Here is a 60,948-nt window from a genome sequence, read left to right as displayed (position 1 = left end):
CTGTAAATATGGTGTAAATTTGTTAATTTGTAGTTCTCCCTACAAAGAAAAAACCGCCCCTAACACAAGTAGGGGCGGTTTCTAGCGGCGGTTATAACCGCCCCTACTAAAAAACCATAAAAACTCTTTTTTTTTTAATTTTTTTCCAGCAAGGAGGGTCGGCCGACCCTCTTCGACCCTCCCTAGTTCCACCCCTGTAATAATATTAAAATTAAAAGAAACTCAAACAAATTTTTCTTATATCAAACATATGTCACTGCCACTAATTAAGAAAAATGAAAAAGAAATCACTAGTAGCAAACAAATGGCCTAATGTAATTTTCTGCAATATGTCTATAAGAAATTAGAAAAAAAGATACATCAACTAAGCAAAAAATATAGGAAAACTATACAGTAGAGCTGTATCTGTATGGACTACTGCCTAGTTCCTGAAACCTCAAACCAGATTGTCTTAAACCTCACTTTTTCTATTCTTCATTTCATTGTCGTGTTTTTGCTTCTTCGCCGCCTTCTTTTCTCCTGCCTCAGCATTTTCCGCAGCTTTACGTTTCTTCTTTTTGTTCTTTTCTTTGCTGTCCCTTCATTTTCCTGCTTTGTAGTTCCATTTACACCATTTGGCATCAGAGTCTTTTCATCATTGGTTTGATGTACGTCCAAGTATAGAATCGGTAGTTGGAGCCTCCTTTGCTACACCATCAGTAAGAGATTCGTCATCAGTCTTTCTCTTCTTTGGGACAAATTCTTCCCCATTACCAGCCATGGGGTTTGATGTTTGTCCCAGTATAGAATCGGTAGAGGGATTATCAGGTTTCCATATACTCTTTTCCATTTCATGAAATAGAGCCAATGCGGCATCGAAATCCCCATGTCTACAAAAGCCATATATCAAACTTCCGTAAGTTGCTATATCCGAAGAAGGGCCAATACAACGAATTAAAGAGGTGTAAGTTAGAGCACTAGGGGTGCAACCCTCGCTTACCATTGTGTCAAATACATCTCTAGCCTCATTGAATCGGTTCCGCTGACAATATCCATCAATCAGTGAACCGTAAGTGACCACATTCGGTTCTATCCCCCTCTGTGCCATTGTTTTGACTATATTATGAGCTTCTAAAACCATCCCTTCTTTACAAAGACCATCAACTAATACATTGAAAGTGACTACATTTGGATTGATTTTCCTATCAAACATTTCATTATATAAAGCTAAAGCTTCCTTACATTTACCTAAATTGAAAAGACAATGAATTAAAGAGTTGTAAGTTACAACATTAGGCAATATATCTTTCTAAGAGAAGGTCTTTAGCCATGGCAACAAGACCATCCCTGCAAAGGCCATTGATGAGTGTATTATAGGTTACAATATCTGGCTGACACCCTTTTTCTCGCATTCTTTGAAGTAAACCAACGGCAACATTGGATTTTCCAATTTTACATAAGCCAGCGGCAATAATACTATAGGCATAAACATTAAGCTGATATCCCTTGCCTTCTAAATCATCAAACAATTCCACAGCTTGAGCAATTTTACTTTCTAAACAAAGCCCATTGATCAAGGGATTAAAAGTAACATCGTCAGGCCGAAATCCAAGCTTGAAGATTTTTCCCAACATAGAGAATCCAAAATTCACATGACGCAAACGACAGAAGCAATTTATCAATATGCTAATAGTGTAAACATCAAGTGAAACTTCAGCCAATTCCAATTGTTTGCACAAAGAAAGCACGGTGTCAAATTGTTTCATTCTAACAATTTATTAAATTCAACTATAGAAGGGAAGGGTTTGATGTTAAGCATGCGATTGAACGAAGCTAGGGCATCATCAACATTAGTGAATGAATTCACTTTACTAGTGCTGTGATTTGAACTGCTGTAAGTATGAAGATAGTAGAGGGAATTAGCTTAATCACCCTAATTAGTACCAGCCGGCCATCTCATATGGCGGGCTGGTCCCCCAATGATTGGGGAGAGAGTAATTAAGTCTCTCCCCAATCATTTGAGGCAGATAATGATTGGGCAGTCAGTTTTTTTTTTCAAAAACTCTTATTTAAGCAATAAATTGTAATTTAGGTTAATTATTTTCGGGTTATTGTTTTATGAACTGTGTAAATGCATAAGATCAAGAAAATAGGGAAGTTGATATATGAAAAGTAAAATTTTATCAAAAAAATTTGGTTAAATCAGTTGCACACCCTATGATTAACATTTCTACGTACAGATAAGCAGACTCAAGATTCCAATAGAATATTATTTCGTTAAAGTGTAAGGTAAAATTGAATTGAATTGAATTAAGGGTTAATTCAATTCAAATTCATCAGATATTAATTATTGTTTCTCTAGTATTGCTGATGTTGTTGGAAGATTGCTAAATTTTGTGTGAAATTCTTATAGTTATTGTTGCATGTTTGCAAATTGAATTGTCTGAACCAAAAATTTCATCTTTTTTGTTGGGTTTTTGTTTAAAAATGATGAATCGTAGACATAAAATCGAAAGGGAATATAACACTCTAAACATTTCAAACTTTACAAAATAACGCTCGGAAGTGTCTGAAAATAGTTAGCCTAAATTACAATTTATTGCTTAAATAAGAGTTTTTTTTAAAAAAAAAAACAAACTGATCGGGCAATTATTGCCCAATCATTATCTGCCTCAAATGATTGGGGGGACTAGCCCGCCATATGAGATGGCAGACTGGTACTAATTAGGGTGATTATAATTACCCTAATTAGTACTAGTCCGCCATCTCATATGGCGGGCTGGTGTGCAGCCCGCTATCTCAGGCATAAAAACGGAATTTTTGTGTCTTAGGGACACAAAAATGTCAAAACCCAATTTCTCAACTTTCCTTTATGTTGCAACTTTGTAAGTTTGAGTTGTACAATCTCATTGCATATGTGTTAAGCTCCTTATCAAGATCATCAAGCAAACCAATAGCTTGAATAATCATTGTGTCAACCTGAATAAATAGAAGGCTTAATACATAGTTTGACCCCTGAACTTGTACCTTTTTACCCATCTAACCTCTAAACTTAACGTCTCACCTATCAAACCTCTGAACTTGTTAAATAATCTGATTTGACTCCTGAACTTGATAAATATGTAAATATTGAACCCTTCGTGTCCACCTGTCACTTGAAACATTCTAGAAGAAATTGTGTACGGAGGGGTTCAATGTTTACGTATTTATCAAGTTTGGGGGTCAAATCGGGTTATTTAACAAGTTCAAGGGTTCGATAGGTGAGACGTTAAGTTTGGGGGTTAGATGGGTAAAAGGGTACAAGTTCAGGGGTCAAACTATATATTAAGCCTAAATAGAATGACGACTAAAATAATACTAACAAAATACATATCCTTCGGATTCCTTTCCCAAAATACATATCCTTTGGATTCCTTTCGCAAAATACAATTTATAACATTTTATCTGCAAAAGGTATATTCAAAGATTTTAACAACAGAATGTCAAGAACCTTTTACACTAGCTTATAGAAAAATTTATCTCACAACAATGGCATAACGAATGCAGGTCAAAAGGATATGGATTACGTTTAGTATAAGTATTATACATCAGAGGTACAAGTTAACTTTGCATGATTCAGTAATAATTTGTTGTAAGGCTTGTAGTTTACAGTTTAAACATTGTTGCCAGCAATTTTAACAACAGATGAACTTCAAAACAGTATATTATAGCACAAGGAAAACGTATTATGATATTAACTATGGCAATTGCAAAGCAGTGATTTGATGAGAATACACCTTGTCAGGGCTGAACTTCAGTTTGTACCTACACAGACTCTGAGATCGAAAAAGCACACTATAATGTCACTAAATAATCCTGTGAACCCATATGGTTTCTCAAACAAAATGAACACTGCCACTAATTAAGAAATATATATATATATATATATATATTAGCTAGTTCCATCAACTTTTTTACTTTGTTTAAACCTATAAACCAACAGCACAACAGCTAAATTTTTTTATGTAGTTACAAACTATGAAATATAAATATAATCTCAACTTCAAAATAAATCATCCAAGTATACTAATAATATTAATATTAAAAGAAATTCGAACTTATTATTCTTATTTCAAACATAATGGCACTGCCACTAATTAAGAAAAAATGAAAAAGAAATCACCAGTATGCAAATAAATGGCCTAATGTAGTTTTCTGCAATATGTTTATAAGAAATTATAAAGAAAGATTACATCAACTACACAAAAGAATAGAACAAAATTATGCAACAGAGCTAGATGGACATACTGCCTAATTCCAGAAACCTCATACCGGATTTTCTTACACCTCACTTTTTCTATTCTTCTTCTCATAGTCATGTTTTCGCTTCTTCATCGCCTTCTTTTCTTCTGCATCAGCATTTTCCGCAAAATATTTTTGCCAGCTTTACGGTTTCTTTAGCCACCATTTGGCACCAAAGTCTCTTCATGATCAGTTTTTTTCTTCTTCTGCTCACCAGTAGTTGGACCCTCCTTTGCAACATACCATCAGTAAGAGATTAGCCATCTGTCTTTCTCTTCTCTGGAACAAAATCTACCCCATTACCAGCCGTGGAGTTTGATGTTTGTCCTAGTATAGCATCGGTGGAGGGATATAAGTCTGCGGAAAGCGTAAAAAGAGTCATATTGCAAATATGCTAGGGAAGCTTAGAAAATAAAAAGATGAGTAAAAATATGGACCTTGGCAGGAGTTATCAATCCGCCACCTCCCTTCTTTCGGTCTTTGTCATAGTCAGGCTTCAACATACTCTTTTCTATTTCATGAAACAAAGCCACTACGGAAGGTGTTATATTTTTATGAGCAACAATTATATTTTCATGCTGCATTTCACTAAAAAATTGTTTTACATCATCCATCGTTTTGTTCTTGCAGTACAGTTTAATCAAAATGTTGTAAGTCACAATATTAGGAGTGCAACCCTTGCTTACCATAATGTCAAATACTTTTCTAGCCTCACTTAATTGATTCTGCTGACAATATCCACCTATTAATGAATTGTAAGTGACCACATTCGGCTGCGTCATTGTTTCAACTATATCACGAGCCTCTAAAACCATCCCTTCTTTACACAAACCATCGACCAATACATTGAAAATGACTACATCTGGCTTGATTTTCCAATCAAACATTTCATTATGTAAAGCTAAAGCTTCCTTGCATTGGCCTAAATTGAAAAGACAACGAATTAAAGAGCTATAAGTTACAACATCAGCCAATATATTTTCTCTCTTCATCTCTAATACAAGGTTTTTAGCCGTGGTAACGAAACCCTCCCTGCAAAGCCCGTCGATAATTGTATTATAGGTCACAACATTTGGCTGACAACTTTTTTCTCTCATTCTTTGAAGTAAACTAATTGCAGCACTGGATTTTCCAATTTTACATAAGGCATTAGCAATAGAAGTATAAGCATAAACATCAAGTTGATAACCCTTGGCTTCTATATCATCAAACAATTCGACAGCTTGAGCAATTTTACCTTGTAAACAAAGGCCATTGAGTAAGGGATTAAACATAATCACGTCAAGCCGAAATCCGCCTTTGAAGATTTTTCCTAGCATGGCGAATCCAAAATCGACACGATGCAAGTGACTGAAGCAATTCATCACTATGTTAATAGTGTAAGCATTAAACGGAAGTCCTGCCAATTCCAATCGCTTACAAAGAGAAAGCACGGCCTGAAAATGTTTCATTCTGACAAGTGCAGATAACAATTTATTAAACTCAACTATGGAAGGTAAGGGGTTGATGTGAAGCATGGTATTAAATGAAAGTAGGGCATCATCAATATTAGTCATTTTTGTATAAGTATGAAGATGACATATGGTACCAATTTTCCCAAAACTATTGAAACCCGAAGGTGCAGCTGCGACCAACAGAATGGGTTTTAGGGTCCTACAGAGCCTCATTATGCACAAGTGGATGATCGATATGAGACTCGAAAGAGTCGATTACCATCTTTGATAAAAAAAAATGATCCACATAGGTTTGAGCAGCTGCTGCTATTTTTATTGCGAAGAGCCAAAAGTAAGGGGGAGTGAGTGTAGTTTATGGTGGAATAATGTACTAGGCGCAGCAAATTTCTGTGGCTGTTTCTTTTACTGATAATTTATTTAAGAAAATTGAGTGTGTAGAATTATAATTTTATGCTTTACTTTTTTAAGATACAAGATTTGATTCATGATAATTCAAATTCAAATATAATTGAATGTGAATGTAAAATTTAGATTTTTATACTTATCTGGTTTTTAAACTTGAATCTAAATATATTTTTTTTATTACAAAATGGTATCTAATAATATTAAAAATGGAAAAATTATTTATTTATTAGTACAATTTTTTAATTATCATTACTCATGGTGACCCAAACAATACATCTCATTGACGAAAATCTAATTTACATATTTTTATAACATTAAATATCAAATGAAAAATTACCTATAAAATTTAATAAAATATTTTTGGATACGTCAAGAGAGATAAGCCGAAAGCTACAAAGATGAAATCACTGCCACCAACTGAGAAAAAATAGAAAAGGAATAATCACTCAAACTTGAATTGGTCGCAGCATAGCATGCAAATAAATTGCTAATGTAATTTTCCGCAGTATGTCCAATTCTGACAAAACAGCTCATTATCATGTCCATAATTAATTAGAGACAATACAATAAACTAAACAAAAAATGAAACAAAATTATACAGTAGACCAGTATGGAGTTACAGCCTAGATCCTGTAACCTCACACCAGAATTTCTTATGCCTCACTTTTTCTCTTCTTCTTTTCTTTCTTCTTGCTTGGCATTTCGGATTCTTCTTCGGCTTGTTCGGAATTTTTTCGCTTCTTCGTCTTCTTTTTTCCTGCATCAGCATTTTCCGCATCATTTTCATCCGCTTTATGTTTCTTCTTTTTCTTCTTTTCTTTCTTTGCTTCCCCCTCATCTTCCTGCTCTGCAGTTCCATTTCCACCACTTGGCACCGGAGTCTCCTCTTCATCGTTTTTCTTTTTTTTCTTCTTCTTATCTTTCTTCTGCTCACCGGTAGTTGGAGCAACTTCTGCTACTCCATCAGTAAGAGATTCATCATCTGTCTTTCTCTTCTTCGGGACAAATTCTTCCCCATTACCAGCCGTGGAGTTTGGTGTTAGTCCAAGTATAGCATCGGTAGAGGGATTATAAGTCTGCGAAAGCATAGAAGAGTTATAATAAACTTATAATGCAAATATGCTAAGGAAGCCTACAAAATAAAAGATGAGAAAAAAGATGGACCTTAGCAGGAGTTATCAATCCGCCAGCTCCCTTCTTCCGGTCCTTGTCATAAGCTTCTATCTTTGGTTTGCCTTTAGCAGATCCAGCGGACCGACTCAATTCTCTCCCTTCAAGACTCCTTAACCGTGCTTCCAGCTACAAATTAATATATAAGAAATTTGTTCCCAACAAAAACAGAAGACAAATGAAGAACAAAAGCTAAGGCAAATCAAGTGAGTACCTTGATTCGGCTTTCCAGTCCTAGAGAGCTATCTTCGCCATCTCCGAGAGCATCGTAACGAATTGCCAGTACTGTTTTAGCAGCAAGTGACCTTGAAATTTTCCCTTTTGTCTTTGGAGCGGCTTGGCCAACCAAAGATGCATGGAAAATAAGACCGTACTTGGGAGTTGGATGCTTTGTCTTTAAAGCTCTGAAAAGAGCCTTTTCAGCCCCAAGAATTTGAACTGTGCTCCCAGGCTGCTTTGCAAGATTTATCAAGCTGCCTCCATGAGCAATTAGACGAGCACCAACAAGCTCTCCAACGAGAGCAGTCAAATTCGGTGCAATGCTGTTCATCCTGCTTTTTAGATAATCATACAGCTGAGCTCTGTACTCAGATAGAGATAAAACCTGGTCACAAAGTTCTCGGATGTTCATCAAATCAACTTCACTAACTTCAGTTCCCATGGATATCAAAGCTGCTTCCTTAAGTTCAGTCTCAATTTCTTCTGAGAGTATCTATGAAATTTCAAAAAGTCACATAAGTATAACTTTGAATGTGTATTTTGCATGTCTAAATAAAATGATACCCAAGGACTTTGGACTTCAATTACTTAATAATATGGATAAAAATATCATATAGGTGGAGCCACTGGCCAGGAAATGGCATAAGCTTAAAAGACACTTGACATGCCAAAAAAAAAAAACATATCCAAGTCAATATCTTTACCTCGGAGAAATCAAGCTTGGCAGAATTATCACGGCTACCCATCAACTTCACCGCTTTGGCATACTGGATGTTGTCTTGTACAATCTTAGCAAGTTCAGGAAAATGCCAACCATACCATTCCCTAACTCTCATTGCATATGTGTTTAGCTCCTTATCAAGATCATCAAGCAATCCAATAGCTTGAATAATCATTGTGTCAACCTGAACAAATAGAATTAAATGGAATGACGACTACGCAATAACAATTTATATATCCTTTAGATGCCTTTTGCAAAATACAATTTATAACATCTTATCTGGAGAAAGTATATCTAAATATTCCGGACAGCCTATAATCATTTAATTTCAAATAGTTTTCCAGCAAAATTATTTTTCTTAGAACAAAAACAGCAAATAGACCAATTATAAGCATTCTACTTATTCGATAACAATAAAGAAAAGTGTTGTTCTCCATTTGTAGGTTTTTTCTTAAAAGTCCACAATTAGTTCATTGGATGCAATTCAGCAACAGAACGTATATACCCTTACCTCATAAAATGAATCATATACAGTAAAATACTTGTAGTTTACAGTGGTAGCAGGTCAGAAATATACGGATCATATACAGTGAAACTACTATGAGAGATATATCAAACAAGTTAACTTCGCATGATTCAGTGATAAATTTTTTGTAAATGTGTAATACTTGTAGTTTACAGTTTACACATTGTTGCCAGCACAAGGATGAGATCACAACAGGAAAAACATTTTATGATATTTAACCATGGCAACCACAAAGCAGTGATTTAATGAGAATACCTTGTCAGGGCTGAACTTCAGTTTGTACCTAGACAGACTATGAGATAAACCCAAGCTCATTGGAGCCAAATCTTGAGCACCGAGACCAGATATAAGTTCAGTCAACTGACTCCTAACACCCCTCATCAATTCCATGACAGCATTGCTATGAACGCAGTCTATTTTCTGCAACACAATAACCACCCGAAAATCAAACCTACTAATATCATAGCATGATTGGCAAAAAAGAAAATGCTTATTAGAGATGCAGGCACACCAGTTTTTCCTTGATTGCATTTCCAAGCTTTGAATCGGCCACGGCTAAGATTTCACCATCACAATGTCCACGCAAGAACTTCCGCAGACCTTTGCTAGCTGTTCCTTCAATAATCTTTGTCGCTGCTTCCAAAGCCTCCGACGTATTCTCAAACTTCGAAAAAGCTTTCAACTTGACAACCTGGTTTTCATAGAATACAAGTGAGATACCGCATAGCATAGCTAATAGATTGACATGTCAACGTGGAGAAACTACACGAACCTTTCTCGCAGAATCCGCTGTGGCAAACTCTTTCGACAAGTCCTGCAGTAAAAACCAGAAAAATCAGATAACCACCATAACAAAACCCCATTTTCTCTATTACAAACAAACTCGAAACCAGCAATCCTATGGCGATTTACCTCAACTTTAGATAGTTTCCCTTCATCCAATACTTTAAACAGGGCAAACCCCGCCGGTGTCTCGAACAAAACAAGCATCCTTTTTTTCTATCTCTACCTCAAAACCAACCTGTAAAATTAACTGCAAATTTTTATCACAATCCTACAGTGATTTACCTCAACTTTATCAAGTTATAAGCAAAACCAAGCTATTAAACGTATTAATAAAGCATAAAAATTAAAAAAAAACACTATAATATCAGTAAAAAAATCCTGTGAACAACGCATGAACAACATGGTGAGGTAATTCTAGGGTTAATTAAAACAGACCAGGGGAAAGCTAGTCTCACCTCTTCACTCCTGCGATTTTGTTCTTGAGTGTAAGAAAAAAGACAAGTGAATTTTGGGGTATAGTCTAGGGTTTTAGAATGTGGGAGGCGAACCCTATACGCACCGTTTTTAGTTTAACATTTCAGGGGTGAATTTTCTCTAATAGTCCTCCAACTCTACTCGATTCTCCAATTGTCCCTAAAGTTTAAAACTTATCTCAACGGTCTCCGATTTTGGACTTTGTTTAGAAAGTAAAATTTTGATGATTTAGAAGGCAAGGGATATCAGCTTAATGTTTATGCCTATAGTATTATTGCCGATGGCTTATGTAAAATTGGAAAATCCAATGTTGCCGTTGGTTTACTTCAAAGAATGCGTTGTCAACCAAATAGTTAAAACAATGGTGCAGAGGGGGATAGAGCCAAATGTGGTCACTTACAATTCACTCATAGATGGATATTGTCAGCAGAACCAATTCATTGTATTTGACACGATGGTAAGCAATGCCTGCACACCTGATGAAGTGTATCTTGATTAAATTGTACTGCAAAAACAAAAGAATAGATGATGCAAAGCAACTTTTTAAAGATATAACACCTTCCATTGTTACTTATACTTCTATGATACATGGCTTATGCCAAGCAGGAAGGCTTTTGGATGGGCGTGATCTTTTTAACGACATGCCTTGTATTGGCCCTTCTCCCAATATAGCAACTTATGGAAGTTTGATACATGGCTTTTGCAAACACGGGGATTTCGATGCCGGATTGGCTCTATTTCATGAAATGGAAAACAGTATGTTCAAACCTAATTGTGAAATCTACAGCAGTTTAATTGATGGTTTGTGTAAAGCTGGAAAGTTTAAAGATTTGTTCAATAGATTTCTCATTCAAGGATTGCAGCCTGATGCTCAAACATATAATATACTAATCAATGGAATATGCAGAGAAGGATTATTAGATGAAGCCTACCAGGTCTTCAGAAAAATGATCGAGGATGGTTGCTTTCCAGATAGTTGCACATATAATGTGATTATCCAAGGATTTCTCAAGCACAACGATCTGCTGGGGGCAAAACAACTTATTGAAGAAATGCGCGATAAGGGATTTTGTGCAGATGCCACCACATTATCCTTGGTAGCAGATGTATTGTCCACTGATGATGGCACTATGAGAAAGCTACTTGATCTTAAGGATAAAGGCTCAGTTGAGGTAAAATGAGATTTTATATAAAATACTTTTGATAGTTTTTTGTAAATGGCGATTTCATTATAAAATGGCATGTACTTTGTAGTTGCCTCTAATTGTTAAGCTCATCGTATTTCTTGTTATCCCTGCATATCAAGTCTGTTTCACATTGATGGTTAGCTCACTATCTAATAAGTTCAAATTAGTGTATCTATGGAATCTCGTTTAAGATGATTAAATTAGCCAACAAATGTTGAAATGATTAGATCTGCTTCTTTAATTATGTATCTCAAGACAACATAAAGATTCACTACATGTTGATGGTTCTATTACATTCCTCAAATTTGCATTATCTTTAAAACTATAGTTAAAACCATTGTTTTAAATGCTGAATAGGGTTATGTTAAAAGGCTGTTTTTTACAATTTTTTGTGAACATGTGGATGTTTATTGCGTCTAATATGATGACAATCATATGCTTCAAATTTCACAGATACTTTCAGAAGAAATTGAGACCGAACCGGAGGAAGCAGCTTTGATATCGATGGGAACTGAAGTTGATTTGATGAAGATCCTGAGAACTTTGTAACCAGGTTTATCACTAGCTGAAGACAGAGGTCAACTGTATGATTATTTAAAAAGCAGGATAAATAAACATCATTGCACCGAATTTGACTGCTCTCGTCGTAGAGCTTGTCGTAGCTCGTCTAGTTGCTCATAAATCTTGCAAAGCAGCGTGGGAGTACAGTTCAAATTCTTGGGGAGGAAAAGGCTGTTCTCATATCTGGTTTGAGTGCTCAAATGTTGACTCCATTGAGCTTGGGCTTATCTCCTAGTCTGTCTAGGTAGAAACTGAAGTTCAGCCCTGACAAGGTATTCTTATTGAATATATGCTTTGCGATTTCCGTAGTTAAATTAAATGTCATAATATATTTTACTATTGTGATCCCATCCTTGTGCTATAATAGACTCTGTTGCCTGGTATGTAATACCACATTAAAATTGCTGGCAAGTGGCAACAATGAGTCACATGTAAACTACAACTAGTAATATACGTCTAACAAGAAATTAATCACTGAAGCATGTGGAGTTTATAAGACAAGGTTGCTGAATGTTTTTGAAATTGTGTATATTTACTGTTGAATGAGGTACATATTTATAGGATTACAATGTTAAGTATAGCAAGAATAATTGATATAATTACAATGATACACTAATATAAATTTCCTATATTTGTAATATGAACATGATTAATTTTCCTTGATTGTAGGAGATGATTGATAGGATGATTGTTGATTTGTTTGACTGTCAATATTGGTAAGGATTTTCTGATTTATATTGATATGGTTAATACGCCCCCGCAAGATGGACGTCCGATGCGTGAGTCCAATCTTGGTTCGTAACTCATGATATGAAGTCTTGTGCAGCGGTTTGGTGAGAATGTCAGCCAGTTGATCTTTGTTGGAGACATGTTGAATGCGAATTTGGCCGAGTTGAAGTTGTTCTTTGACGAAGTGGAAGGAGAGAGCCATGTGTTTCATTCTAGAGTGAAAGACTGGGTTCTTGGCATAAAGTGTAGCTGAAATGTTGTCACAGTAAATGGCTGGTGATTTGCTGACGATGATGTGAAGCTCGGTGAGTAGGTTGCGGAGCCAAAGTGTTTCAGTTGTAACGGAAGCGACAGCTCGGAATTCAGCTTCGGTCGTGGAGAGTGCTATACCCCTTTGTTTTTTGGAGGACCAGGAAATAGGATTGCGACCGAGGTAAATGATGTAGCCTGTTGTGGAGATGTAGTTGTCTTTGTCGCCTGCGTGATCAGCGTCACAAAATGCATGAAGACAAAGTGGTGAATTACGATGCAGTTGGATGCCGAAGGTTTGAGTCCCTTGCAAGTAGCGAAGTAGACGTTTCAAAGCGGCCCAATGAGTAGTTGTGGGGTGATGAAGAAATTGAGCTAAGCGGTTTAGAGCAAAGGCAATGTCGAGCCTAGTTAGAGATAGATATTGTAAGCTTCCGACTATGGCGCGATAAGTTGATTGGTCGTGAATGGGTAGATGGTCTTCGCGAAGCAGTGATGGAGAGGTAGCCATAGGTGTAGTATTTGGTTTGGCTTCAATCATGGTGTATTTGGTGAGGAGATCGTGAACGTATTTAGATTGGTTTAGGTGTAGGCCGAGTTCATTTGGTATAACTTCTAAGCCTAGAAAGTACGACAGTGGTCCAAGATCTTTTAAGGAAAATCGCTTAGATAATGTTGTAATAAACGTTTGTAGGTGTGTTAGATTTGGTCCGGTGATGATAATATCATCAACGTAAACTAGCATATAAATACAAGTGTTTTTGGTTTGTAAAATGAATAAAGATGAATCTGAAATAGATTGTTTAAAACCTTGGGTAAGTAGATGGGTTTTTAATTCTGTGTACCAAGCTCGAGGAGCTTGTTTTAGTCCATAGATTGCTTTATGAAGTTTACAAACATAGTCGGGTTTTGTTTGATCAACAAAGCCGGGTGGTTGAATCATGAAGACATTATCGGTCAAATTGCCTTGGAGAAAGGCATTGTTGACATCCAATTGACGAAGAGGCCATGACTTTGTAACAGCTAGAGATAAAATAAGACGAACAGTAGTTGGTTTTATAACAGGACTAAATGTCTCAGTATAATCGATACCCGGTCGTTGATGGAAACCCTTAGCAACAAGTCGGGCCTTGTGTTGTTTTAGGGTGCCATCCGGGTTATATTTGTTACGAAATACCCATTTGCAGCCAATGACATTTTGTGATTGAGAGCGAGGAACGAGGGTCCATGTGTGGTTTTGCTCAAGTGCTTGGTACTCGTCGTGCATTGCATTACGCCATTGGGGAAGTATTAGAGCCTGTTTTACGGTGTTGGGCAGATTGTCAGGAGACGGGTTAAGGGTAGCAACTTTAGCGTATTTTGGGTTGGGTTTACGAATGTTGTTGTTGAGGCGAGTAGTGACTGTTTTGGCAGGTGGCGGAGCAGTGGACTTGGGTGGAGGGCAGGTTTGGATGGGCTGTTGATGGATAGAGGTGGCGTCAGCGGAGGAAGATGGAGTAGCTGTGGTAGAGGTGGGGTCTAATAGGTTCGGATCCGAGGGCGAAGAGGGGTTGGATGTAGCTTGTTGGTTGGGAGAAGGATTTCGACGAGAGTAAACAATTGTAATGGGTGGTTTGGTGTGAGGTTGATCATTGACGGATGGGGTCGAGGGAGGTGCAGGGTTTGCGTTAGTAAGAATGGGTATGGACATGGTGCACCAATCATTTGGATTAGTGTGAGGCGAAGGGGATGATGGTGGTACTGATGATTTACGAAATGGGTACTCGTCATCGACAAATTTTACATGTCTTGAAGTGTAAATGCGATAAGTTTTTGGGTCAAGACAATGGTATGCGCTTTGAGTGGTGGAATAGCCAACGAAAATGCATGAAATAGAGCGGTCTTCTAATTTATTCTTAGTATACGGTCTTAACCAAGGGTAACAAAGACATCCAAAATTATGGAGTTTTGTGTAATTGGGTTGTTTATTATGTATTACAGAATATGGTGAGTTACCATTTAAGGTTTTGGTAGGGAGTCGATTTATAAGATAAGTTGCTGTACTAAATGCAAATGGCCAATAAGTGGTCGGAAGACCTGCGTGGTTTAGGAGAGCTAGACCGGTTTCCACAATGTGACGGTGACGCCTTTCGGCATATCCATTATGTTCAGGAGTATGAGGTGGTGATGTAGAGTGGGATATTCCATTTTCAAGAAGTGTTTTATTTAATTTAATATATTCACCTCCATTATCGGAAAAAAAATGTCGAATCGGTTTTTGGAAATATTTTTCCACTAATGCCTTAAATTGAATAAATATTGTCGTGGTGTCGGATTTGCGTTTTAATGGATATAACCAAATATATTTACTAAAGTGGTCTACGAATACGATATAGTATTTGTAGTGATCTCGAGATAAGACCGGGCTGGTCCATAAGTCCGAGAATAAAAGATCAAGTGGTGCATTTGACTTTAGCGAAGAATTAGAAAAAGGGAGCTTTTTGCTCTTAGCAACACAACAAGAATGACAGTGTTCATAATCCAATATTGGTGACGATAAATTTTTATTAATAATCTTAATTACATCATAAGATGGGTGGCCTAACTTATGATGCCAAGATATTGGAGCGGTTCCTTTGACAGCGGTTTGAGCAATTGGTTGTTGAGGACACCACTCGTAAATTCCTTGCTTAACTCGGCCCTGGAGCAGAATTCTCCCCGATGATATTGCCTTTAAACAAAACAAATCAGGTGAGAAAAGTATAAATGCATTATTATCTTTACATAATTGCGAAATTGACAGAATATTGCGTGAGATGGTTGGAACATGCAACACATTATTGAATTGAAGAGATTGGAGAGTAAAAGAACCTATATTTTCAATCGGGAGAGTTGAACCGTCTCCGATAATGAGATCGTCCAGTCCGGTATAAGGAGAATGAAAAGCTAAAGTGTCCAGATCGTGGGTGATATGATTGGTAGCGCCGCTGTCAAGCAGGAAGTTTGGGTTCGGTGGAGGTGCTCCATAGGTGGCCGAGTGGGCCTGAGGTGGTGGTTGATTATAGCGAGTAGATGGTGGCGCCGGGAAGACAATGGTTGGAAAAAGTTTCCTGAATAAGGGGCAATTGGCAATGACATGGCCTGTTTGACGGCACCACTGACATCGCCCTTGGAAGGGTCGGGGATTTGGATGGTTGTGGGTGGTGGTTTGTGGGTAAGGAGAGTTGGGTTGGTGGCGGGAATAACTACGATGGTGGTGCTGGTTATTCTGGCGATATGCAGGATTCGCAGATGGGGTGAAATGATTGGTGGTTTCTTGGTGTTTGACAATCAGTTCGTGTTGAAGTAGTTTTTCATGTAATGCTTCAAAACTAATGGGTGTATCACGAGCTCTAATGGCGTTGATGACGGGTTTATAGAGCTCATAGTTAAGGCCCTTTAAGACCTTGGAGATAATATCTTCGGGATCAAGGACTTTGCCCATAAGGGCGAGTTGGTCTACACACGCTTTAATCGAGTGCATATAGTCCGAGATGGTTTGATCCGTTGATTTAACAATGGAGTCAAATTTGTCTTTAAGTTGCATAATATGCGCACGCGAGGGGTTTGCGTAAGTATGGGCAAGGATGTCCCAAGCCTCCTTAGTGGTTTTAGCCCTTACAATTAAGGATTGGAGGGCAGAAGAGATAGTACCCATTAAGGCACCAAGAATCAGTCCGTCTTGCTTGAGCCAAGTCAAGTAGGCGGGATTGGGTTTTTCATTTGTCTCAGAGTCAAGGACGGTGGCAGGTGGTGGAGACTCGGATCCATCCAGGAAACCGAGTAAGCTGAGCCCGAAAAGTATATTTGTTAACTGAAAATGCCACGAGGAATAGTTAAGTGGTGTCAACTTAATGACATGGCTTAGGTTGAGAGCAGTTAAGGGTTTTGTGGTTTCATGTGGGTTGGGAATCAAAGTTTCTTGCACAGTGTTTGTCATGGTGGAACGGGGTTGAGGCAAGGGTGGGTTGGTGCGCTTGAAGGTGAAGCGTTTTGGTCGGAGGTTGTTTGTTGCGGATCGTTGATGGCGCTGTGATACCATATAAGACAAGGTTGCTGAATGTTTTTGAAATTGTGTATATTTACTGTTGAATGAGGTACATATTTATAGGATTACAATGTTAAGTATAGCAAGAATAATTGATATAATTACAATGATACACTAATATAAATTTCCTATATTTGTAATATGAACATGATTAATTTTCCTTGATTGTAGGAGATGATTGATAGGATGATTGTTGATTTGTTTGACTGTCAATATTGGTAAGGATTTTCTGATTTGTATTGATATGGTTAATAGAGTTAACTTGTTGGATATAATTTTGATAGTACTTCTACTCTGTAACCTTCTGATTTCTACAACTGTGCCATTTTTGTGGGTAAAAATCTTTTCAAAGTTAGTGGCTGAATTTCATCCCATCAACCAAATGTGGAGTGTTTAAAAGAAAAAAACTGAGGATCTTGAAAACTTCTTGAAATTAAACAATCTAGGCTTTCGGCAATCGTTAAATATTAATATTATACATTGTATTTATCAAAATGTACGTGAAGGATATGTAGGTTGTTATTGCTTTAGCGTCGTTCCATTTACTTCTATGTTTTCAGGTTAAGGATTATTCAAGCTATTGGTTTGCTCAATTATCTCGATAAGGTCCTAAACAACAATGAGAGTTAAGGAATGGCAAGGTTGGCATTTTCCTGAAGTCACTAAGACTATGCAAGACAAACAGCCCAGTATGCCAAAGCGGTGAAGCTGACGAGTAGTCGTGATAAATCTGCCAAGCTTTATTTCTCCTAGGTAAACATCTTGACTTGGTTATGTCTTTTACATGAGTGTTCCTGCCTTCCTGGTTTAAGTATCACGATTCATGAAACCTATCCATTGCACAATCCTTTATTTTAGCATTTGTTGATGTGCTAATAGTCGCAATCTTGTGCCATTCACCGGTTGGTGACTCAACATGAGTTATGTTTTTGTCCATATATTGACAGTAATTGAAACGAACAGCTCTCCGTTATCACTTTATGAGACGAATAAATCACACATTTAAAATTTTACTTATGGTGCCTCGTAAAATTTCACAGATACTACCGAATTTGATTGCTCTCGTTGGAGAGCTTTGCGTATGGGGTTACAGGCTTGGCTACTCGGTAATTGTGGAGAAGGAACTCCATGCTAATGCTACTCTACCGTGCCATTTTAGTTTTACTTTCTGCTTAATTAATTGTATTAGGATATGAATCATATGATAATGAGCTGTTTTGTCAGAAGTGAACATACTGCAAAAAATTACATTACGCAACTTTTTTGCATACTATGCTTCAAATTTTGAGGGATTCATTTTGTTTTTTTTTTTCAATCGGTAGCAGTGATATTATGTTTTGATATGAGGATTTTAAATTTTACTAGTTTTTTTTATTATGATCAATTTTTTTTTATTAAACATTTATTGTTTAGATTATATTAACATTTCATAATTTTGATTCTACCTGTATAAACTTTTGATTTTGCTATAGGATTGTAGGCTTAAAGGGATGATTATTGTTTGGATTATAATAAAATGTGGATGGAAGTACTATGAGACGTAAAATCTGATAAATTTTCATGCAATTTACGTGAAAATAATTCGGTATAAAATTAAAGGGTGGCGATATTTCCAGATCAATTATTTATAGAGCCAGAGCAATTTTTATATTTTAGACATTATTACCCTTCTATTGGTTAGGCATTTGTTTTCTTCTTTTTGGTTATATATTTATTCCTTAATTAAGCTTATTTGATATTACTAATCAAAACACTTAAACTTGGAAATTCTTTTTACATCAATATCTTTTTTCTTTAATTGAATCAAATCGTTTGATAAATCTCCGCAACTAATTTTTCTACGACATATTTTTGGACTCTTTTTTATGACCGGTAATAAATGAGAATAAAAATACAAACCCCTGCCAACATATATCACTTGCACTCAATTATATTGGACAAATGTACTGCCAATTGCCATACCACTACTAATGTATATCACACCTGCAATTAATATCACCACTAAAATATTATTTTTCTCAAATAACATGAGAAAATGGGCACTTAACGGACCTCAAATTACCAAAAGAAAGTGAACACTTTAGCAAATCATACTAGATTATTATAATTATAAAACCAATCAAAAACGAAGTTTGCTAATTATACCGTCAAATTAAATTGTTACAATCACAAAACCAATAAAATAATAAAACTGCAAACAAAATAAGTAGAAACAGAAAGTTACAGCTTTATGGACCAAATTTGAAGACATCATGACTCTTGCCAACATGACAGGGGATTTAAGTGATCAGCTACCCAAAAATGATCCATTAGAGCATTACTAAGTTGGTCTACGTGTTTCCAAACCCGAGATAGATAGCTGTATTAAAAATATCATACACAAACAACGAAATCAATTATCACTAGATAGTAGACCGTTAAAAAGTTGATTAGAACTACCGCATTCAAGTAAATTTAAAAAAAAATTAGATACTTACTTGATGTTTGAATTTTCTTCTAAAATTGATTGGATTGTAATCCAAGTTTAGATCAACCAAATTTGACTGACCACCTTCATTCATAGAAAAATCCATATTCCTTGAATCGAGCTCATCAACTACGATAGTTTCTTTACAAGTACGACTATTATGGCCCACACCCTTGCAAACGCGACATCTTCTTCTATTCTCTACCATCTCAAAGTTAGAAGGAATACGCTCTCTAGTACTCGAGTTGTTTTTTCTTGCATTTTTTGTGGGCCGACCCTTATGTGGTTGAATAGTCGGCTCAAGATACGATGAAGTTGATATGAGATAATGTCTCTCGGACATACTCCTTTTGAACAAGAGGACATTGTTGATATTTATATTGAAGCTCAGTAAACATCTCTTGAATGCCATCATCCCTATTTCTAGTTTCACCAAGGCTAGAAATAAAATTTGAATCAATTCTCCATTGAGAGTGAATGGAATCAAGAGGAATCATCCCACCCTTCCAACTCATCATCTTATGAGCACAAGGAAGACCCATAGTTGCTGTAAAATGACCTTTACACAAAGGTGTTACTTTCCCATATTTCACCATTTCATATAGATTATGCAATTGTCTCATTGCAAATTTTGAAACACGAGTAGTGAGATTCTTAAAAAACAAAGAGTTACAATAATGTGGTAAATGTAACCTTTCAGTAGCCAAATGAGCTTTAATTTCTTGAAACTCATTTTCAATAGCAAGACATATTTTATCTTTTAGTTGACGAAAGTCACCTGTAGAAACTTGCAAATATCTTTTGAGTTTTGCATGTGCACTTTCAGCTCTTGAGGAGACACGATTACCAAAATGAAGATGTTTCTCTGTCCATACACTAATAAAATATTCATGATATGGAAGCCAAGTACCATGAATATAATTAATGACATTTTGCTTCTGTGCATATTTTCCTTCAAATTGTTTCCAATTTTCTGCATATTCAACTTCATTTGATGTATATATAATTTCATTCCACGAAGATAAAAAAGAATCCCATTCATCTTGAACTTCAAAATATCGCTTGCAGTTTGCCAATATATTCTTCTCAATATGCCACACACATAAAAAAATTCTAGTTTTGGGAAAAACTACTCTAATAGCATTCATTAAAACCAACTCCCTATCAGAAACAATTGCAGATGGTTGAACATTATCTCCAAGAATTGTTTTAAACATATCTAACATAATCTTGTTCACACTCCTTCTCTAAAAGTGCAAAACATGAATAAAAGGATGAGTTCAAACTAGAAATTCCAATTATGTCTAATAATGGCATCTTATATTTATTTGTCTTGTAGGTGCAACCCATTACAAAGACATTTTGGTAATTTCGCGTAAGTGTAATAGATAAAGGATGAGCGAAAAATAGATGCGTTAAATGGCCAGTGTCATTATGTTGAGCATTGAATGTAAAATCGCCATCTCCAAATTCCTCAAACAATGCTTGAATTATAGTTCGACAACCCAAATTTTCTCTATAGATTTTAGCTTTGGCATTATACACACTCCGAGAGACTGCTTGAAGACTATTATTTTTTTGTCGAAGTGATGTCAAAATATGACGCGGTGCTATGCCTGATTTACTCATTGTTTCAACACTACTAATTTCTTCCTTTGACAAATGACGACAAGATGAATGTCCGGACATGTCTACGGAGGCCTCATGATTATGCAAGTTATTTTTTTCTTCTAATGTCCAAAACCCTTCATCTTGCTTTTTTCCTTTAATCATGAATGGACAATTTCTAAGACGGGTAGAAGTTTTTCTTTGTCGTTTGTCAAAAGGAACACAATGCCTATTTCGGTAAATACCTCCTAAATCACAACCAATAGTGACATATTTATCTTTTCTAGAGCTTTGAATGGACAAAACATAACCTTTCTCAAAGAAAAAATTTCGAACATGCACAATGAGCTCATCACGAGTTTGAAACTTCTTACTCAACAAATCTAGCATGTTTCGTTGTTCATTGCATTCTTGGCTCTCCGCTTCTGTATTTAGCTGTTGTAAATATTCTGTAGAATTTTTTTCCATCATGCTTTCAATGTTTAAATTGTCTTCCATTTTTCTGTAGTTAAGAAAAATAAATAAATATGACAAATATCAAAAATATACTACAGTTTAATAGAAGTAATTACTTTAACAGTTTAAATTTAAAATAAATTCATAAAACCAATTCTGTATACATACGAAACAAATTGATATCACAAACATGTTAGAAAAATAACAACAAATCATCATAATTTTATGATTGATTTGAACAAATTAATTAGTGTAATAATGAGCATAGCTAGAAAAACGTGATTATTTAACACCCATAAGAGAAAAATATATGAGAAGAAGTATAGAATTTTTAAAAGACACACTAGCATACCGGACCAACAATGATGAATATGCGTGCCGGCAGAAAATTAGTTGCAGATATTATCAAAAGGTTTGATTCAATTAAAAAAAAGAAATTGATATGAAAAGAGTTCCAGGTTTAAGTGTTTTAATTAGAATCAAATAAGTTTAATTAAGGAATAAATATATAACCAAAAAGAAGAAAACAAATGCCTAATTAATAGAAGGGTAATAATGTCTAAAATATAAAAACTGCTCTGGCCCTATAAATAATTGATCTGGAAATATCGCCGCCCAAAATTAAAATATAAGTTAAAAATTGCTCATCTTTATTTTTTTTTATTATTACTCATCTTTATTCTTATTATCATGTTACTTTAGTAATTGAAAGTTTATGAATTTAAAATAGAATCTTAAATGTTAATTTTTCTGGTTGTAATTATAAAATATAATTGAAAGGTATACAAAAATCAAAATTGTAAGAATGTGGCAAATATTCTCTCTTTGGAAAGATGTTCAAATGTCACATAAAAATCTAGCAGCAACCAAAAAGAAAGAAAAATAAAGTTTAATTCGCTAACATTTATTTTATTGAACTTTTTTCTTACTCCAAATAAACTTTAAATCTATATTGTCATAAAACTTTTTTTTTCACATAAATATTTATGTAGAGTTAATGAAATTAATAAATAGTTTATGAATAGATTAATAAATAGTTTATGAATAGATATCATATATTATAGTAAAATATGGTGTATTATGTTATTAGTTATTACTATTTTATATAAAACAATCACATGGAATAACTGCTTGACATTATATTATCAAATATCTGTTTTGAACTGATTTATCCAATAATTGATAGTACCTTATTAGTTTGAATTAGAATTAATAATTGAAAAATGTCAACAACAAAAGGAATTTATGGCACCTACATTGTTCCACCACAACCTCTAAGGCTCTAACTCGACCCCCACTATGCTGCAACAAAATTTAAAGCAGCTGCTCACACCTACACCATCACCCTCCGCCGCTCCGACCGGCTAATGTCCACGACGACGATAATAAAATTAATTATTAATACTAGTGTAGCATTTTAAATTTATTATTACCACTCCGACCGACTAATACCCACGACGATGATAGTAAAATAAATTGTTAAGATTATATAGTATTTTTAATTTTATTATTATTAAATATCTTTAATACTGATTTTTTTGACAATTTTCTTTTGTAGAAGGTGCTTCTTTACGAGGGAAATACAAAAAAAGTTATTGGCTACATCCATCAAGTTTGAGGAGAAAGCTACACTTGAAATGAGAATAGTTTTGACATAGTTGACTCATTTTTCATGCTTCATGTAATATCAAATTAAATATAACTATTTCAAAGATATAAGTAGCTTATCTTTTAATGTTATTATTATTGAAAAACATTTATTTTGAGAAAAATATACATTTATGGGTTTTCTATTTTACCATAGAGTAAAAATAGTTATTATTCATTTAATACAAAATAGATAATCTAATTTTATGTTTTAAAAATAGGCTAATAATAATACCCATGAACCATGATTTTATGGTCACTTTATAAGAAACCTCCTAGACTTTAAAAACGGTTAACAGATTCCCTAAATTTTATGACAGCGCTCGCAAAATATTCTAAACCCAAAAAATGACTAAAATTCTTCTAAAAATTTATAATTTAAATAAATTTAACCAAAACATATCCAACTCAACTCCAGATTTAAACCCACTCATTCAATCAAATCACACCTAAAGTCTCCCACACAACCCTCTAATCGGCACCACCCGACCATCTATCGCCGCACATCCACCAAAAACCGCCACGCCGCCGGTAACTAACACATTATTAGTTTGTTACACGAATGACATTACACAACGGTTGTATTGTATAATTTTTCGTAAAACTAACATAGTTAAATATTAAACTAAATGTTAATTATGTTTTTTTTAGATTTAACTTTTTAAATTGAACCACATATTTAATAAAATAATTTATTAATTAAAAAAAGCATGTGCATTGCTATAAATTTAGAAGGCTAAATCAGTTTAAGGTCCTACACTATTTTAATTTGTCAAGTCTCTTAACTTCTATTTAGCTTCCTTAGATTTTTAAATTTTTGTTTTTTTATTTATTGATTTCTTAAACGGAGATCCATTTAAGGATCCAATGAACTAATAAATAAAAATTTAGAAATCCAATAAAACAAAAATATAAAAGTTAAAGGACTCAATGAACAAAAAAAGCAAAATTTAGAGATATAAATAAATTAAATAAAAATTGAAGGACTTGACAAATTAAAATTGTATAGTTTAAGAATTGTAAAATAGATTTAGCCAATTTAGAAATGAAAATCCATGATGAGAGAGAGAGTGTTTGACTTGGAAGAAAACAGGAAAACCAAAGGCAAAAGCCAAAGGCCAAATAAAATCATCTCTCTACTTTGTCTTGTTACTCCAAATTCCTTTCAATTCTTTTATTTTTCAAAGGACCCATCAAAATCCCACAAAAATTTCCAATACTTCCAATTCATCAGATTCTTTCCAAAATCACCCTCTCCCCATCACTCAGATTCAATCAAAGTAAGTTTCTTTTCCTTTAATCTCTCTTGGGTCAGATCCTTCTTCACTTTATTTTCATGGGTTTCTGATTTGCATATTTTTAGCTCATTTTAAGACTCCTGATTGTGAAAAGTTATTGTTTTGCAGTGATTGGTTTAGATTATTAGTGATTAGTTTCTTGTTTTGCAGTGACTAGTGAGTAGATGTTGATTTTTAGGAAAACTATTACATGGGCTATGATGAGATTTAGATTTTAAGACATGGGTTGTGTTCTTGGTAGAGAGGTTAGTTCTGGCATAGTTTCAGAGTCTAAAGAGGTTAAGCAGCTGAGTGTTGAATCTGATAGGAAAGTAGAGAGTGTTTCGGTGCGAAAAACTGATGCTAGTAGTGTTGTTGAGATTGAAAATGAGGAGGCTCAGAAGGAAGATAAAGGTGAGGGAGATAGTAAAAAGCCGAGGGGGGAGAGGAGGAGGTCGAAGCCGAATCCTAGGTTGAGTAATCCGCCAAAGCATTTGCACGGTGAGCAAGTTGCAGCCGGATGGCCGCCTTGGCTATCGGCTGTGTGCGGGGAGGCGCTCAATGGATGGATTCCACGGCGTGCTGACACATTTGAGAAGATTGATAAGGTATGTTATGTAATTATAATGCCACTAATTCACGAGTTTGCTAAAACTGAAAGTAATTGTGAATATATGGTTAGCTTGATCGGCTGGCCTTGTAAATTATCCCGTTATGTATGGCATAACAATGTGGTTCTCAAAATTAAGCTTTTTATGAGTTGGAGTAGTCTTCAAATTGTAGGAAGATGAGATGTTCAAAGGCGTTTTATTTTTTTCATTAACATGGTTGTTAATATCATTGTTATTATAAAATTGTTTTTCTTATTCATTGTGTTTTTTGGAGTTACTACTCGTATTCATGTTGGTTCTTCCATTCTTGTAGATTGGATCGGGAACATATAGCAATGTGTATAAAGCTAGAGATTCATTATCAGGTAAAGTTGTTGCACTGAAGAAGGTTCGATTTGATAATCTGGAACCTGAAAGCGTAAAATTTATGGCAAGAGAAATCCTCATTTTGAGGAGATTGGACCATGTGAATGTTGTAAAGTTAGAAGGTTTAGTTACATCCAGGATGTCATGTAGTTTGTACCTGGTGTTTGAGTACATGGAGCACGATTTAGCTGGACTTGCTGCAAGCCCCGGAGTAAAGTTCACAGAGTCACAGGTCTGTCTGCATCTGTCTTGAAATCCACTTTTGTAGCTGATGCCTAGTCTTCCTTAGTGGGATAAGGAACTATTATCCTTAGTGCGTTAACGTTTCAGGTTAAATGTTACATGCATCAACTATTATCCGGTCTTGAGCACTGTCACAACCGCGGTGTTCTACATCGTGACATCAAAGGATCAAATCTTCTAATTGACAATGAAGGAATACTCAGGATTGCTGATTTTGGATTGGCGTCTTTCTTTGATCCCAATCACAAGCATCCAATGACTAGTCGGGTGGTTACTCTATGGTATCGACCTCCTGAGCTTCTTCTCGGAGCTACAGATTATGATGTGGGTGTGGACCTCTGGAGTGCAGGTTGTATCCTGGCCGAGCTATTGGCTGGAAAGCCTATTATGCCAGGCCGTACTGAGGTAAAGTTGCTTATTCTTGTTGGCTTTTTAATTTTCAAAGCAATTTCATGATGCAACTTTGTACATCGGCCTTTTGCATTTCATGAGTCCATTAATTTCCTAAAAAGTTGATGGTAACACTTAACAATGTTGGAAGTTGGATAAAGAGCCGGTGTAAGACTTACGGACAAGATTTGAGTTTTGGTTTTAGGCTGAAAAGTGTTGGATGTAGAATGTATACCAATATGTTTACAATGCTTTGATTTTCTTTTTATAAATTGGAGTAATGGCCCGCCTTGCTCGTTAAACATAGTAATTTTTGGTCTTGAAACAGGCATTCTTACATACGTATCAGTCAGCATAGATGTAGAATAATAGAACTTTTAAATCCTTCTGAAAATTAAGCCATAACTGCATGAGTAGAGGATACAAATAAGCATATAAGTGGCCCAACTATTTTGTGATTATAGCTTAATTGTGTTAGTATGAATATGCTTCTGGTTGCAGTTTGGTAGATCACATTTGGATACATTTTATGTTCTCAAATCCTACGATAATCGTTTGCTCAATGACTCAGGTAGAGCAACTGCATAAGATTTACAAGCTATGTGGGTCACCTTCAGATGATTACTGGAAGAAATCAAAGTTACCACATGCAACATTATTTAGGCCCCGAGAGCCTTACAAAAGATGCATAAGGGAAACGTTTAAAGATTTTCCATCATCATCACTTCCTCTCATAGAAACTCTTCTTTCAATTGATCCAGCTGAACGTCAGACGGCCACAACTGCCCTAAGAAGTGAAGTAAGTTATCAAATTCTAATAGTTGTATGGCTGCAATCAGTGATAAAAATATCCCCATTAAAATGCTTTGGCTCCAATAGTGACACCCGATTTTAACAAATCTCTCTTGAAATCCTAAATTTGGGTTACACTCATGAACTTTGTATTTGAGATTCCTCGTTGCGTTTTTTCTTTCTTAAATCGACCTAGGAAATCAATCCATACGACTTATACAGAAAACAATGTATCAGCATTCCTTTTGTTATATTTTTATATTTTCTGTTATGCAGTTCTTCACAACAGAGCCTTATGCTTGTGAGCCTTCTACTCTCCCAAAATATCCTCCAAGTAAGGAAATGGATGCTAAACGAAGAGATGATGAAGCTCGAAGGTACCTCTTTTACACTTTCATTTGTTATTATATTTCCTTTGACGAGACATCTAAATCCCCATGAGCATGCTGGTATTGTAATTGGCAGGCATGCACTTCGATTTAAAACTGGTAGCTACTTACAGAAATGTTGTTCTTCAGTTGATATATTTTAAATTACGGATCCATCTTAGAACTTAGTTTATAGTTCAAGGAAAATTTTATTTTACATATGAGTGATCTGTAATTAGAATGAGTCTAAGTTGCTATAGATTCAAAAGGGCCATATGATTCCACTCCAAGAAAGAGAGAGGACCATGTTGATTGAATTTATTCCTCGACTTCAATTATTTTCTGGTTTTTCCGGCCCCAATTTAACGGGTCTTCATTTCTGTTTGTTGTAGATTGTATGCTCATTTTGCACTTCTTGACATTCATTCATGGAAATTCCTTTAGACATTCATTCAATATATTAATTGTCACTTTAATACTGTGATTTTTTTTACTGAATGAAAAGGAACAATATCTCTCTAATGCATTTATATATGCTTTTTAGACAAAGAGCTGCTTCTAAAGCCCAGGGTGAGAATACAAAGAAACCAAGGACACGTGATCGTGCACCTCGGCCAATGCCTGCTCCAGAGGCCAATGCAGAGCTCCAATCTAATATTGATGTATGTTTCAGAACCCTTATTCTACATTTTTTTCTGTGGATAAATTATTGGATATTCAGTGATTAAGTTGTTTGTACCTCTTGGTCAACTAACATGGAGTGGTTGATTATTTAAAAAAAAACATGGAGTGGTTGAAAATCTGTATTATTCAGAGTGGCGAACCTGTCAAGCTGTCAAATAGGGGTGTGTATTAGTTCAAACCAAATTGAACCAAATCAAATTACAAGGATGTATTTTTTTTAAATCTAACCAAACCAAACCAGTTGGTCCCGTTGAATTTTTGGTTCCACTCGATTTATACCAGAATTGAACTGAATTTTCTTAATGTTCAAAACTGAACCAAACCAAAAAACTAATTTTTTTATAATGTCAAACAAGAGCGAACCAAATTTATCGGTTTGGTTTTTGCACACCCCTACTGTCAAGGGAATAATATTTTTGTCGATTACTCAACTATAGTATTGCTTATATGTGCCCGGATTACTTACAATGTTGTTTCGTCGTTAAAACAGAGAAGACGGCTTATTAACTATGCAAACGCAAAGAGCAAGAGCGAAAAGTTTCCTCCGCCTCACCAGGACGGGGCACTAGGCTATCCTTTAGGAGTGTCTCAGCACATTGATCCGGCATATGTTCCTTCTGATGTTCCGTATAGCTCCACCTCATTCACCCATTCAAAAGAACCTATTCAAACATGGTCGGGTCCATTGGGTGATCCTGCTAGTGCTGGCGGCCCGAGACGAAAGAAAAATGCAGCAAAATCATTAATGGCAAACCATAGAGATAGAACCAACGATACTCGATTAAAGGGGAAGCAAACTGTGGCTTGAACTTTGAGTGTATATGCTCATATATTGAGAATCTTCATTTGTGAAAACTGGCAATTGCCTATACAGCAAAAGCTTATGCTGCCATTTGATGCCTGCAAATTTGCTTGGCTTGGTTCACACGTCAAAAGAGAGAATTTTATTTGGTTACAGAAAAAAAAAGATGTACTTTTTTGGGGGGTGAAATCAAATTTTATATACTTTTGTTTTCCATTTTCATGACAGGAAAAATCATTTCTTTCTATTGGGATGCTGATAAAAAATTCTATCGATATGTATAATATTATCATTAATATTACTATTTTTTTGTGTTAATTTTTTTTTTTCGTAATTTAGTGGAAACAAATTAATAAATTGTGGAATTGTCCTGATCTTCTGTTTTCTGTTTCATTCTCTTACCCTCATTTTTCTTCCTTGTGTTTTCCCCTATGAATCATAAGTCTTAGAGGGTGTTGGAGAAAATTGGAAAAGGCAGCGATGGAAAAGTAAAAGTCTCATTTTAGGGTTAAAGTCTTTTGCGGTTATTGAAATATCGAACTTTTACAAAACGGTTTGCATTTGTTATATTTTGATAATCGAATTTTTTTTGTTTTACATCAGTTAGAGGTTATTGTAACAATTCAAGCAAAAATTGCTTATATGGTAACAAATACGTCAGATAACCACGTAAACGTTTGGGGATTTCCCCCTATTTTCCCCTATTTTATTTTTAAATTCCACCTTTATACATATTTTTTTAAAACTAGTTTCGCATTATGTGCTATGCATGTGGCTCGTAACGTAACTCGTCAATGAACGTAATAGTAAATTTAGTATAATTATATCAATTTTTTATTTATAATTAATATTAAATTAGTTAAGAATTTTTGTAAAAGTAAATATAATATATTCGTTTATAATTTTTTTCTCCATACTGAATTTATTCTTCTTTTGATTTTATAATAACCATAATTAAATAATTAATTTAATTTTATTAATTTCTATCTTTAAAAATAATAAAATAGAAATTTAAATAATAATATATTGATCAAATACAGTATTTTAATTTTGTAGTTCAATCAAACTAAAAAATAGATATTCCTACTAATTTGGAGACAAAATAATTATTTTTTACATACTAAAAACTAAATTGGAGATAATTTAGCTACCTATTCTAATTAGGACTTTAATTATAATAGTGATTAATTAAATGACTATAAAACTTTTATTTAGTAGTAAACTGAAAAGGATTATTTAGTAAATTTGTCTGTCCCCCCCATCCGTGCTTTTATATATAGTATAGATATAGATAGATATAGAAGTATAGATAAATCAAATTTGTGCCTATTGTGGACCTTATGCACCATTTATAAGGGCGCATAGGTATTTTTGACACAGATTGACATAGAGGCCTTCTTTTTTTTTTGCTGCAAATGTGCATCACACATAAGCTTAGCTGTTGTCAACAGTTAGCTCAGAGCCCAGTGCATTTTCATCATCTACCATAGAAGCCTTCTTCGATATGAAATAAAAGGTAAATTATTAAAATATAATAAATAAAACGATATGTAAATGGCAAATAGTTCAACAACCATGATTTTCTTAACCCTCCCATTCTATTTATACATAGAACATTTATAATAATCATTAATTTTAATAATACTGATTATGTAAGTATTATTAAAATAATGATTAATTATTTTCTTATCAACTCAATTGCGCCTTGGAATTAATGTTAATTTACTTTAGTTATTGATTAAAAGTATATTATTATTGACGTATTATTATATTGCGAGCTACGTTCGAAGCACATAGAACAATACTATATATTTTGTAGATCCTCGCAATTTCTTTTATTATAATTTGAAAACATAAAATTGTATCATATACTTATATTATTCGTGGACATTTGATGTTAATAATATGATAGAATTAATTTCCTTTAGAACAATGATATAATTAACTTTAAATTATTTGATATCGTGTTACAATTTTATTGAATTTGTCAATAGACTGATAAGGATGGATAATAATATATAAGATGATTTTTATATTTGAACGGCGGAGTTCAAGTAAAGTAAAGTTATCTACCATTATATAAATGTCAAACACTTTGTTATAAAAATACTAGTTGAATTGAAAATATATTTGAATGCATCTTTATGTCTAAAACAGCTCAACATAGATTCTTAAAAAGGGTATTACTTGGTCTTCAAGTTTGTCAAATAAAAGAACCAAATTAATATAGTAATGGCTTTTGAAGAAGACTGCACTTTTTTTTATTTTGTTTATGGCACGAACTTTTAAAATCTTAAATTTTAATTTAATTTAAATTTTCAGTTTTGTTTGTTTAAGTTGAATGAAAAAAAGTTCAAATATGCTGCTTATGTTTAATTTTTTTTGATGATATTAGAAAAAACTGAAAACAATATGAAAAATATATTTATTTATTTTATTTAATTTGAACAAAAAACTATCATTTAAACTGAAAATTAAAATATAAGATAAATTGACGATTTTAAGAGTTTGAGCCATAAATAAAATTAAAAAAAGTGAGATATTTTCGATGGTTAATTAAGCCATGCATAATTTTAAATAAGAATAATTAAATAAATTGGCACATCGCATATCTGAATCCATACACTATCACACTTTTAACGATTGAATCCCTATATTAAAAAATATTCACATTGCATCCCTACATTATCAATTACAAACAATTTGAGTATTTTCATCAAACAGTTCTATCTACTAGAGTTAAACTCAATATATCTATATGGATAAAAACGGACAAAAAAATTTAATTTGAATGAAATTAATAGCGTTGTAAACATCTTTTAGTATAAAAACTCAATCGTTAAAAGGGTAATAACGTAAAAAAACTCAAATATATTTTAAGCCAAATAAATTAGACGAAAAAAATGTGGAAGAAAAAGAAAAAACAGAGGGACAAAACATAGTAGATGTGAATTGCGAAGTGAATTTGTAATAAAACATAAAAACCTTCTGAGCTTTAAAACCCACAACAACACAACAGTTTTTCTTTACCTTCTCCGTTTCAAAAAAATCAGTTCTAAATTTCAAAAATAATTAATTATCAGTAACAGTACTTCACTTCAATGGAGGATTCGAACAGCAACACTACAAACAACGTCGCCAGAGCAATCGTCGCGGCTCTCGACTGGAGTTCCACTTCTGATTCTCGTCGAGCCGCAGTTTCTTTTCTTGAATCTGTACGGTTAATTCTCTCTTTAATCCCTTTTTTTTATTATGTTAATTTGTTTATTTTATTTCTTCAATCGTTTGTGTTAGAATATACTAAAAGTTAAATATGACTTAATTGTATTTGAGGTCGGTTTTTTTATGATTTTCAAGAGTTACTGAGTTAGTGTTGGACTGAACTCATTGAAATTACTTGCTTAAGTCTTGAAATATTCATTTGTTTTGGTTAATGTTGATGAACTTGTAAATTTTCTTGGGCTGTTAGGTTGTACTGTGGTGGGTTTTTCTGTATGTGAGTTGTTGTGTTAGATGGTAAATAGAGTTTTAGAGAAGTTAGCTGAATAACGAGGTTTGCTATTGTTGATTTTCAAAAATGTGAATGCGATTACGGACTCGGATGACTTTGTGGAATCTGGTTGAATTAAGTAGATATGAAGTTGAGAAAGGGCAGTGTTTTGTTTTGCTTTGATTTTTATGTGTGATTTATAGAGTTGTTATGCATTTTTTCCGTTTAAGATTGCAATGCTTTCCGCTCTCCGTAAAGTTCTTGTTTCGATTGGCCTTTAAGAAACATATTTGCATTAGCGAGAATTACTTTGATTTTTCTGAAGTTCCAGCGCTTATTTTTGTACTATGCCAACGTAATTGATTCACTGTTTGATATCTGCAGATAAAAATGGGGGATGTACGCGTTTTGGCAAATACATCATTCAATCTTGTAAAAAAAGACTGGTCATCTGAAATTCGATTGCATGCTTTCAAAATGCTGCAGGTTTGCATTATATAAGCTGCTCTTTACTTTTCCTTTTTTCTTTCCTTTTCCATTTAGATGCTTTGATGCAATGTTGAATGTATATCCTTGTAGTCTGGTATTGAGACCTTATTACATTCTACCATTTAGCATAAAGGAGTATGTGTTCAGAAAGAACCATCCTCGAGCCCGACAAGATGATTTTTTCAACTCTTTATGTTTTCTTCTTCACCGTGGGTGCAGCTCGAGCGCGAATTGTTCTTTATAGTTTACCACTTCATGTTCTTTTTGGCAATACATGTGCATCTCTTTTTCTATGTGTGATGAAATTAAAACTTCTCTTAAACACGCCTGTTCTATCCTAAAGTAGAATGTTGTATACGAATTATGTATACAAGACCCTACTAAATTTTGATGCGAGACCAATATGTTTTCTTGTAGTTGTTGCCTGTCGGTGATGTGATCATGTGAGCATTATTGAGTATGAATTTCATGCATGCGGATTTTCTTCGATTATGAACTTTTTGATCAATACCACAAGTTAATCAGCATTTAATAATAGCAATTCTTCAATCACTTGGTATTTTACTGTAAGTTCTGTTACAGGCTTGCCATGCGCTTTGATGAAAAAAATTGTATTTTTGATAAAATTATTAAGAGTTCACTTTTTCACATGCTTCTAGTATGGAATAATTTCAGTAGCTCCTATCATGTTTTTATTTGTCAACTAAATCTGGAATATAGCGAATGTTCATAAAATAAAAAATAGCTGCATATATTAACTTGATACCAGCTACATATCATGAAATTTAATGGTTCCTAGTGCTATTAGTTTCTATGCTGCCCAAAAAGTCATTCGAATGCATTAAATTAATTGATAAAGCTTTTAGATGTTTGAAGTTTGATCATAGTTAGATAACTAAAGCGCACACATTATCTGTAGCATTTGGTTAGGTTGCGATGGGAGGAATTAAGCCCAATAGAACGCAGGAATTTCGCAAATGTTGCTGTAGATTTGATGTCCGAGATTGCAAATTCTTGTGAAGAATGGCATCTAAAAAGTCAGACAGCTGCCCTTGTCGCTGAGGTTCTAAGCACATCCCTCTTAATTCTTTTGCATATCATTTTTGGGCATTCCAGAACTGACTTTTTCTCTTCAACAGATTGTCAGAAGAGAAGGCATTGAACTTTGGCAAGAGCTTCTTCCATCCCTTGTTTCCCTCTCCGGTCAGGGTCCTGTTCAAGTATGCATTGCCTTGTCTAGCTCAATTTTCCTTTAAGTGGATAGCTTATTTTTTCTGAAATGTATAACTGTTTCTGATTTTTCCCCTTTGTCGCAGGCTGAATTGGTTTCAATGATGCTGAGATGGCTTCCTGAAGATATTACTGTTCACAATGAAGATTTAGAAGGTATTTAGTCCTGCTTTGAGTGTAAACTTTGTACTGAAACATGTCTGACACAAATTTAGAAAATTGAATACTTAGTTAATTATAAACTTCATGTTGGAGTTATTGATCGAGTTGATTAACATCTCAAATTTATGTTTTTAAGCTCTTTCATTTACTCCCTAGGTTGGCAGGGAGTCCTTTCTTTTTTCTCCCTATTATTCTGTGAAACTGTTTAATTATTTGGGTCTAAAAGTGTATGTTTATATTTTATTTATATCATCACTCTATTGCTGCTTACATCTCTTCTCTTGTTATTCAATGTGCTTCCAATTTTAGGTGATCGGCGGAGGCTTTTGTTAAGGGGGCTTACTCAATCTTTATCTGAAATTTTACCTTTACTCTTCACTGTATGCTTCCAACTTTACCTTGATTGTATTTTTTCTTCCTCGCCTATGTTCACATGCATTATCATAATGTCTTTATTTTTGGTAAAGTTACTGGAAAGACACTTTGGAGCTGCATTACGGGAAGTTGGAAATCAACAACTGGATGCTGCAAAACAACATGCTGCCACAGTAACAGCTACTTTGAATGCCATAAATGCATATGCAGAGTGGGCTCCTTTGCCTGATCTAGCCAAATATGGGATAATTCACGGGTATGATAACCAGTCTTAGGCTATTAGCTGATTTGATCTCATTCATAGTTGTTAAAGCGCAAAGCGCACTTGAAGCGCAAAGGGTCTCATATCGCTTTAAGCGCAAGGCGCAAAAAAAGCGCACGCCCGAATGAAACTCGGCGCATATATGTAAAAAAAAATTAAAATACCTATAACACACAATAATTGTCCCCAAAATTAAATGTATGCTTTTGATAAAATCATAAGTCCAATAAAGCTACTAGCCTACCACTAGTTGCAACCTAAAATCATCTATTTTGTGGAAGTTTGAAGGTAGAAAACAGAGAAGAGGAGAAGAGGAGCAGTCGTTTAAATTTTCTATGCATTCTTTTAATATTTTTAAAAGCCAAAAACCCAACTAGCTCTTTTGTTAATGTTTTGTTTTTAAAGGCCCAAAACCCAAGCCCAAAATTATTAGGGTTTCTCAGATGCGCTAAGCGCGCTTCAGAGGCTCGCCTGAGCGCTTTAGCGCGCCTTGATGAAGGTGGTCGCCTCAGGTGTTTCTGAGGCGCACCACCTGCGCTATGCGCTATTCTAGCGCCTTAGCGCGCCTCAGGCGCGCTTTTAACAACTATGATCTCATTAGTAAGCATTTATTTCCCATTTCCGTTGTAATTATTATGGATTAGTAGCTTACTTTGCGCAACATGTTTCTCCCCTCTTCCTAGGTGTGGTTTTTTGCTTTCCTCGGCTGACTTTCGTCTTCATGCTTGTGAGTTTTTCAGACTCGTCTCCCCAAGGTATGTGTTAAGATTCATTTATGTCTTGAAGTAGTTTATGTACTTAACCGCCCTCTGTGCTTATTGTTATGACATTGAGTTGCAGGAAGAGACCCATCGATGCCTCTGCTGCTGAATTTGATTCTGCAATGTGTAATATCTTTCAGATTTTAGTGAATTTATCCATAGACTTCTTACACAAATCCGGGTCAAGTCCTGGGGTCACAGACGAGAGTGAATTTGAGTTTGCCGAGTATTTATGTGAGAGTATGGTGTCTTTGGGTTCTTCCAATTTGCAGTGCATAATTAATGAAAGTACTATGCTCTCTCTTTATTTACAGCAGGTAATTGGATATATTTGATTTGGAATGTTCGAGCATGATATTTTTGTTCTTTTGAATATCCACTGAGAACTTAACTCTTTGAATTGTTTCAGATGCTGGGGTTTTTTCAACATTATAAACTAGCTCTTCATTTTCAATCTTTGCCCTTTTGGTTGGTGGGTGGAGTTTTATTTTCAAGCATTTCATGCTATTCAATACATTTGCCATTGCTGTTGTTATTGTTAATGTTTGCATTTATTTTGTAGGGGCTAATGAGAGAATTAATATCAAAGCCAAAAATAACTGCACATGCCTCCGGAGATGTTTCTAATGCTAACGTGGGCCTTGCTTGTGGACAAGCTGATAATGTGAAAACAAAAATTTTAAGTCTAATGAGTGATGACATTTGCAGTGCAATTCTCGATATCACTTTCCAGCGCATGCTCAAAAGAGAAAAAGTATCTCCTGGAACGTCTCTTTCCCTTGGGACTCTAGAGTTATGGAGTGATGATTTTGAAGGAAAGGGAGATTTTAGCCAGTATCGTACCAAGCTGGTAATTTTGGATAGATGTTTCCTTTTCTTCTCCTCTGCCCCTCTCAATTTGTCCGTGCGCGCTTCATCATTTTATTGCTTGTTATTTGGATTGTCACTGATGCATGCTCTCCTAATGCAGTCTGAGCTGATAAAGTTCATTGCCGCCTTTAAGCCGTTAGTTGCTGGTGCTAAAATTTCTGAGAGGATTTATTCAATCATTAGAAGTCTCTTGACTTTGCCAGCGCCTGTCCAGGTTGATTGATGAACTCTTCTAAGTATACTTATTTATTTATGCCTACTCCTTAGGTTTTCAATATATGGAACTTCTAAGTAGCTTATGTTTCTAAACATCAGGAATTAGCTATAATGGAAAGCACACAAGTGGCTCTGGAAAACGTAGCAAGTGCAATTTTTGATGGATCGAGTGAATTTGCCGGGGGGAGTTCAGAAGTTCACTTCTCATTGTGTAGAATATTTGAAGGTTTCTGAGCAATTTCTACCTGGTTATATGTATAATAATAATATTATTTATTTAATTTGAGTCCTGATAAAAAAACCTCTGATTTCTTTGAACTGAAGGTTTACTTCAACAGCTTCTTTCTTTGAAATGGACGGACCCAGCTCTTGTGGAAGTTCTTGGGCACTATTTAGACGCATTAGGCCCCTTTCTGAAATATTTTCCTGATGCTGTGGGCAGCATTATCAATAAACTATTTGAGCTTCTGACTTCACTTCCAGCTGCTGTTAAGGTTTCTCTTGTGATGTCAACATTAATTTGTAATGCTGTCTTTTAAAGGGGAAACTGATTTTATCTGGCACTTCTATCTGGTTGTTAGGATCCTTCAACAAATAGTGCACGGCATGCGAGACTGCAGATTTGTATGTCCTTCATTCGAATAGCCAAAGCTTCTGACAGAAGCATTCTGCCTCACATGAAGGTTGCTTAACTGTTCTCCTTTTTAGCTGATATTGTTTTTAATTTCTTTGGAGAAGTTTGTTAACATTGTTCATTTTCTAGCTGTAAACAAAATCTGCCATCACGCCCTTGAGTGGCCGCTAAACTAAATGAGTGGATATCCCATTCATACTCCCCCTCATTGTAAAATCTTTAAATAGAGACTAATACACACTCTAGAAAGGTGAATTTTTATATAATGATTGGACATAAAAATAACTGAATTCCATAGGCCATATTCATGCATCGATTGAACAATCTTCTCAGAAAAATCTCATAGTTACTTTTTTGTCTTCTGTTTATTGTAGGGCATAGCCAATACTATGGCACATATGCAAAGAGAGGGATGTCTGAATCGCGGTGAACATAATATTCTAGGTGAAGCATTCCTTGTTATGGCTTCTGCTGCTGGGTAATTCTTTTTTCACAATGAACAGACTGTACTTTGTCTCCTAGTTTCAGATATCTTGCTTATTGCTTCAAGTTTATTAACTACTGCAGGACTCAACAACAGCAAGAGGTTTTAGCATGGTTACTTGAACCTCTGAGCCAGCAGTGGATGCAGCTAGACTGGCAAAATAATTATTTATCTGAACCACAGGGTCTAGTTCGCTTATGCTCTGAGACACAGTTTATGTGGTCTATTTTCCACACTGTGACCTTCTTTGAGAAGGCGCTTAAAAGAAGCGGAAACAGAAAAGGAAGTACGGCTTTGCAAAGCTGCTCAACAACTACTGTCTTGCATCCAGTGGCTTCACATCTATCGTGGATGCTTCCTCCTCTTTTAAAAGTGTGTTTCTCTTAAGAACTAATAATGTCCTTCTTATCATTAATGTTTTCTTACTTGAAGTTGAACTTCTGAAGTATTCTTATTGATTTACAGCTGCTTCGTGTCATACATTCACTTTGGTCTCCATCCGTATATCAATCATTACCTAGCGAATTGAAAGCTGCCATGGCTATGAGTGATGTTGAACGATTTGCTCTCCTTGGAGAAGGAAACCCCAAACTGCCAAAGGGTTCTTTAACTTTCACTGATGGATCTCAGGTTGACATGAGTAAGGAAGGTTATGCAGAAATCAATGAATCTGATACACGAAATTGGTTAAAAGGAATCAGAGACAGTGGGTAAGTATTGAGTGCTTTTCCATGTGTTATGTGTTTTCATTGGGTTCAAATTGTTATATGTGAGTTCAATTGAAGATTTTGTGTGTCACTTCCAAAGCTGATTGGTAGTATTTATTGTCTGTATTTATATAATCGTTACGCATATAGAGTTCTGAGGAAATATTTAATAATTAGAAGCTGCTTATGATAGGTATAATTATCACACATCAATTGTATGTTAAATGTTATAGCTCGATGTCTTCTTTTTCATGGGACCGCATTGATATCTGCAAAATATGGAATTGAAAACTGTGACATTTATGCTCTAGTAGCTGAGTATAAACTAAATATTAGGACTGAGATTTTCTCATGTTTTTGGTAAATGCGATTGATCATGTTTGCGCAATCTCAAGCACTGACATTGTTATGAGGTATCTTATTATTAGCTTTCCATCGACTTCATGAGTTTGTTAAACATGCGAAGTTTTTTAAAACACAGACGAAACAGTTTTTGCTAAACATGAGAGTCCAAGTCTATACACGAGCTTGAAAATAGCTTTACTAGAAAAATATTCGCTCTGTGGACCACCATGTGAAGTTTTTGCGTTTATAGTTTATTCCTTGCTGAAATTATTTATTATCCTAGTCAGGTTTTGCCTAGTGGAAATTAAGTTCTTATGCGTCTTTCACGATTGCAGGTACAATGTTTTGGGCCTGTCAATGACCATCGGGGATCCATTTTATAAATGCTTGGATATTCATTCTGTTAGTGTGGCATTGGTTGAGAATATACACTCGATGCAGTTCAGGCATATAAGGCAGCTAATTCACTCGGTTTTGATGTTTTTGGTCAAATCTTGTCCTTCAGAAATGTGGGAAGTTTGGCTGGAAAAACTCATGTATCCATTACTTCTCCACACACAGCAGGTTCTTAGCTTTTCTTGGTCGAGTCTTTTGCATGAAGGTAAAGCGAAAGTGCCCGATGTCCTTGGCATGCTTGCCGGCTCAGACCTTAAAGTTGAAGTAATGGAGGAAAAACTGCTTCGAGATCTAACTCGCGAAACATGCTCACTTCTTTCTGCTATAGCTTCACCGGTAGTAAATACCGGAATTCCTTCTTTTGAGCAGTCTGGGCATGTAAACCGCATTGATATTTCTTCTCTAAAAGATCTGGATGTATTTGCATCAAACTCTATGGTTGGGTATGTGTTGTTTAAGATTAGCTTTTCCAGTTTATTTAGGGAAGAAATAGTTTCTTCAGTGACTGTTATTTCATTCCTCATCTTGGTTATGTCTAAAATTCATTTGTGTACAGTTTTCTTTTGAAGCATAGAGGTCTAGCCCTTCCTGCATTGCAGATTTCCTTAGAAGCTTTTACATGGACAGATAGTGAAGCAATGACTAAAGTTTCTGCTTTTTGTGCTACGGTTATTCATCTCGCTATATCAACAAACAATGTTGAGCTCAGAGAATTTGTTTCAAAAGATTTATTTTATGCAATCATCAAAGGCTTGGAGCTCGAGTCAAATGCAGTCATCAGCGCTGAATTGGTTAATCTCTGTCGAGAAATTTACATTTATCTTCGTGATAGAGATCCGGCACCAAGACAGGTATATTATCATTCTTCTTGATCTTCTAATGTATCATTCTAGGATGTTGCTAGTTATATGCTACCGCCCAGTTTAGGAATTCCTAATCATCGTCAACTGAAGGATATCTACACTTTATTCTCCAGGTGCTACTCTCGCTCCCTTGTTTAATGCCCCATGATCTGGCTGCTTTCGAGGAAGCTTTGGTAAAGACATCTAGTCCCAAGGAACAAAAGCAGCACCTAAAGAGTTTGCTTATGTTAGGTTCTGGAAACAAGTTGAAGGCACTTGCTGCTCAGAAAAGTGTAAATGTTATCACTAATGTCACAAGTAAGCCATCCAACATCATTTTGATATCACATCTGAAGGATTTTTATCAGCAATTAGTAATTTGCGATCATAATTCATAAGAGAAGCACTTGCCAAGTTGCCGGTTTAATTTAAGGATTGTAATAAAAAATATTGTTTTTAATTCTTTTGGCTACTGTTTCAGCGAGACACCGAAGCTCAGTTGGTGCTTCGGAAAGCAGAATTGATGAGGGTGAGTCTTTGGGATTGGCAGCCATTTTGTGAAGGAATCATGTTAGCGTTTGCAGATATGATGTACAGATACAAAAGTTCAACAGAAAGAAAAAAAGAGATCTAATATTTAACATTATAGAGGTAATACACTTACAGAGGCAGGTTTTATTAGCCCTATTATATGTGGAGACAGCTGAATAGAAATCTGTATAATATATGAAATTCCGTGATTATCAGATGCTTTTGTTTCCATAGGAAGCTGTCTCACACGATTAGCTTTTGTTTTCCATTACCGGGCGGTTTATACACCACACTTTGACCTGGATTTGCAGTTTATGCCTAATTATTCATATTTCTGTCTTTTACTTCTCTACAATTTCTGAATACTTCGATGGAACTTTCAGAACTAGTATATATTACGTATAAAATACGAAATAATATTACGTGTTTAACCTCTTGTTAACATAATACCCACTAATATGTTTTCTTAGGTGAGACAAATATGAATTACTAGACCAAATTTCCAAGTTTGAAGGGTAGCTGAGAAAAGCAGGTGGAAAATTTTACTCCATTTATATATTATGGCTTGTGAATTGTTAATAGCCAACCAAAATATCCCTATAATCTGCAGTCTCGTCTCAGTTCTTGGGCAAAGCCTTTTCTTTGTGGTGTATATTGTTAGCCATGCTCCCATGGGATTCTCTGCCACCAGGCGTTAGTGGCCGCGGCGGCTGCTGTGGTTTTTGCGATGTTTTAGCTGCTTGGTATGTCATGTTTTCGAGTTTCAATCAATTCTTCAGTATTTGTCAATGCCAAAAACACTCGGAATTTATAATATTTATTTCTTGGTATATTTTGCATTGCAGTATGGGATTCTTGTGCTGTTGCTGGTTACTTGAAGACTGCTTTAGTGGTCCAATCCGAGCGCCTGGTTCGATCGGCCAAATTGTCCCTTCTGGCTCGATCGGCCCACCTGGTCAAGTCGGTCCACCCGCTTCATGATCTGCTGAATTATTAAGTAGAACTTCTACTAGATGTAATTTTCTATAGTTGCAATAAACTTTTATATTAGGATCTGATCAACTCTTTAAGTATGTTGTCACTTTTTTCTTCTTCTTCTTCTGATTAGGGTAAGAGACTGGGTACTGCTTGACTGCGTGCTAAAATAGACTTGAGTTTACGAGTATGAATTTGTTCAAATCTATTATAAATATAAACTAGTAATATTTTGATTTTGTATTAAGAAATAATAATAGCCTAAAAGTCTATATATTTTGAGGAATATTATGAAAATATAAATATAAGGGACCTAGAGAATATAAATTTTTTAAAAATTAGTTATATTTACAGGTTAAAAGAAAAAGAGAAATTTTACAACTTATAAGAATATATGTTGAAAAAATTTTAGATAGACTTAGTCCATTACGTCATCCGTAAATTAAACTTATTATATTATGATACGTCATTAAAATGATGGTACTATCGTAATATTATTATTCAAATGTGTAAAAAAAATTATAGTAGTGCCACTATTTTAATGACGTGTTATAATATAATAGGTTTGTTTACAATGACGTGATAGACTCAGTCTACCTAAGAATTTTCGGATATGTTAGTCTATTTCTCAAAAGTTAGAGTGAGGTTATAAAATTGTCTTCCAATTTAAATTTCAATGAACTCTTTATTTAATAAATTTAAAATAAAGAGTGTTTGACTATTCATATATAGAAACTCAGACTCTACTCTTTAATTCATCTCATTGATATCAGAGAAATTCTTAGGTAGCGGATGACGTGGTGGACTGAGTCTATCCAAGAATTTTTTTTAATATCATTTTAAATGTTAAAAATACATTGGTTATTTTTTTTATAATATAACTTTTCTTTTTTCCAACATAAAAGAAAAATGAATACTTCCTTCATCTCATAATTATAGAATCTTTTTTAGCTCTTTTTGACATGCTCATGGATTAAAAAAATAATGCTATATTTATTTTGATAATATTTTAAAAATAATTTTTAAATTTTTTCTAATTAATATATTCTTTTTGGCTAGAATTAAAGAATCTATTGAACTATCAATATTAGTTCATAATTGTTAATACCCATAGAGGTAAGTAATGATATTTTTGTCAAAAAAGAGCATTAAAGTATGACTAAAAATAATAAAATTTAAGAGCATTAAAGTATGACTAAAAATAATAAAGTAATGATATATACTATTATGGAACATCCAAAATAAAATTATTACTATGAGATGAAATGAAAGGAGTATTATTTAACATTTACATGTAAAATAAAAATAAAAAGCATTGAAATAGTTTTTTTTATATTTAGGATGTTTTTTATTTTACAAAAAATTGTTATAAAAAATATTATTGAAGATGCTCTTATTAAGTAACATCTAGCAAATTCAAATAGCTTAATTTCATCTAATTAAACATCATTAGCTTTTACAAGGTTAATTTGATGGTATTTTTGCTCTTACTATGTTCAACCTCCATAACGTGAGTTCCTATTAATTTATTACAAATCTGATTTTCATAATTTGATATCTACTTGGTGGTGTTGTGTTGTTGCATAGGCACCACTTCCAATCAGATTGATGTTTTCTTGCAATTTTGATTTTATTAGGTTTAATTGTTTTGAAGTACTAATAAAAGCAGAAATTGTTTTAGCAATATGCATAAATTGCTAATTGCCAACCATGGCCAGAAATTTTGCGACAATATTTGCGGCACTAAAGAAACTAAGCTAGAGACTTTGTATTGTAGCGGTTTCCTTAGATATATACAAATTGCCCGGTGACAATTTCAACGAAATGATATGATGCCAAGAAAAGCTAAGCCAAAAAAAGATTACTTTTCCTGCTTACCCATAACTCAAATCTTATTTCTATAAAATAGTTATCTCATATAATTATATTTTAGTTTACTCCAATATTTTAGACAAATATACCAAAGCAAATGCTGTTTTTTGAACCATACAAACTGTTTTCTAATTGTGTTTTTTGGACAATATTAACTCTTTTCTAAGTGACCTGATTTACCTAATTACATCTAACCTTTAACTTGGAAATCAATATTTTATGTATGAACAGTTTAGAAGAACATTTAATTTATGAAACGACATAATCGTGTATGATTGGTAGGTATGCAATGCAATTTGCATGAATAAATTGAAGAAAGCGACAATGTGATAAAATATGTATAATTAGAATAGGTTTAAGAAAAAAGGGTCAACGCGCCCCTTTAACTTGTAACACGGGGTCATCTAATTCAATTTATACTTTTTTGAGCAAATAACCCCAAAACTCTTCATTTTTGGGTCAAATAACCCCATAATTTAAATTTTTATTTTAAAAAATAGATTTTGAATAATTATATCATAACAATTAGGGAAATATCTAATTGCTTTTTCACATCTCTCGTCTCCGATTTATATTTTACACATTTTAAAAATATAATTATGGGTTATTTGACCCAAAATTGAAGAGTTTTGGGGTTAGTTGCTCAAAAAAATATAAATTTGGTTAGATGACCCCGTGACACAAGTTTAGGGGGCGCGTTGACCCTTTGTTTATAGGTTTAATGTCTTTAAAAAAAATCCAACCTTTTATCCTTTGTCGATCCTGCCCTGATGAGAATCACCAATTTTATCCTATTTTTCATTTTTGTGTTCAATTGTACCATGACATATTAAATTGACGTCTTTTTCATTTGGAAAAAAGTTCAAAAATGTTATTCATGTCTAGCATATATTAATTGTATATGTTTAAAATTTATTTAGATTTAGTTAAATTAATTAAAAAAATTAAATTAGTTTTAATTTGAATATGATTTTTAGTTAGTTTTTAAAAATAAAAGACTTTTTTGTACTTTTTTAAATGAAAATGAGTTTAATTTTATCTTTATATTTAGTTAATTGAACGATTTCATCATTTAAGTAGAAAAATTGACAAAAATTAAAAAATTGGATACAATTGGAACGATAAAATGCGAAATAAGATAAAATTGATCAGTTTTCAAAATCAGGGTAAGATAGAAAAGGGGCTAAAAAGTTTAGGCCAATTAAAATATGACATAATTTGCATAAATAAGATAGGCAACAATTTACAAAATTTACTAAATTTTTTTAGTTTAGTATCATACTTATTAATTCATCCGAACTTTCCAAAATTAAATCATTTTAGATTATTATAAATTAGCTCAAACAAAAATTATACTAGAAAGTTGTAGTGATTATCATAAATTAGCTCAAACAAAAATTATACTGGAAATTTATTTTGAGGATTTATTTTGAACACTTCTAAAAATAAGTATGTTATCAGATTAATTGATTCAACTACAAATTTCAGAATATATATAGAATCTCTTCCAAATAAAAAAAAAAAAATTTTACATAAATACTGGGGTCGGTGTATGATTGTACCAACAAAGAATGGATCTTTTTTTTAGTTAATCCAATATTTATTGATAAGATTTAAGAACAATATTTTTAATATTTTTTTCAATCACAGTCATTTAAAGATCATATCTTCAATTTATGGTTTGAAAAAATCATTCGAATGGAGCAGATGGATAGCCTAACTTTCATAGAGGTTTATCAACACCGTTGAATAATATGAATAATTTTTTTTTATTTAATTTAAATTCTTAATATGTGTTGAGACAAAACAAATTGGGCTTACGTAAAGCAACTATATATCTCCTTCATGAAAGAGAACTTTAAATAGTAGGAATTTGGGATGTGTAAGCATCAAACTAGACCAAAAAAACCGAACCGAACCTCATTATTTGGTTTTGTTTTTCGGTAAAAATATTTAATTCGATCCCTATTTTAGATAAAATTTGGTGTTCAATTTAATTCAAGTGTTTTGAATATCGAAACCGGATGAACAAAAATTTAATACTCCCTCCGTCCTAATAGAGTTGTCCACTTTGAGAAATTTTTTTATCCCAAAATTCTTATCCCAGCTAATTTTTACATTCAATTTTTTTATATTATCCCTATTTAAAATCCATTAATGAGTATGTAAGTAAATTACAAGTGGACCTTATATAAAACAAAAAAAAATTTCCAAAATTTATAAACAATAATTGTTTTTCTTAAACTGTGTGATAAACAACTCTATTGGGACGGAGGGAGCATAAAATAAAATAAAATAATTTTTTAAAGAACAATAGATACATATACTTAATTATTATTGATATATAAATTAATAATTTTTATTTAGACATATGAAAATATATTAGACTCTGATCATTTAATATTTAAATTAATTTTAAAATAAAAAAAAAAGTATTCAAATTCGATTTTAACCGAACCGTACCGAACCAAAAATTTTGATTTGGTACGGTTCTATTTTTTGCCTCCACACTAAAAAATTATTTTCTAATTTCATTTTTATTTTTTCAAATTTTAAAACCAAAACAAATTTTTTAAAAAACTTTCAATAAATAAACCAAACTGCCTATATTTAGTCCGATTCAAATTGATTTTCCAGTCCAGTTAAATTTTTGCACACTCCTACTTAAAAGTGTTACTCAAACTGGACATGATTACAACCTAAACAACATCAAATTTCAAGTGTTAAAGGACTAATCATTGCCGTTGGAACTGAGAAATACTCTTTCAGCTACATATGATTTCACACCCCTCCCTCCCCCACCTGAGATTGCCAAGATTGATTTCTACTCATGAACCCGTATTGCTTATCACCTCAAAGTTGGCGAACGGAACCACATCAGAAATACGGAACTCTAACCACTCTACTTGATCCCAAGAATTTGCAGTTGCTCATTGTCCTCAATACAACTATGGATCGGGTATCATGGATAATACATCAATTTGCCAAATATTCAAATCAGCCTTTTTACAATCTCGAATCAGTATCTTTCCATTCTCAGTCTTCTTCTTCAGATGCATTGAGCAACCACTACACAGGCAGAATATTGTGTAAGGTCCAAGGGAAATGAATGACATTGCACAGTATATTTTAGGGGTAATTGCAAAAAAATCATGACTTCTAACGTATTTTGCAATTTTAACACATTCTCAATTTTGGCAATTTAAGACAAACTATCACTTTTTTTTAAAGAGTAATTTTAGTTAAAAAAATGTCGATGTGGATGGCGGAGAGGGTTCATATAAACTATCCCTTTGGAAGACAGCATTGGGTTTTTAAATGACGTGATCAGCATCGGGTATTGCAAAACGTAACTAATTCATAACTATACTGCAGCAAATAAATATACATTACCTGAATAAATTTTTCTGATTGCATGACAAAAAATTTATCTGATTCTTCTGCATCTTTTTTCTCATCAGCCCAACTTAAAATGGCATCCTCGTCAACAATGTCTTTCTCGTATAAAACATTCAAAATCTAAGAAAAAACAAAGGTAAACGAGAATCAGCAGTTTTAATAGGAAACCAACATACAGCAGGCTGTTAACCCACAAAGAAGTGCACAGAACCAAACAAGATCAATATAAAACAGGTTCTTTTAGCATATGAGAAAATAAGAGAAATAAAGTGGAAGCTAGAAGAAATTTTAGCAGAAGCAGCAATAGATGAGGGTTGAGAAGAGAAGAGAATAGTCAATTCAGGCCTGAGACTAAGAAACAGAACAGAGCCACTAAAACTAAAATTTGCAATCTTATCACCAAATTCTTCCCCATCCGAATTTCTGAACCCCAGGGTAAACTAAAGTTCAATTCCCACACATATGCAATTTCAAGTGTTTACTTTGAATAGCAACACACCATACATCTTAAAAAAATCAAATGTTACTAGCAATTGAAGACCCGATGCCTCAAGTTAGAAATTCTATTTTCTAAACAAAAATAAATAAAAGCGATGATGGATGGAACACTCAATCAACCGCCTTACTGCAAGGACTTGCAATTTTGTCATCACATCATAATTTCCCGGGTAATTGATTTTGGAGGTCACTGTAATTTTCAAAAATTGCAAAATGGTGACCAAACTTCAAAACGTAACATTTTAGTTACTATACTATTTGGTTATGTTAAGATATAAGGATTTTTGGTCACCGAAGAAAATTATTTTGAGTCGATTTTTTGTTGATTGTGTGTATATATGAAATATAAGATATTATTTGTTATAAATAATCAAAATTTGATTACTACATATGTATAGTTTGACCGTAAAACACTTAAAAATCTTCCAAAATCTCATATTTGAAAGTTTAGTAACCATTTTGTTACTTTTTGAAGTTCGGTCACCATTTTACAATTCTTAAAAAGTACAGTGACCCCTAGAATCAATTACCCTAATTTCCCCATAAGCTTTGGGGAAAAGCTCATGTAATCACATCAAACAGCCACAATATAAATTGTTTATTTTAAGGTAATTTTGGATTAATTTACATGAAAAATAGATTGAGGGGCTAAAACTAATATAAATTATGCTAATTAAATCCTTTGATGCATCAGCATTAAGCGAAGTGGAGAAACAATTAAATAAAATTACAACCTTATCTTAGGGGGTAACGCATTTAGTAATTATCCCAAGATTTTAACTTAAAAAAAGGTGCTTTCATCCAATGCATGATAAAACATGCCCATAATCCCAGACAGTAAACATACCTGGACAAAAACTGGTGCGAACTCCTTAGCAGACTCCATACACATTTCTTCAAATCTCAAAATCATTTCAATCTGTGCATCACGTGTGGCATTTAGTTAAATTAAAATCCAACTAAAAAAATTACTACCGTGCATAGCGCTATGCATAAAAATTATTCAGTCATTCGACTAACAGAACTATCTGATAGTTATGCAAACAATCAAAATTGTAAAGCAGGAAAAAAGAAGGTTTCACTATCTCTCCATGCTATTAGGATCACACCCAAATCTTACCCGAAGAGCAAATCACAAAGACTTAAAAGAAAATTTAGAATAGGATATAGACAATCAAACCTAGTAAATTCTAGAATCAGATAATCAGAAGCTAAATGATATTATCAATAGATGGCCAAAGGCCCAAAGTAAAGGGAAGCATAAACAAACACGCTTGGAATCAGTTCTAGTTAATAATGGAAAACTCTATCCAGCTAATATATGAGGATTTAATCCCAAGTATAAATATATACTTCTTCAAGCACAAATGGCAATCAGGCAGTTGCAGCGAGAAACAATCAATCTGTAATTTAATGAAGAAAGACTTCATTCAGACTTCTTTGATAGAGGCAAAAGAAAAAGGACTACACTAAATTTAATGGCAGGAAATTACTTATCAAACAATTTCCATTTAAACTAAAAGTCAATCAAGAACTTCAGTTATGCAGTATCTAAATTTGTAATGGGAAATTGTTAAAATGCATCCAAAGAACAAAAAAAGCACATAATAAATTGTCAAGAATATCATCAATGCAAACCTGGCTATCTATTTCTTTTCCATAGAACTTTAGCAGCTTTTGCCATGTAATTAAAATACTGGTAACATTTTTGCAGAGTTCGGCTGAGAAATAAAATGCAGCAACATTAGCTCAAACATATAAATAACTACTCCTGGCCCTAAGAGAAGTAGCAACAGTATAAAAACCAGGGGAGCACAATAAAAAGAAAATCAGAAATATAATTCTAGTAAGAAGGAAATTATGAAATCACCATGTGATTTGAAATTTAATGGCTTTTCATTCAAGCATGTATTAAAGCAACAGAAAAGCAAACGCTATCTAACACGAATATAGAAAAACAAGAAAGCTGAAATAAGTCAATAATTACCACTAGCAACATACGGATTTTCTAATGCCAACTTCATCATTGCATAAAATATTGCTCCAGCACAGTCTGAAGAGGTTTTGGTATATGACAACCTGAAAAGTGCAAAATTAAGCTGTATTGAGGCAAAGCACATTCTCTCATTCTGAAGGTTAAAAAAACTAGCAATACTCTTTAAAAGAAAATCATTAGAAAATAATATATGGATACCATCTATGAATCAGTGAAACATACCGAAGTGAGTTCATTTCAAGGATGACATCATCATCTTTGATATTTTCATGAACAGCCCTTAAAAAAGTTGCTTCAACCTGTCATGACACAAAATTTAAGGTTGCAAGCAAGCAATTGCAATTCTCATTAATTCTCCAATTGTTTTTACCTCTTTCTCAAAACTATCATCTCTAGAATCATCATCACCTTCAGAATCGTTACTATTAGAGTCAGGTAACAACTCTCCAGAAGGTGATAAAGCACTGCCATCCAGATTCAATAATTCCAAATCATCTTCTATAGCTTGCATGGCCTCTGCAAGTTTATCAGCAGGAATGGGTGCAACGGAATGCCTCCAATCATCCTCATGGCCTCCTTCAGAAATTGACCAAATATAACCAGCACCACCACGCCCAAGCTGACAGGGCATACGAAGTATAATTAAATGAGCAAATGCTCTCAGTTGCAAAATAAATGAGATTCTCTTATATGACCAAGAAGAGACTCATGAACCCAAAAGAAAATAGAATGTATAACAGATAAACCAATATGCTACAGACTAGTACAGATTAGCCACAATTTACTGAATAAACAAACCAGAACTCGATCTGCTAGTGCCAAACTTCATATATCCAAGAAAATAGGCATCCATACAGTATGATTTAAGTCCATGTATCAATTGCTTCAATTCCAAAACAGCCACATAAAAGACAACAACAATGATATATAAGAAACAAGAAGTGCAGCTTTGAGAGACAAACCTCAAAATTTAAAAAGATTTTTATGAGCCACTCTGACCTGCATCCTACTTGCAACATACCCTATAAGCATATTTCTAATACTCCCTCCGTCCCGTTTAAGAAGGGACATATTACATTTTTAGTTGTCCCATCTAAGAAGGCCAAATCGTGTTTTCCGTGTAGATTTATATTAAACTTCCATTTTTACCCCTTTAGAAATCATCAAATACATTAAATAAAATTTGGTTTACAGTGCAGTTGTGGTTCCAACGCACTATGTAACTCTATAATTAATTTTCCTACTTGACAAATATGATAGACTAATTTGCTTCTTTTTGAAAAGATAAATATCCTTTTATGTTTGGATAGTATAAATTCCTATATTTAGAATTGTACAATATTTTTTTGTGCATGGCCCGATTAACCAAATTCTCCAATTAATATCCACTTACTTAGTTTATAGCAATTGATTATATTAACATGCATATTCTTTAGCAAAATTAACCATTAATAAGGATAGACATGGAATAAAATAATATTGTCTCATTTTATTAATCTTGGTGCAAAATCCATTCGTCCCTTCTTAAACGGGACGGAGGGAGTAGATAAAATCAGCGGAAGCGAATTTTTTGAAAGTTAGTGCCTTACACCTTAATTACCCAACACTCTAGACATTATGCCTGATTGGTTTAAACTATAAATAATGATTATTCATAAGAGAATCAGACTAAGATTGTTATCTATGCATTTTGTTTCTCCTTTGGCACAAATGTTAGACTATCATAAAACTAAATTAAAAATCCAGCTTCAGTGTCAGAAAAGACTACATCAATGGTCTCTCGATTAAGATATAAGAAATCGCAAATGGGTGTGGGTATCACATTAAGTCATTAGCTGTATGTTTAGCATTTAAGTGCTCACTTGTCACATATTTGTCTGAATTCAATGATTTTTTTTTTGAAGAGGCAATGTCACTCTAGATTCAAATGTTTTATACTCCTTTAGTTCTCATACATCTGTCCTTGCCTATACTGTCTCAGCAAATCTTACAGCTTCATATGGCTTCCCCCTACCCAGAAATAGCATTAAAAACTCATGCAGCACTGAACAAAGTTAAAGATAGCGACAAGGACAAGAAATATATAAAAAAAAACGTCAATAGCTAACCTCTGAAGCTGGCAAGTGTTCAGCCCCAGATAATTCAGATGTCATTTTGGCATTCAAATCGCTAATAGTACCTGTTATTGCTGAATTTCAAACAAAATTCCGATAAGAAATAGTACTGTAATATCTTGTTTAATTAGATTGTTGATTAGATGAAAAGAAGGGTTATATCAACCAGGTGTATGGCTAATGAGTAATTTGTAGGAAATAATCAACTCTTATTATATCGTAGGAGGTACAAAAAAGGTCATAACTTACAAGAATCTAATGGTCCATTGTTATTATCAGCATACTCCAATTCTTCATCACTATCTTGCGCAGTTGGCTGTGGAAGTAAAGACACTTTTGAGTAGGCAGGGACGACAAATTGCTGTCCAATTACTACCTGGAGTGATGAAAAAGATTGGAATTTAAGAAAAATAAACACACAAAATAACAAAATTAGAATGAAACAATTAACTGATACACATCCATCCTTTAAGATGGTTTCATCTGTTCCAATTCATAAAAATGATGGATTTGATTTTAGAAGTAACCGATCGAATAGGGCATAACCTTGTTTTGCCGAAGCTAGTAAAATCTGGCAAATGAGGAATTAATTAACCAAGAAGATCTCTCGACCTAACACTCAGAAGCACAAAGTTCGGCTAAATGTACATAAAAATCGTGCTAAAAACTACTCCCCCCGTCCCAATAGAGTTGTCCACTTTGAAAATTGTCCCAAAACTCTTGTCCACTTTCAAAAAATAACTAACTTTTACATTCAATTTTCCTATATTACCCCTATTTAAAATCCACTAATGAGTGAATTGAGAGTAAATTGCAAGTGGATCCTATATTAAATAAGGGTATGACAAGAAAAGTTAGGAGAATTTTACTAAACCCATAAACAATAATTGCTTTTCTTAAACTGTGTGATAAAGGCAAAGTGGACAACTCTATTGGGACGGAGGGAGTACTATAAAGCTACTATCCAAATTCTTATTCTTCGCTTTCCCTGGCTAACAGTAGTGTAGGTTCAGACGTTAGAAAGGACCATAGGCCCAGACCAATTATACCAGTGAAAACATATATATTGTATGTCCAGCTTGTGATGGTTAAAAATATCTCACTAACATGGACGCAGATGTATTCCACCCAAGAAAATATTCTATTTGATAAATCCTTACATTAACATTAATGGCTGAATCTCCCATGCAACTCTAAAAAAATTACACCATAAATTCTTCTACATCACAATGGAATATGAGAGAGATCAATTCTGAAATCATGTGATCCCCAAAATCATATCATGTGAAGTTGAGTGTCCAGCTCATTCACCAATGTTGGGGAGCATCTTGGTGGCATGTCAATAAACAGAAATTCCACAAGAAGATGTATAAGAATGAGAGAAAGCCATAATGAATATAAGCAAAATACCTTGAAAGACAACACTACACCAGGTTCCAAAACTGCACCTAATTTTATAATCACGCCATCACATACAATTGCATGCCTTAGCTGACACCCATCTTCAATAGTGACATCATCCCATATATATGAACCCACTATTGAGACATTTGATCCAATTACACAGCCTTTTCCAATAACAGAATGTGAAATCTTTGTGTTGTCCCCAATTCTCGTCCCTTTTCCAACAAGGGTAAAAGGACCAATTTGTGCAGAACGTGATTGCTCTATTTCTGGAAAACAAATGAGAAAAAATTAGCACTCAGCATAAATTGATTTAAAAAGTTAATGAAAAGATATCATTAGCATCTCAACCTCTCGGCAAGAATACCGGCTTCATATTAAAGAATACAGATGACCTATTGAAAAGTCACTAGCACTAAACAACCAACCAAAACCAATATAAATGCTCGCATCACAATGAAATAACACGGGAAATCATCATTACAGTATAACATAGTTAAAGTTACACACAAGTGCACCAGAAATTCATGAAGAAAAAAGGAGGAAAACAACTAGTTAATGAAAAAGCAAATAATGTATCTAAAAGTTGGCTAATGAGATCCTTGCCTGCTGCTCTGTACATCCCCCCTCTCTCAACCTTCATTGCACAATTTCCAAAGAAATTCACTTCTGGCACAAATGGGTATGTCCACCTCTGAATAATGTCCTTACTGATGGTGTCATAACTTCGATAGTTATCGATCCTAGCCGCATAACTTGAGTGAATCTCATAAGTGTATATTTTGTAACCCATAATCTGCAAGGCATCAAGATGCATTTTAAAGAACTATTTCAATTGGCATGGTTTAACAGCAAGGATATACATCAATACCAGTAGATGTCGACTGGACGAAATGGTATAATTACACTAATTTAGTAAGGCATTCTTAAGTAAATTACATTTAATTCGATAAATTGACGGAAAAAATAATGGTATGTATAGATGAAAAAGATGTGCATGTACAGGTTAATACAGGAAAACAGAAAAAACAAAAAAATGCTGCAGTAAAATAGGTTAAGAACAAAAACATACATCATCAACAAGCAGTCCCTTCAAGAAATGACGGCGCAGGTGTTGGTAATCAAAATTATCAGTGAAAAGACTCAGAACTTCTGGGGAGCATATGTCTATGTAACAATCCTGCAAAGAAGGAACAAACAAACATTTTAGTGAAATTTATTAGGAACTGTAAAATCTACAAGGCAAGGAAATATTATGAGAAATGAGAAGAAACCTGCTTATCATTATGAAGAGAAATTGAAGTGTTATCCCCAAACAACATATTATCAAGAGGAATAACACCCTTTAAAAGGTCAGCTTTCTCCTCGTAATACAAGAGCTGCTTCGATAAAGGATCGATAGCCATGAATAATTCCTCAGTGCCAAGTCGTGACTGGTGAGTGACTGGAGAAGGCTTTGACTGTTTAATAACCATAGTCATTACTGCATTACTATCTTTTTTCCTTCTTTCTTTGTGCTCTTGAATTGCTTGTGTTAGTGACATGTTGCTTACTGTATCCCCACTGACAAGCACAAAATCACCATGTATCTTCAAACGCACACAAGAAACAAACATCATAAACCTAACATAATACACCAAGAAAAACACAACCTCAGTACTCAAAGTTATTAATACATACCACATTACGTTCGTAAATTAAACGCAGCGCATCACCAGCGCTAATAGAATTATGTGATTCAATAGTAGTAACGGTAAAATTTGGCTGCGAAAACCATTCCGAATCCTCCAAATAATCAATAACTTGCCGCGAATGTGCACAGCAAAAAACAAACACCTCTTCAACTCCAGCCGATTCAAGCCAAGCCAGAGTGTAATTAATCATCGGCACATTCACCAGCGGCAACAGAACCTATTTTTACATTACAACATACAAAATTTTAAAGTAAATTCAAAAATCCTATCAAGTAAAAACTAATTCATGGTGATAAAATAACAAAACGGTACCGTACTTTAGGGCGTTCGAGAGTGATTGGACGGAACTTAGTGGTGAAGCTATCGGCTAACAGAATGGCTTGTAATGGATGTCGAGATAAGTCGTCGGCGTCGTCATTAACCCTAGCTCCTCCGCCTCCTCCTCCGCCTCCTTTTCTTTGAGCGCCCATTTTTTCAAGCTGTTTCCGGTTGATTTACTTATAATTTTTGATTGAATTGAAATGATTTTGATTTTGATTTTGATTTGCAAAACCCTAGTTACTAACTACTGTTTCTGATCAAAACCCCTGTGCAGACAGAATCAACTGATAAGGTGGGAATCCTGTACAGCGATGCTTATATTTTGGTTTTATATGTTTCCACTTCCAGAGATAAATATATAATTTAGCCCTTAGACTTATTATAATGAACCAACTCAGCTCGTCTCTTTACTTTTCTTCTGTGATTGGAACTTGGTCTTTTAATTTTGTTAGCCAATCAAGCACATCAATTATCATTTTTAATTCGTTTTTTAACCGTTAAATATCTGTAAATATCTAATTTAGACCTTATAAATATATTTTCTTTGAACAAATTAAATTTTATGATTCATTGTTTCTGAAGTTTTTAATTCTGACCCACGTATTTAAAAGTTTTTATATATATATATATATATATATATATATATATATATATATATATAAATATAAACATTATGACTTGATTCAATTTAATATCAACCTTATATTAATTTTAAAATAAATTTGGTTTGGATTGTGAACAGTTAAAAAAAATGCCCATGAGCTTAGATATAGGCAGAAGGTACAAAAAAACCGTTGATTTTTTCTCAAAAGTACAAATAAGCCCTTTTATTTTTTTGTGAACAATTAAACCCTCGTGTTTTTAAAATTGAATAATTAAACCCTTACTATTTTAAAATTGAACAAATAAACCCTTTTAGTTTATTTTGGGTCACTTACCCCCTCAAATTTTCGGTAAATATTTTAAACGTTAAAATTATTTTTAAACTTTTTTCCTGTATGGTTATGAGAGACGTGTCAGCCATTAACGAGTGTTTCTAATGATGCTGGATTAAATGAGTTATTTATTTTATTTGAAAACAAAGAGGACTTAATTATACCTTAAAAAAATAAAAAGACTGATTTATACTTTTATGAAAACTATGAAAATTTTTTGTACCTTTTGCCTTAGATATACTATTATCTATGAATGGAGTGGGCTTAAGGACGATCAATGACATGATTTGTGGCTCACTTAGTGTTCTATTATAAATTATAGGATTAGTTACATTTGCACCAAATTTTAAAAATCATATGTCTTTTACAAAGTGTTAATCATATACATCACTTTTCATTTTTTTTTAATTTCATCATGAGCATATTTTTCGATAAAATTTTGCTGACTTAAACACCTGATTATGTGTTATGACACGTCAGCAAAAATGTCACTAAAAATTTCCGATGTTATTTTTGAAAAATAAAAATAAAAAATAGTGTTTGTGATTGACATGTTTTAAAAGTCATATTATTTTTGAAATTTGGTGCAAAAATCATGATTTTATATGTAATCAATCCTAAATTGTATGGGGTGTTTATATAAATATTAGGAAAATAATAAATATTTATAGAAATACTATCTATTTTGTTTTACAAAAATATAGTCTTTGATACAAAAATACAATTTTGATACATTCAATACAAATTTTGTATAATAATATACGTATACGATTTATAGATTTTATATACAATTTGTATTATATGCAAATTATATACTGTTTAAACAAAATCAGATCTGGTATTTCATATTTGATCCAAATCTAGGTAAGACGGCAGTGGAGAACTGAAGCTGAGGACAACGACGGTAGAGAGTAGAGGACAAGAGCAGCGACGGCGAGCTGGAAATGAGGGCGGCGGTGACACAATCTAATGTCGTGGTGGTGTGGTTTGTAAGGTGAATAAAGATCGGGACGGAGAGAGTAGTAATGATTGATATCTATATCTATAATATATATAAAAGCACGGGTGGGGGAGACAAACAAATTTACTGAATAAACCTTTCCAGTTTACTACTAAATAAATGTTTTATAGTCATTAACTAATTAGTTATTTAATTAATCACTATTTTAACTAAAGTCCTAATTAGAATATGTAGTTAAATTATCTCCAATTTAGTTTTTAGTATGTAAAAAATAACTAAATTGTCTTCAAATTAGTAGGAATACCTATTTTTTGGTTTGATTTAATTACAAAATTAAAATACTGTATTTGGTCAATATATTATTATTTAAATTTCTATCTTATTATTTTTAAAGATATTATTAATAAAATTAAATTAATTATTTAATTATGGTTATTACAAAACCAAAAGAAGAATAAATTTAGTATGAAAAAAAATTGATAACCAAATATATTATATTTACTTTTACAAATATTCTTAACTAATTTAATATTAATTATAAATAAAAAAATTAATATAATTATAATAAATTTACTAATATGTTCATTGACGAGTTACGTTACGAGCCACGTGCATAGCACGTAATGTGAAACTAGTAGTAATAAAAATATATATAAACCAATATATATTTATTATTTTAATTTAGTAGATGAAACAAAAACGACAAATATTATGAATTTGATAGAGTATCATCAAGTGTTTCCATGAAACTCTTAACTTATAACGTTGATAACTTCCGCAATTGATTAATTAAGTTTTCAATTTACATGAAAAACAATTTTAATATTGTTGAGGACTCGAGGTTACTAGTCCACACATAACTAACTAAAAAACAGAAAATATGGCAAACTATTATTTGGATCCACGATATATATTATACATCTTATTCTTTTAAAATATTTTAGATGGTACTGCTGCATTTTAGTTATTGTTAATGGTTCAACCGCCAGAGGCTATAAATCAATTTAATACTAAATCTTATGATATATACTTTATTTATTTATTTTTCAAAACAACAAGCATTCGATTGATATATTTTTGTTGATGACATTAATTTGCACCACTCCGTATGAACTAAAATTCAATAACAACAATTTATCAATCTAGCGTGCTAAGCTGCTTTCATCACAGCATCAAATATATCTTTTAATAATTTTAAAACTTAAAAAACTTTGTTATAGCACAATGAAAGTAACGTTTTGTAATAAATAAATATAGATTATGTAAACAAATAAGGCGGTTAGATTCAACCACCATACTATTCTAGATATTACCTGATATTACAAAAAGAACACCAAATTTTATTTTATTATAAAAAAATCATTGAGTTATCTCTTTTATTACAATAGAGGTCACCATATAAAATGCATCATGGGAGATGTAAATATATAAACAGTGGTAGAGTGAAAAAAATAATTATGTAGGATAATAAAAACAGGTATTCTCTAAATGATACATCGATAGACTTTTTTAAATTTTTGTTTAGATCAAACGACATATTGTTCGAATATTTTTCAATATTTGGACTGAATAAATAAATTTTACAAATAACTATTTGAACCCTTCTAAATATAACAAAATTATTATTTGCATCGATTTATTTATAAAATATATATGAGGTATTAATTCAATAAATATTATGTATTTATTTCACATGTATAAAATTAAATAATCATTTAAAATTTAAAGTTACCAAATAAAACAAGTAAGTCATTAATTTATAAACTTAATATACATAATAATATTTTAAAATTAACTAAAGAAAATACTAATTTGTTGCAGTTTTATCAATTCCATAAACTGTTGTGTTAACATAATTATGATACAATTCTATATGTTAAATTAATTTATATAAATGAGGGTTAGTAAAAAAATAAATTTTTGTTTTATTTATGAGTTTATTTTTTGTTATTTTTTTGATGGGGTTGATGAACTTATTTTAATTTTTAAAATTAAAAGAATGGTTGTTGCCTTTCTTTAAAAATATGGTGTTTGACAAACTTTTAAAATTAAATGCTGAAAATCAAATACTTAATTTTGTGTAATGATTATATAATTTAGAGAAATTCTTAGTTAGACTCAGTTCACCACGTCATCCGTGGACTAAGCCAATCACATAATGACACGTCATTAAAATGATGGCAATCTTGTAATAAACGAATTTACAAGATTGCCATCATTTTAATGACGTGTCATTATATAATAGACTCATATAATTCTTAGTTAGACTCGTATAATTTAATAAAATTTGTAAGTGCTAAATTTATTAGCTTGTTTGGGAGAAATTCTTATGTAGATTTAGTCTGCCACGTCATCCGTGGACTAAGCCAATCATATCATACCACCTCATTAAAATGAGGGTATTCTTATAATTTCATTTGTTATTTGCATACACTTTTAAATAATGATATTATAAAAATACCCTCATTTTAATGAGGTGGTATGATATGATTGGTTTGGTCCACGGATGACGTGGTGGACTGAGTCTATTTAAGAATTTTTCTATTGGTAACTTTAACTACCGAAAAACATTGAAGTTTTCGTTAGACATGTTTTAATGATGAAATTTTTAAGTTTTAATCATATATATATTACAATAATAAAAGATATAAAAGTCAAAAAGAGAGTTTATGAAATAATACTCTATAATTAAATTAGTTATCACCCAAAGACTCATATAATTAGATTAATTATCACCCAGAGAGTCTTTAGAGCCTAACATCCATGTAAATTCTTATTCTTGTCAGCTAAAACAACACTATCACTTTCATACAACTAGTCAACTTGGGTACTTCACCAAGTAAAATCTATATTTACTACTCCAACTTCATAGGTAGTTATTATTTAATTATTTTTAATTAATAAAATATAAGTTTACTACACACTTTTTAATTTTTTTTTAAAAAATGGTCATTTATACCTATAAAGTTAGACTACAAAATCAAATAAGCCCTTAATATACAAAAATGTTTAAATATAACCCCAATATCTAAAAAATGAACAATCATGCCTCCGATTTTGACAAATAAACCCCAACATTATATTTATGCATTAAAATTAGGGGGCTGGTTGTTATTTTTTAAAACATTAAAAATATATTTAAATCTTTTTAAATATTGAGAGTTTATTTAATCTTAAAATCAAATATTAAAAGTATAAATGACTTTTTTTTTTCATTCTAACATGACCTTTATAATTTCCCCACCAAGCTCTATTTTTGGAATTTGGTTTATAAGCATGCAAATTTCTGGTTTCAGCCTTTCAGGCATATAGATCTATCAAGTGAAAATGGGACGGAGATTGACCTTCGAGTGCAAAGGCAGAAGAAGCTTGACCGCAATACCCACCCGTCGAGCAGGGACAAACGTCGGCCTGAATTGGCATATAATTAAATTATGAAAGATACCATAAATAGAATTCAATTAATTCAAATTTCACTAAATAGTTCAAATTTCACTAATATTATTCTTGAACAACTTATCAATAATCATAGCCACCAGTACCTATCAATTGAAGTATAAAATGAGTTTGTAAGAATGTTCATAATAGCAAACAGATAAGTATAAGATATAAGTTGTCTTCTTCTAAATTTTGTTTGTTTGTTTTGGATCTCACACCTGTCCTATAACACATGGACATGGTTACCACACCTATCACCACAAACAGTACTGCTCTTATATTATTTCAACCAGATCTGTGTCCGAATCCGCATCCACCATTGTTTACAGTTCAACCGATTCAATTTATCAATAAAAAATAAATGTATTCATATATTTTACATGTAAGCTTTTAGGAGCCGTTTGATTCGCCATAAAAATAGAGCATGAGAATAGATATGGAAATGATTCCCATTGTTTGTATTTGTTTTGTCAAATTGTACTAGGAAATGGGAATGTGATTACCCGCTCAATGGGAATCATCCATTCCCCCTTACCCCATGGGAATGGACTTTTGGGAATGGAAATCAAAATTTTACAAAATATTTTAATAATAAATATATAATATATAATTATTAAAAAAACTTTTTTAAATATTTATTTTAAAAAATATACTTAAAATAATAAAAAAAAATTTAAAATTTTTTAAAAATAATTTTTTATTTTTTTTGAAAAATAATTTTTTTATTTTTTTTAAAAAATAATTTCAAATTTATTTAATTTTTTTTTTAATTTATTTAATTTTTTTTAAAATAATTTTATTTTTTTATATAAAAAAAATTTAAAAAAAATAAAAAAAGTATTTTTAATAAATAATAAATAATTTTTTTATTAAATTTTATCCATTCCCATTCCTACACTAATTCTGAAACAAACAAAAAATGAAAACAATCATTCTCATTTCCATTCCTTCTCATTCCGATTCCTATTGCCAACTTTGAACCAAACGGCCCCTTAATTGATAAATGAATAAAACATTCTAAAAAACAAA

At 33.2% G+C, this 60,948-nt stretch overlaps 7 protein-coding genes and 1 non-coding gene across 13 annotated transcripts; 3 read left to right on the top strand and 5 right to left on the bottom strand.

Moving 5' to 3' along the window:
• Positions 1-266: 266 nt before the first annotated feature.
• Positions 267-5,816, bottom strand: LOC126671374 (pentatricopeptide repeat-containing protein At1g63080, mitochondrial-like). Its single transcript, XM_050365143.1, has 9 exons — positions 4,866-5,816; positions 4,698-4,754; positions 4,424-4,490; positions 4,311-4,367; positions 4,142-4,173; positions 3,349-3,423; positions 2,882-2,958; positions 1,322-1,746; positions 267-1,227 (listed from the first exon to the last, which is right to left on the bottom strand). The coding sequence occupies exons 1-9, from the start codon at positions 5,814-5,816 to the stop codon at positions 635-637; spliced, it is 2,334 nt and encodes a 777-aa protein (XP_050221100.1). The 3' UTR covers positions 267-634.
• A 721-nt stretch (positions 5,817-6,537) lies between these two features.
• On the bottom strand, positions 6,538-10,103 carry LOC126673641 (probable nucleolar protein 5-1). Of its 3 annotated transcripts, none has more exons than XM_050367865.2 (9): positions 9,997-10,103; positions 9,668-9,776; positions 9,528-9,569; positions 9,267-9,446; positions 9,011-9,175; positions 8,213-8,413; positions 7,504-8,001; positions 7,284-7,418; positions 6,538-7,195 (listed from the first exon to the last, which is right to left on the bottom strand). In XM_050367865.2, exons 2-9 carry the CDS (start codon positions 9,743-9,745, stop codon positions 6,773-6,775), a joined length of 1,722 nt encoding a protein of 573 aa, XP_050223822.1. In that variant the 5' UTR covers positions 9,746-9,776; positions 9,997-10,103; the 3' UTR covers positions 6,538-6,772. The 3 variants fall into 3 exon arrangements, with proteins under 3 accessions (XP_050223822.1, XP_050223824.1, XP_050223823.1); XM_050367867.2 differs by having other exon boundaries at positions 9,668-9,788; positions 9,997-10,091; XM_050367866.2 differs by having other exon boundaries at positions 9,977-10,078.
• Positions 10,104-10,479: 376 nt separating this feature from the next.
• Positions 10,480-12,011, top strand: LOC126671372 (pentatricopeptide repeat-containing protein At3g22470, mitochondrial-like). Its single transcript, XM_056104931.1, has 4 exons — positions 10,480-11,187; positions 11,270-11,320; positions 11,656-11,718; positions 11,898-12,011. Exons 1-4 carry the CDS (start codon positions 10,480-10,482, stop codon positions 12,009-12,011), a joined length of 936 nt encoding a protein of 311 aa, XP_055960906.1.
• Positions 12,012-19,573: 7,562 nt separating this feature from the next.
• LOC126671359 (uncharacterized) lies at positions 19,574-21,380 on the bottom strand. The gene is made up of 2 exons (XM_050365130.1): positions 20,628-21,380; positions 19,574-20,521 (listed from the first exon to the last, which is right to left on the bottom strand). The coding sequence occupies exons 1-2, from the start codon at positions 21,378-21,380 to the stop codon at positions 19,574-19,576; spliced, it is 1,701 nt and encodes a 566-aa protein (XP_050221087.1).
• A 2,664-nt stretch (positions 21,381-24,044) lies between these two features.
• Positions 24,045-28,836, top strand: LOC126673670 (probable serine/threonine-protein kinase At1g54610). Of its 2 annotated transcripts, none has more exons than XM_050367899.2 (8): positions 24,045-24,265; positions 24,434-24,870; positions 25,187-25,471; positions 25,570-25,887; positions 26,444-26,671; positions 26,941-27,041; positions 27,577-27,694; positions 28,207-28,836. In XM_050367899.2, the coding sequence occupies exons 2-8, from the start codon at positions 24,505-24,507 to the stop codon at positions 28,522-28,524; spliced, it is 1,734 nt and encodes a 577-aa protein (XP_050223856.1). In that variant the 5' UTR covers positions 24,045-24,265; positions 24,434-24,504; the 3' UTR covers positions 28,525-28,836. The 2 variants fall into 2 exon arrangements, with proteins under 2 accessions (XP_050223856.1, XP_050223855.1); XM_050367898.2 differs by having other exon boundaries at positions 24,392-24,870.
• A 1,060-nt stretch (positions 28,837-29,896) lies between these two features.
• LOC126676057 (small nucleolar RNA snoR118) lies at positions 29,897-30,003 on the bottom strand. The gene has a single exon (XR_007640231.1). It is a non-coding gene; the product is annotated as a small nucleolar RNA snoR118 (small nucleolar RNA).
• A 1,481-nt stretch (positions 30,004-31,484) lies between these two features.
• LOC126674773 (protein HASTY 1) lies at positions 31,485-41,477 on the top strand. Of its 2 annotated transcripts, XM_050369279.2 has the most exons (25): positions 31,485-31,733; positions 32,393-32,494; positions 33,417-33,560; positions 33,637-33,717; positions 33,814-33,883; positions 34,199-34,269; positions 34,357-34,520; positions 35,210-35,281; positions 35,367-35,604; positions 35,697-35,759; positions 35,850-36,137; positions 36,258-36,371; positions 36,473-36,599; positions 36,698-36,867; positions 36,955-37,056; positions 37,382-37,485; positions 37,575-37,863; positions 37,957-38,201; positions 38,879-39,382; positions 39,496-39,790; positions 39,916-40,099; positions 40,263-40,432; positions 40,783-40,844; positions 40,923-41,055; positions 41,158-41,477. In XM_050369279.2, exons 1-22 carry the CDS (start codon positions 31,620-31,622, stop codon positions 40,340-40,342), a joined length of 3,621 nt encoding a protein of 1,206 aa, XP_050225236.1. In that variant the 5' UTR covers positions 31,485-31,619; the 3' UTR covers positions 40,343-40,432; positions 40,783-40,844; positions 40,923-41,055; positions 41,158-41,477. The 2 variants fall into 2 exon arrangements, with proteins under 2 accessions (XP_050225236.1, XP_050225235.1); XM_050369278.2 differs by having other exon boundaries at positions 40,783-41,055.
• Positions 41,478-45,746: 4,269 nt separating this feature from the next.
• Positions 45,747-54,895, bottom strand: LOC126674774 (uncharacterized). 2 transcript variants are annotated; one of them, XM_050369280.2, is made up of 15 exons: positions 54,582-54,894; positions 54,251-54,481; positions 53,845-54,159; positions 53,643-53,750; positions 53,177-53,366; positions 52,577-52,839; positions 51,416-51,542; positions 51,161-51,240; positions 49,423-49,671; positions 49,275-49,351; positions 49,044-49,135; positions 48,695-48,777; positions 47,904-47,975; positions 46,553-46,678; positions 45,747-46,228 (listed from the first exon to the last, which is right to left on the bottom strand). In XM_050369280.2, the coding sequence occupies exons 1-15, from the start codon at positions 54,732-54,734 to the stop codon at positions 46,196-46,198; spliced, it is 2,199 nt and encodes a 732-aa protein (XP_050225237.1). In that variant the 5' UTR covers positions 54,735-54,894; the 3' UTR covers positions 45,747-46,195. The 2 variants fall into 2 exon arrangements, 1 of the variants encoding a protein (XP_050225237.1); XR_007639621.2 differs by lacking the exon at positions 45,747-46,228 and having other exon boundaries at positions 46,660-46,678; positions 49,058-49,135; positions 54,582-54,895.
• Positions 54,896-60,948: the final 6,053 nt, after the last annotated feature.

The sequence above is a fragment of the Mercurialis annua genome, linkage group LG3 (assembly GCF_937616625.2).
Source record: "Mercurialis annua linkage group LG3, ddMerAnnu1.2, whole genome shotgun sequence".
Classification (NCBI taxonomy): Eukaryota; Viridiplantae; Streptophyta; class Magnoliopsida; order Malpighiales; family Euphorbiaceae; genus Mercurialis; species Mercurialis annua.
The sequence above is the reverse complement of the archived record's forward strand: the minus strand, read 5'-3'. Positions and strand labels throughout refer to the sequence as shown.

Bases quoted from the DNA above. Each gene is read 5' to 3' on its own strand.
- LOC126671374 (XM_050365143.1), bottom strand. From the start codon at position 5,816: ATGACTAATATTGATGATGCCCTACTTTCATTTAATACCATGCTTCAC. The intron at 4,755-4,865 runs GTAAAACAATTT...AGTATGTTGAAG, and splicing joins AGAACAAAACGATGGATGAT to CCTGACTATGACAAAGACCG. The intron at 4,491-4,697 runs GTCCATATTTTT...TATGTTGCAAAG, and splicing joins GATTGATAACTCCTGCCAAG to GAGGGTCCAACTACTGGTGA.
- LOC126673641 (XM_050367865.2), bottom strand. From the start codon at position 9,745: ATGCTTGTTTTGTTCGAGACACCGGCGGGGTTTGCCCTGTTTAAAGTA. The intron at 9,447-9,527 runs GTTCGTGTAGTT...TATGAAAACCAG, and splicing joins CAGCGGATTCTGCGAGAAAG to GTTGTCAAGTTGAAAGCTTT. The intron at 8,414-9,010 runs GTATTCTCATTA...CTATTTGTTCAG, and splicing joins TGAAGTTCAGCCCTGACAAG to GTTGACACAATGATTATTCA.
- LOC126671372 (XM_056104931.1), top strand. From the start codon at position 10,480: ATGCCTGCACACCTGATGAAGTGTATCTTGATTAAATTGTACTGCAAA. The intron at 11,188-11,269 runs GTAAAATGAGAT...TGTACTTTGTAG, and splicing joins AGGATAAAGGCTCAGTTGAG to TTGCCTCTAATTGTTAAGCT. The intron at 11,719-11,897 runs GTTGATTTGATG...CTTGCAAAGCAG, and splicing joins TGATATCGATGGGAACTGAA to CGTGGGAGTACAGTTCAAAT.
- LOC126671359 (XM_050365130.1), bottom strand. From the start codon at position 21,380: ATGGAAGACAATTTAAACATTGAAAGCATGATGGAAAAAAATTCTACA. The intron at 20,522-20,627 runs GTAATGGGTTGC...TTGCACTTTTAG, and splicing joins GAAATTACCAAAATGTCTTT to AGAAGGAGTGTGAACAAGAT.
- LOC126673670 (XM_050367899.2), top strand. From the start codon at position 24,505: ATGGGTTGTGTTCTTGGTAGAGAGGTTAGTTCTGGCATAGTTTCAGAG. The intron at 25,472-25,569 runs GTCTGTCTGCAT...TTAACGTTTCAG, and splicing joins TAAAGTTCACAGAGTCACAG to GTTAAATGTTACATGCATCA. The intron at 25,888-26,443 runs GTAAAGTTGCTT...TCAATGACTCAG, and splicing joins TTATGCCAGGCCGTACTGAG to GTAGAGCAACTGCATAAGAT.
- LOC126674773 (XM_050369279.2), top strand. From the start codon at position 31,620: ATGGAGGATTCGAACAGCAACACTACAAACAACGTCGCCAGAGCAATC. The intron at 35,282-35,366 runs GTATGTGTTAAG...ATTGAGTTGCAG, and splicing joins TTCAGACTCGTCTCCCCAAG to GAAGAGACCCATCGATGCCT. The intron at 37,057-37,381 runs GTTGCTTAACTG...TGTTTATTGTAG, and splicing joins GCATTCTGCCTCACATGAAG to GGCATAGCCAATACTATGGC.
- LOC126674774 (XM_050369280.2), bottom strand. From the start codon at position 54,734: ATGGGCGCTCAAAGAAAAGGAGGCGGAGGAGGAGGCGGAGGAGCTAGG. The intron at 51,543-52,576 runs GTATTTTGCTTA...TCATCACTCCAG, and splicing joins GTGTAGTGTTGTCTTTCAAG to GTAGTAATTGGACAGCAATT. The intron at 46,679-47,903 runs GTATGTTTACTG...GTTTTTTCTTAG, and splicing joins TCGCACCAGTTTTTGTCCAG to ATTTTGAATGTTTTATACGA.